At 61.6% G+C, this 68,018-nt stretch overlaps 2 protein-coding genes across 3 annotated transcripts in view; both read right to left on the reverse strand.

Annotated features, from left to right (window-relative positions):
• Window positions 1–15,340: 15,340 nt before the first annotated feature.
• On the reverse strand, window positions 15,341–54,573 carry TRPV4 (transient receptor potential cation channel subfamily V member 4). Its single transcript, XM_075012525.1, has 16 exons — window positions 54,241–54,573; window positions 38,523–38,942; window positions 32,926–33,104; window positions 32,239–32,391; window positions 30,889–31,029; window positions 29,450–29,748; window positions 28,065–28,244; window positions 26,726–26,884; window positions 26,207–26,299; window positions 25,131–25,204; window positions 24,342–24,507; window positions 24,103–24,169; window positions 22,640–22,956; window positions 18,832–18,959; window positions 18,146–18,267; window positions 15,341–17,734 (listed from the first exon to the last, which is right to left on the reverse strand). The coding sequence occupies exons 2-16, from the start codon at window positions 38,900–38,902 to the stop codon at window positions 17,577–17,579; spliced, it is 2,616 nt and encodes an 871-aa protein (XP_074868626.1). The 5' UTR covers window positions 38,903–38,942; window positions 54,241–54,573; the 3' UTR covers window positions 15,341–17,576.
• A 4,956-nt stretch (window positions 54,574–59,529) lies between these two features.
• Window positions 59,530–68,018, reverse strand: part of GLTP (glycolipid transfer protein) — a 16,548-nt gene continuing 8,059 nt past the window's right edge. The window contains exons 2-6 of one of the 2 annotated variants that reach the window (XM_075012575.1): window positions 63,359–63,420; window positions 62,460–62,593; window positions 61,309–61,459; window positions 60,433–60,495; window positions 59,530–59,626 (exon numbers count right to left, since the gene is read on the reverse strand). In XM_075012575.1, coding sequence (XP_074868676.1) covers window positions 59,609–59,626; window positions 60,433–60,495; window positions 61,309–61,459; window positions 62,460–62,593; window positions 63,359–63,420 — 428 coding nt within the window. In that variant the 3' untranslated portion in view covers window positions 59,530–59,608. Of the gene's footprint in view, window positions 60,496–61,308; window positions 61,460–62,459; window positions 62,594–63,358; window positions 63,421–68,018 lie in introns of both variants that reach the window. The other variant, XM_075012574.1, reaches the window with a different exon arrangement.

Here is a 68,018-nt window from a genome sequence, read left to right on the forward strand (position 1 = left end):
GGTCTTTGACGGGGGTCCTCCTCCCCACTGGAGCAGGTGTGCAGCCAGACACACTGCCGAGAGGAATCCCCTTGGCCAGAGCTGGCGGATGACAGTTAATGTTGCTAGCTTGTATCTGTATGGCACCGTTCATCCCAAGGGATTACAGGGGGCTTCCCAGGCGTACCACAAAGCAACATAGCATCTCCCACTGGCGTGCAGCCACCTCTGGAGCAGAGCAGGGCAGCTCCCCTGGAGCTCCGGGTAGAAAAGTTCCCATTCACCTGTCCCCCGGCAGCCAGCTCTGGATTTCCCCCAGAATCTTCTCTGTAGGGCTTCATCCCCTCCCAGCAGAGAGAGGCGTAAACAACCCCCGCGTGGCCCCGCAGCTTCAGCTGAGTTACTGTTCAGCTGCAGTCGAGGTGCTACTGCAGCCAGCTGTCCTGCAAAGCCCAGCTCTGCGCCCAGGCCTGAGCTCGGGCCTGTCGTGAGCTCTAACTGCCCCAGGTGATGCAGCTGGTGCCGTTGGCAGGGGCAGGGCGAGACTGGCCCAGCTTCCTGCAGCAGAGGGTGGCAGTGGTGTCTGTCACCTGGCCAGTCCCGGGGCTTGGCTCCCAGAAGACGAGGAGGAGAGGGGCTGGGTTGGGAAGGCAAAGTACCGGCTCCAGCAGAAGCAGCGGTGCAGAGAGATGCGGTTGGTGAACGCTGCAGCCTCCCCTGCGTGAGAGCAGCCCTGCCTGGTGATGCTGCTGCTTCAGGGAGAAGGGTCGTTTGGCGCTTTGCACGCGAGCCCAGAGCTTTCGGCTCGTCCCTGGTAGGCGCCTTTCCGGACTCTGCTGCCCAGCCCAGGCTGGAGCGTGGCGGTGCAGACGCTGGAGGAACATGCCCCGAAGAAGAGAGGGTAAGAGCCCTCTGCCGCTCCAGCCTCGTCCTGGTCTCCCTGCCCCAGCAGGGGGCCCGTGGGTGGGCTGAGCCTTTAGACCCTGCCACCAGCCCACCTCTGCCTCCTTCCCCAGGCGCGCGGAATGACTGGGCTGTACGGCCCCAGGCAGGATTTGAGCAGACAATGTGGGGCCAAGAGCTGACCGAGGGCCTCTCCCTCCTGGCGGCCACGGAGCAGGGCGTCCGCCAGCAGCAGGGGAGACATCCCTGTGACAAGCAGCGCTCCAGCAGCAGTGCTACCGTCTCCACTCCGCTAGCAGGGTAAGTGCATGGGGCACCTCACCGCCAGGGCGTGGCGTGCGGCCACTAACAGGGACCCCAGCGGTGGCTTTGCCCAGGGTGCTGGGTGTCCCCCCCTCCACAGCCCCTGGCATGCAGGGCCCCAGCTCAGCAGCAAGCGCAGGGGCCCTTGACCCACTGCTTGGCTTTCTGCTGTGCCCGGAAATCCTCTTAGCGGCAGCAGTGCTAACCCCGGTGGGCTGCGGGCGCCCTGCTTTCAGCGGTGTCAGCTCCAGCTAATGCGCAGCGATTACCGGCCTAGCTTGAGCCCAGCAAAGCCACTTACCTTCCCGAGGAGGTGGAGACCGCGGGTGCCCTTTGCCCGGGAACACCCCCAAGCCAGCTCCAGCTCCAGAGAGACCTAGCGCTTGGGCTAGTGCCAGACTCGGGGCCCCGGGCCCACTGGGACAGCTGGGGATTAGATGGACAGCGGGGCAGAGGCCAGGCTCCACCTCCCTGGGCTGAGTGCCTGGGAGCAGCTTCCTGCGCCTCGCCACGAGCTGCCCCGCTCCAGCCCCATTCCCACCACCCCTGGGCTCTCCCTGGGCTGCCACTTTGGGCAGCGTCAGCGGGGGAGGTGGGCCCAGCGGAGGCCCCCGGACTCCCCCACTCTGGCCCGTTGGGGTTGGGACCCTTCCAAGGCCGGCGGTCCCTGGAGAGGGCAGGGAGCGGTCAGGATGGTGACCCTCACTCCAGTCACCTGCCTCTGTTCTTTTTGTTCCACACCAAAATCCCGTCGACTTCGGGGCCAGCTGGGACCCGGTGAGCACCCGTCGGGCTGCTCGCATGCTGCAGTTCCCGGCCCCTCCGCAGCCGCTCTACTCCTCGCCCCTCGCCTTGGCCTGACCCGCTGAGGCCGTGAGCAGGGAATCTTTGTGCCCACCCGTTAGGCCTAATACCCATCACGCCAATGTTGGCTCATTAACCTCCTGCTCCGCAGCTCCTGCCTTTACCACCCGTAATTTCAACCCCGCCCGGGATCGCACAGCAAGCCCTCGCTGGCTGCAGCAGGCGGCCCCGTCGGGCTCTGGGGTGGCCCTCGAGACGTTGTTTCCCATTCCCCCCGCCCAAGCTGCCCACTTGCCGCTGGTTTCCATCTGCACAGGGTTTTCCCTGCGGTGTTACTAAAGTGGCACACAGAGTAACACTGACTGGGAGCCGGGCGCTCCCTCTGCAGCCCATCAGACCACTGCTGCAGATCCCGCCGCAGATCCTAGCAAAACTACCCTGCCCGGGAGGGTACCCTGCCCACAGACACTCGGTCAGCCAGGAGTGCAGCCTCCAGGGCCCCGGGGGCCTTTCTCGGCTCTGCTGGAGGGATGCACGTGATGGCTTCTGCCGTTCGGGGTGGTTAACGAGCCCACGTTCCCCTCGCCCCATCCCAGGGGAACCGCTGCTGCCAGCTGCCCATGGGGCTCCTGTAGCCCCCGGAGAATCTGCTCCCCATAGGCCTCAGAGGGGACAGCCGAGAGTGACCGGAACAGGGACTTCCTCCTCCTGCGTCAGAGCCCTGGCTGGCAGCTTCCCCTGGGATCTGTCCTGCTTTCCCTCCTCCACTGGCCACAGCCCCCCCGGGGAGAGACTGGCAGGGCTGCCCCGGCGGCACACAGCTCCTTTCATGCAGACACACCCAGCACCTTCCCCGGAGGCCTGCCTCCCTCGGGAGAGCTGCCCAGGGCAGGCGTGGGCAGTGGGTTCTGGCCAGGAGCAGGGCAGGGCAGGGCAGGGCACTGGCCTCTCCTCCACACCCTGAGCCCGACAAAGCGCAGTCACACGTTGGGCACTTGCTGGGCTGCCCACGAGCCCTGCACATCTCAGCAGGGTCAGCTCTCCTGCCCGGCTAGCGAGGAGCCCTGTCCCCACCGACCTGTCCGCAGCGACCCCTGCGCTCGTTCGGCTGGCCGGGCGGTCCAGGCACCCCGGGGCGCGTCGGCTTCCACAGCTCGCCTGCTCCCTGGGAGCCATGCCCAGGAACGCCTCACTGCCTCCTGCTCCACCTCTGCGGCTACCCGCCCCCGCCACAGGGCAGGCCCTGCGCCCCAGGGGCTGCACCGTTCCCAGCCGACGGCACTCTGGCCAGCTCCTGGCCACTGGATTCCTTGCCTTGTTTCCCGGGGAGGCCTGGGGCTGAGAACAGCGGGTGGCCCTGCCAGGCATTACGTGCAGCAAGACTGACTATAGACGCTGGGACCATTCCACCCAGCCCTCGAGTGAACCCCTTTCCTGCACACCCATCGTGTAGTGCAGGCCGGCATCCTCCGCCCAGCCTGGCCTCGCCCGCTCTCAATAGGTCCAAGGTCGCCCCACTGCATGGAGGTGTATCATTGCGTGCCCGCCTGAAGTGTCATGGCACGGTGGCCTACATGTCTCCAGGCTGCAGGGACGGGTGGGCGGGCGGGCACAGTGGGAACTTGCCTCGGTTTCCCTCGGTCAAAGGAGCTCGGTGAAGAGGCTTCTACCATATTTACTGCCACCTGTTAAATCAGAGGTTAGCAGCTCGGAGAAGCAGCGTCCTGAAGTCATTAGATTTCATGATGAGCTGCGCTGGCTTTGTATTATTTAGCAGTTTAATGCCCACTTGGATGTATCCGGATTTACCTGTGCGTGGGAAGATTTCTAGCGCGTAATGCGCCAGGGCCACGTTCCTCTGTAGTGGGTGCCTAAGTGTTCGTTCAACACCAGCCCCCGCGGCGCTCTGAGGATCAGACTGGGCCCAAGCAGGTAACGAAGTCGAGTGTCAGGATGAATCCAGACGTCTCGGCTAGGGGCCAGCAGCTGGCCATACAAAGACCCACTCCTCAGAGTGCCCAAAGCGAACATACTAGGCTGGCCTGTTTGTGTGTGCTCAAAGGCCCTCAGCTGAGTCAGAGGTCTCGCTCATCGGCAGGTGGCACTTTCATGGCCATCGGTAGCCACCCCTGGCATGTGGCTGAGCTCTTAGCAGTCGCTGACAGGGGACGGGCCAAGCAATCTCAAGGCTCTGCTGTCACTCTGGCCTGATCCTTCCTCCAGGAAAAGCTCAGAGCCCCTTGGAAGGGCTGCACAAGCCATCTCTGAAAGGCAGCCAGGGCTGGCCAGCAAGGCAGCGGCTTTCTGACAGCGAGGCGAGGTGACAGCTTAGCCAAGGAGGAGGCGGCTCAGGCTTTGGTGCCCTGTGGAGACTGGAGTGCAGCAGATTCTGAACACCTGCAAGTGCTCAGAAAACAGCATCTCATCTCCCCCAAAAGGAAGAACCAGGGAGAGCACACCACCCAGCACCACAGAGGAGGCTCCCCGTCCTGCACTGCCACAGCAGGGTTATCTTCAGAGACCTGCCCCAGCCCTGCTGAGAGCCCCCGCTCCAGGGTACCTCCTCTTTCTGACAATTAATCAGCTGCTGGAGTTAAGGAGCGATGCCACCCCACGGTCCATATCGTGCTTTCTAGCAACACGCTGGCAGGCTCTCTGCCAGCCGAGGCCAAGCACCACGAGCGGTTTAATAACATGTCAGTGGGAAAATGATGACATTTCTGGTCTGCAAATATCTTTCTATTAAAATAATAATACTAATAATTTTGAGGAAGGCGCAGATGAAGCTGATATTAAACTTTGAGTCTGTCTGGACTCCTCGCGAGCGAGGAGGCAAGCTATATAAATTGCACTGCTGCAAAAGGGCTTAAAACCCCCCATCTCTCATTTTGATTGATATTAGCTTCACAAATTAAGCTTTAAATTTATCTAAAAATAAATGTGCTTCTGCGCGCTGCATGCGGGGGTGACGAGTGCTTTTCTCTTCTCTTTGTTGCACACTGGCAGGTCTATCATGGTGGTATCGGCGCCCTTGGAAGGGAAGCTTGGAAATGACTTTGGAGGGATGTGTGTGGTGGTGGGGGTGGGGGCCTGGTACGATGCTCCAGGGCTGCATGAGAGTGTCAGGGCAACACCCTGGGCTGCGCAGGTCTCATTATGGGGGCTGCCTGGAGGCTTTTCTCTCCCTTCTCACGGCAGAGTGAAGAACTCCACTCCTCACAGGCCGGCCATGTCCCTGGTATGGACCGGTCCATACGTGCCTGTTGCTCTCTGGGTGTGTACTCTGAGCCCTCCGCCGGGCCTATATTGACTGCTTTTTCGGCCTCACTGTGTTCCAGTTAATGTGGACCTCAGAGGTCCACTTCAAAGGAAATTGACCTTAAAGGACATCCAATATGTGTGTGTTACCTATCGGTGTCCCCGCAGCGCCCCAGCAGTGGCTAATGCCAGGTTCAGGAGTAATTTACAGCCTACTGCCGCCAGGCTGAGAGAGGTTTTCCACACTGCTAGCCTGGCCTGTTAACTCGGCGCGCTGGAAGCCAGAGTTCACATCCAAGAGGAACTCTCCCTTTGCTGCCCAAGTGACCTTGGGTGGGGTCCATCCTGACATCAGCATAACTCCCGTCTGGGTCGAGCACATGGCCTGTCCTCAGCTCCTGAGCCAGCCCGGCACTGGCAACGGCAACGAGGGAAATGGCAGCAGGAGAGAGGCCATCTGAGACTCCTCAGGCTGTGGGCCTGACCCTTGGGCAAGGTGAAGAGCCTGCGGTGTATTCGCTACAGCCAGTGGGGCCAGGAGCCAGCCGTGCACCCCCGGCTCCTAGCCAGGATCCGCCTGCCCTTGTGTGGAGCTGGCGCTGACTGACCGAGGGGCCGTTCTCCACGAGGGGTCGGGCTTAGCTGTGGGCATGGCGCAGGAAGGAAACCTCTGCTCCTCATGTGGCTCCAGCCATTTTAAAAGCCGCTCGCTCCCCTTCCCTCAGCTCTGCCCATAAAATCTTCCTGGGGCAAGGGGTGTTCCCAGGGTGGCCCCCCGGCTTTTGCACATACACTGCTCTAAGCCAGGGCTGCCTCTGTCTGCTGCACAGGACTGCCAGGTGCGAGCCGCTGAGGGGACCGGCCCAGGTCCGGCACGGCACGGCGAGACCCTGTCTCGGCAGCAACAGACTCGATGGTTTCCAAATAGTCACTTGCCAGCAGTCTGAAGCGGGTGCAGCTCCCCTTCGATTCTGCAGCCTGCGCGCAGCGCTGAAAGCATCCGCCTTGCCTAAGTAGTGATAATGAAACTTCTTCATTCCCCAGCCCTGGGGAAAATACTTCCAGCGCACGCGGAGAGCGCCGTGTAAATCACATTTAAACAGAGCCAGCACCGTTCGTGCTAGGGGCTGCTGCTAGGGGCTGCTCAGCAAGCTGGAAGATTTTGCAGTCAAATTTGCTTAGCAGATTGGGCGTTCTCCTTCCCTGTGCGGGCGAGTGGCGACCTTTGCTGTCAGACGCTGCCCGGTCACAGCCGAGTCAGCTCCCAGACAAGGCGGATGCTTGGGAGGTGGCTCCGGGGGGAGCAGAGCGGGCGGGGTTCATGGTAAGGGGCTGCGGCCAGTGGGGGAAGGGCTGCTTTCACAGGGTCTGTGCATGCCGTGGGCTGCTTGCTGTGAACGGAGTCAGCACCCAACTCTGTCCTGCGGAGAGCACTTTCCCATGCATGCTGTTGGGGGCGGGGGGGGGGGGTATTTCCTCGGCAAAGCAGGTCCAATCCAGGCCAGACCAGGCCCCAGGGAGCCAAGCCGTAAGGTGGCCAATGGGAGGCTTGTGGGCATGTGCATCTTCGAACCCTGGTTCCTGCTGCCCCGTTCCCCTGGCTCCCAGGACCTGGTCCCTGCCCCGAGCACACATCCCCTCTACGTAAGAGGGCTCCAGCACAGGTGCCATTGTCTAGCACTCGTGCCCCCTGGGAATGTCTCATCACGCTGACTGACCCGCCCCCTCCCCCCCCACCGCGCCAGCATCCTCCACCTCCCTGATGGCGTCACTTTGGCCTGCAAGTGAGGTGTGATTTGGCCTTTTGGAGCCAGCAGTCCAGCTCTGTGGCTGGCGGGCAGGAAATCTGACCTTGCCCAGGCCCTTTCTAGTCTGGCAGCTGCTGGCCAAGGGTCCTACTATTCTTTTCCAGCCCGGTGCGGAATAATTTTATGTGCACAGAGGCCTATGCGGATGTGCACTCCTCTCAGACACATGCTGTGGGTGGCTGCTAATCGGCTGGGCAGCACTGGAAGCTCGCCTGAGCTGCCGCACAAGTGCTCACACGGGGGGGGGGGCGCTGCCCCTGGCCCTGCGGGGCCCTGGCTGCGTGGCACCAGAAGTGAGATCCTGGCTCTGTTTTCTGAGTGTCACTGGGGGCGGTGTGGGGGTGGGGTCAGCGCACAACACCAGCAGCTTATTGTGCACAGGACGGGGGGGATCAGGAATCCCTGCAACCTATTGCCGGGGTAGACGCGGTGTTCCCTGAGCCGCGCGCTTGGGCCTCCACACCGGAGAGAGAGAGGCGTGTGGCCTGCTGACTAGCAGAGCGGGCCAAGCCAGCAGCCTTATTACCAGGCCTGTTGGTGGTGCACGTCTGCACAGGCCCTGGTGCAAATCACAAAATTTATTCTGCCCACGGCTCTGAAAAAACGAGTGGGAAGCCTGATCGGATGTGCGGGTGGGTAAGGGCGTGACATGGGCACTAGCACCTTTAAAGGCTGGTGTCAGGACCCCTGGCTGGAGCCAGACAAGGCCCTGGGCTGATCTGAGCAGCTCGCAGCTGAAGGCAAGCTCCATTCCCGCCCTGGTTGGAATGACGCTCTGGCAGGGCCATCGCTTGCTGGGGCCCTGCCACACTGCTAGCTCTTCCTGGTGCTAGCCCTGGGCTCCCTCTGGGGGCGACAGCTTGGCCTGGCCCCATCCGCCTTGGCTCAGCTTTTCCTGGCCCTTAGAAGGGGCCTGGGTTGCCCAGCCTGGGCCCTCCCTGCTCGTGGGAACTCTGGTGCTCACTGGAAAGTGCCTGGGGAGGGAGCTCAGCCTCTCCAGGAGGGGAGGGGATTCCAGGCCAGAGCACCTGGTCCTCTGGGAACTGACTGGCCTCCCCACAGCAAGGCAGCCCACATCAATTCGGAGACCTGCAGCCAGAGTGCAATGGGCCTGTAGGTCCCACGCGCACACAGGCAGCCCAGAGGCAGACCCACCCCCCGGGCTGGAGGTGAGATTGGAAAGTGCTGGGTGGGAGCCGGGGAAGGATGGGAGCTGCCTTCCCCTGCAGCTGCGCAGCGGTAGCAGTATAAACATGGGGCTGGAGGAGATAATTACCTCTGAGAGCAGGGTGACCTCCAGGGACTTTCATTTGAGCCAGCAGCCTATTGGATTTTCCTGCTCTGGGCGGTAAATCTTCCCAGCTTAAATGAGGATTTATAGACAGCTTGTTTTCTTTCAATAAGAGTGGTACGTTTTAAAGGCTGATAATTAACAGGCGTGGCTGTGACTTTATCATTCAAAATTCAAATGCAATTAGGGTAAATGGCCCAGGCGCCTCGTGGATTGCACGGGGCTTAAGGAAACGCCCAGCCAGAGCCCAGCAGCTGCTGAGATGCTGGGGAAGGCCAAACCTGGCTTGTGCGCTGGCTCTGGCACCCAGGCCTCTGGGATGAGTGTTAGAGCAGGGGCTGGGGCTCAGGCCCGCCCCCCTGTGGCCGCCCTGACCCTGCCACTCGCTCGCTGTGTGACCGCAGGCAAGTCACCTCCTGCAGGCCTTGCAGAGGGGCTGGGTGCCCACAGCTTGGCTGCCTCCAGCTGCTCTGATGCTCAGAGCCCTTGGAGCTCTCTGCAGCTCAGTTGTAGGCTGGGGATGCTGGTCACAAGCCCTGCATGGGCCTGGAGCAGGCGGGGTGAAGATGTAGCCCTGGAAACAGGGTTTCAGCCCAGACGTCCCTGCAGGATCAGGCCTGCACGCACCCCCAGCAGGTGGGGACGGGAGAGAGCGAGCGCGGATGGCCTGTGGGGGGTAAGGCGGAGAGGAGTCTCACAGGGGTGTGCTGAGCAGCCACAAGGAGGAGCCCTACGAGCTGCCCTGGCTGGGTGTCGTCTTGTTCCAGGTAGTTGAGGCTGGGGCATTGTGGAGCGGGCCTTGGGGCTGGCAGGAGGGCTGCAGCTCCCGGCGGGAGTATTAATTCACATCAGCTCTGGGGCCCTGAGCTCAGAGCGGCGGGGGGGGATTTCCTCAGGGGCCTGTGTGGCACCACCAGGGCCTGTTACTCCTGGGCGATGGAGGCAGCTTTTCCGGGCGGGCCTCCCCCCATACCCTTTTGGTGGCCGGTGCCCCGCCCACGGCTGTCACCAAGCCTGCCTGGGCATTTCAAGGACGTTAGCACACCTGTTAGGTGGATCTGCTCCAGCGGCAGGGCTGCGTAGGAAGCAGCGGTGCAGCACACGTTCCCCTCCCCCCCCAACCCTTGTTTTAGGATCAGGTACTGCCAAGTGGGGTCTGGGGCTTGGACCGCACGGATGCGGCTCCAGGATGCTCCTGGGAGCTGCATTTTAAACAGCAGCTGTAAAGAGGGTGGGCCCAGCTAGTCAGGCACCCCTGCTGCTCTATGTAATGTAGAGGTGTCGCCCCGCCCTTGCCATCTCCCCCAGCCCCCCTTTGGCACACAGCCATGTTATGAATTGCATCCAGGTCTGTAAGCCCCCCTCCCCTTGATGGTTTCCTGCCTAGATCACTGCCACAAGCGAACCGTGAGACCAAGCGCACAGCAAGGTTCAACAAATACACCTGTCCCTACCTCCTGACCCTAGAGTCCCCCATTCCTGCCCCAGCCTACACCCGGGGGTGGGAGGGGCAGTGAGCTCACAGTGTGGTCGAAGGGCTCCCCTCGTAGAGCAGCAGCAATGGGGAGGTCGTACCAAAAACCAGACTCCTGTGTCCTTCCCCGGCTGGAATTACCACCGGGAAGGAAGAGCGGCGGGCAGCTTGCCGAGCGGGGGGATAAAACCCAGGCAAATGAGGCAGCACTTTGCAATAAAACCGCAATGAGCTTCTCTCCGTCTTGTAAAGCGAATCGTGCAATTTATGACTGAAATCCCTTATTCGAGAAGCATTTATCAACCTCCTCTGCCTTTTACGGCCCGCCGGCCAGGGCGGCGCTCAGAAAAACGAGCAGGGTGAGCGACCTTGGGAGGGCACGGAGCCGCCGGAAGGAGCCAAGTCACAGCCACCTTGGAGGAAAGCCGCCTTGGTGTCAAAGGCAGGTGGGCTTCAGGGCTGGGGACATGGCGGCTTGACCTCAATTCTAATCCCTGCTCAAGCCTGGTGCCGGCTGGCGGGGTAGGAGCAGGAATCCACTGACAGTATTTACCCTTAGAGTTCACCTCACGTGGTTAGTTTATGTCCAGTGTATCCAGCTGCTGTGCACAATTGACGCCGTGCTCCATCACAGCTCAGGTGCCTGTTGGGCTGCAGTATGACAGAAGGGTATTACAACCCCCGCTGTAATTGAGTTTCCTGGGGGCCAGGAATTGCAGCCGGCAGCCTTTGTTCAGACGTATTTATTACCTCTGGAGCACCCCTGGGAAGCTGATTGCCCAGTGCAGCATCTTTAAGAGCAAGTTTGTTGGGCCTCTTCGTCACTGCCAAGTCCTGAGCGCAGGCACTGCCCACAAGAGAGGGGAGCTGCCGCTGGGGGTCTCCAGTCACTGTTCAAGAACCCACCTGCCAGGCTCTATCCCCACCAACCCATCAAAAACCCAGGGCGCTTGAGAGGTGCCACAGCGGGACCTGCTTGCGGGGAGATGAGCTCCGCTTGGAAACCCCTCTCCGGAACTAAACTCGCCCACCTTAGTTGGGGCCATCCAGCTCTGAACTGGGCTCCCTCGGTGCTGGCATGACAATCTGGCACAGCAACAACTTGCCATGACGAGACGTGGGACGCCAGGCCAGCGTGCTGCATGGGGGTCTTCCTCCCCTGCCACAGCACCTGGTGGGATCCGCACCTGGAGCGTGGGGCAGGGCTGAGCCCAGATGGCAGGGCAGGGGTGTGGTGGGGGGGATGCAGCCCTCCCCCAGTCACACCTGGGAGCCTGCTGGCCCCCGGCCTGGCGCAGATGGAAGGGGGCCGTGGTTCCCTGCCCAGCAGGGTGGCACCAACCTGCCCCCCCCCTCCCCCCGCCCCCGAACCTGAGGGTCACGGCGCCCCAGGCCCACGTCCACCGTGCCCGGCCATGCGGTGTGGTGTGGGGCGCCCTCCAGCGGCCAGTGCCAGCCATCGCTCGGCCTTTGCCGCACCAAGCCTGTCTCCCAGCAGCAGGGCCTTGCTCACGGCAGTGGCGCTGCCATGGTGGGGCCTTGGTCTGCCCAGTGCGTGCGCCCCCGCCCCCGGGCCCCAAGTCACAGCAGCGGGTTCTGCTCAGTGGAGCGCCTGACCCGCAGGAGGGCTGGGCACCCAGCTGAGCCACACAAGCCCCTGGGGGAGGGTGTGTACGTTCCTTTTCATGGGCAGCACCCCCACCCCTTATCCCCAACGGGCATGGCAAGCCCCACCCACCAGCGCGTAGCACGCCAGCCTGGGGAGTGGGGCACGCACCCAGCTTCTCGCTCCCTGACTGCTGCCCTGCTCAGGGATAGGCACAGCAGGAAGTGGCTGTCAGGCTGGCGGCTGGTTCAGCCCAGTAGCACCTCACACTCAGGGGCAGGTGCCAGGGCCCTGGGCTGGCCTCTCGCGCCCATGGATGAGGCACCCTTGGGCTGGCTCACGCTGGTGTAGGGGAGCGCGACGCTGCCCTGCCAACGCGCCCGTCCTGCAGGCTGTGGGTGCGAGCAACTGCCTGGGCTAGGAAAAGCCCCCACCACCACCCCCCTGGTGTGCACAGGGGCATGGGGCCCTGCTGGTGCCCTGCCAGCACCAAGCAGCCAGGGGCCCGGCAACTGGCACCTGTAGAGCAGGGGGTCAGGTCTGGCACAACCCAGATGAGCTTTGGTTTCCCCCACAGCGAAAAACAGCTGCATGGGGGGGGGGGGGGCCAGGCTTTACTGCTGCCCCATGAGGTGTCCACCCCACACTGGTCCCCTCCCCAGCATGCTCCAGGGATGGGCTTTCCTTGAGCAGGATCATGTCAGAGCCAGCCCCAGTGCCCCTCCCCGCGCCAGCCTCCAGGACTGCGCTCACCTCCCCCCACTGAGCAGACCATGCTGCTGAACAGCCGCCCCCCGCCCCCAGCCCGGCCTCCAGCAGGTCACCCTGGGCTGTGCAAATGTCTTGCTCCTTCAGCTGGCTTTGCTTGGCCACACCACACCAGCCTTGCTAAGCCAGGACCCCCAGCTGGTCTGCTAATAAGCCACAGTGCTGGAGAGATGCCCCCCCCCCCCGCACCCGGAGGTTTGGCTGCAGCAAGGCCATGCCCCGGTGCTGGGCATCAGCAGGTCAGAGGCATCTATGTGTGAGCCTGTGCGTGTATTGGGGTGGGGTTAACTCCCCTCCCGCCTAGAGCGCAGGGTTCCTAATGCCTTCTCCCCAGTGTTTGTCGCTCTTCCCCTGGCATGCACCAGCTCAGCCCGCTGTGGTCATTCTAGCCCTCTGCTGAGCCCCAGCGGGGCCAGCCTGTGGGAAGGGAGAGCTGCCTCCCGGCACACGGCCCACTTTTAATTAACCTCTCCATCAACCCATCGCTCTGCTGCAGGCTGTAACTCGGGGCGCCCTCCTGCTCTCGCATCGCCAGGCCCACCCACCTGAACTGAAGCGGCCAAGCTGGCCCTGGTGGTAGCTGCTAATGAGTGCAGGGCCACGTCTCACCCCTGTAACGCCACTGCCAGCTGATGGGGCAGCAAAGCCCTGCCTGCTAGTGCCGCCAGGCGGCTGGCGAGAGCGAAATGCCCACGTCGGGGGCCTGGCGAGCGCCTGGCTGCGGTGCGCTAGCGGCAGCATTGTCGGTCTTGGCCACAAGGCTGCTGTCCGGCCAGCTCCCGGCAGAGCAGCCATTGTGCAGGGCTGAACCCAGGGAGTGCGCTGAGCTCCCCCCCACAGAAAACCGCAACACCCACTTCCTGCCCTCCCCCCCCCGCCAAGCAAAGCTGGCGGCACAATTTTACCCTCCAGTTGGTAGATTTTTAACCCCGCCCCCCCCCCCCCCACACACACACAAAAAAAACACTTGGGAGACCCTGACCAGGGCCAGGCCAGCCCAGCTTCCCAGTCGGCCGTCCCAGCGCTGGTGTTAAAGCTGCCCTGTCTCATCCACATGCTCTTCTGCCTCACTGTCAATCTGAGCCACTCCCGGTAGCAAAGGCTGCCCAGCCGGCTGGTCTGGCTAGCGCCAAGCAGGGTGAGAGGTGCTACCAGTGCCACAGCCGTGCTGGTGGAAGCTAAGCCCTCTCCCCCCGTCGGAGGCTCAGGCGTGCAGGGCCTGGTTGCTGCTGGAACAATGAACGCGAGATCCTGGTGTCACTGTGGCTGATGCTCTGAAAAAATGCCCACTCTATGCACAGCAGCAGGCAAACCAGCTAAGCCCATTAGAAGCCTAGTCGGCTAGAACTGGACGGGACCTTGAGGTCATCAAGTCCAGGCCCCTGCCTTCATGGCAGGACCAGGCACCGTCTAAACCATTCCTGTTACAGATTTATCCAACTTGTTCTAAAGTATCTCCAAGGACGGAGCATCTACAACCATCCTGGACAACGTACTCTGGCACATGGCCACCCTTATGGGTCAGGTAGTGCCTGGCCAGGGACAGCCTCTTGTCTTAACATTTGACCTGCCCCCCCGCCCCCCCGCATGGACAAGTATTTCTAATGCTGACCTGGGCATTTCCCTGGCTCCTAGCACAGTGTAAGGAATCGTTTCCAAGCTCGGCTCTGCTCTGGCTCCTGCCAGTGACAGAGGGAACCACCAAGGCGCTTTAAATCACCAAAAAGGCCAAAAAAAAACCCCAAAGGATTGCTTTAAATCATGACCAAAAAGCAAAGCCTGGCTGGGCGTGGAGCGCACTTGAGTTTGGAGTAAGCCCCCTGAATCCAGTGGCAGGTCTATGAGCTGAGAAAATATGTACTAAACAGCGCCCCATGGGCCTGCTGCGTTGTGGTGACGTAACATGGGGAGCAGCGTTACGGCATCACCAGTATGGGCAGTGGCCAGGCTGTTACAACAGGAAGGGTCTGTATTACAGCAGATAAAAGAAGCAAAGGACCAGTCAGTGGCACTTGGCAAAGCTGGATTACTGACCCGTTGAGCCACTCAGCCATGGCCATATCAGTTTCTCCCAATAAGCAAGAGTCCTTATGAGGTTTTTGTTCTTGCAGCTCCTCGCACTGCTGATGCTTGTTTTGCTTTGTTTATTAGGAAGGCAGTTCGTCAAAATGGGCCCAGTCTTATGCCCAGGAGCTATGACACGTCTTTTCTGTGGCAAAAGTGTGGGAGACTATAGGATGGTGAGTGTGTGCAGACTAACGGCTGCCCTCTCTCTTTCCCGCCCACTGGTCTTTTCGCTGCTGCCTCCAGCCTTTCTTATTGTCTCAAGACAATGGCTTAACTAACGCCGCTGCCCTGTTCCGCCAAAGTCCTCCACCACCACATACACACAGAACAAAACCAATCGAAACCAGCTTGTGTCTGTCTTTGCATGGTCCTTTTCAGTCTGTTGAGGAACAGACCTGGGAAGCTCAGAACTTTCAGCTGCTAGTTAGGCTGGACAGATTAGAGCTATTATATCCTTTTTATGAGCCGATAAGTGTACACGTAGCATATTTGTGGTGAGATTTAATTATCGCTATTTAAACGAGGAGTTTTGTGTTTTATTAATGATTTTAAAAATTGATGTACATAAAAAATCCAGTATTTTAAAATTATTGCTTTTTAATCCACCCTGGGCCCCACAGACCCCTAAATGCCTGTGTCGGCAGATAACGCACACGCCGCTGACCCTGTCTGCAACTGTGTTTGTTGGTTGCAGATCTGCTGCTTACAGCAGGATTTGTGGTGTGCTGGGGGAAAGCTCAGTGCCACACAAAGTGCCAGGGACGAGCCAAGCCCTGGTCGCTCCTGGGCAAAGGTACAAAGCTCTGTTCTCATGAAAATGTGCAGGCTGGTTTCACAGTGACTAAATGGGCCCATTGCTCCTGGCTCTCCAAAAACGATCACCCTCTGCCCCCGCCGGCCCCGATTTTCTTCTTTAAAAGACAAGACGGGCCAATGGCAATGATATTTAGTCCTGCCACAGTGTTGGGGACAGGGGTAAATGTCTGCTCGAGGCCCCCCGCCCCGCCCCGCCCCGCAGTCCTGTGATTCTATGATTCATGGACCAAAACCAAATCTCTATTACCTTTTTTTTTTTTTTTTTTTTTTTTCCTCTTTTGGCCATTTTTTGACACAAAAGCTTTTCACTAGCAAAATTTCAGCCCTGAGCCTGGACCGGAAAGTGCCTCACTCAGGAGGGGGAAAGCCTCCCAGGTGTGGGGACCGCCTGTCCTTTCCTGCCTCAGCGGCATACGGCATCGGATCCTGGACACGGGGAGCTGCCACCCTGCACAGAGCACTGTCAGAGCCAGCAACAGGCCTGGCACAAGACATTGCCTCGCACTGGGCTCCCATGCACCAGCGCAGGCAGGACCCACTCGGTGTGAGCACCTGAAGTGCTGAGTCTACGGCAAGGAGCCAACAGCTGAACCCCTCAAAGCAGCAAGAGCTGTCAGGCTTTGCCCCTGTGAAGGCCACGCTGCCCAGTGGCTGAGCGTCTACTGCATCTGCAGTAAGACAGTGTGGCCCATAGGGACGACAGGGCCCAGCATGCACTGCTCCAGAGTCAGGTACCTGCCTCAGGCTGTGCATTGCAGGATGGCACTGCACCCGTCTGCGTTGTATGGCAGACAAGGGGCCACAGGCCAACATCATGGCCGCCGTAGCCACTTGGCCTGTCACGGGTTAGTGCTTGGCTAGCAGAAGGTACGCTTGGCCTGCATCCTGTCACCTGCCAGTCCCTGTGTGCTGAGCCGAGACACAGGCTCACCTGGACAGGCAGAGGATGCTGAGCTGGCCTCTCTTGGGCACCACCTTGCCCCTTGGGTTAGCCATGCAGCAGCTTTCGGCATCACATGCCTGGGATGCAGCCAGTCCCACGTGCTCGGTGCGGGATCAGCGAATCAAACACGGAGGCCATGGCCTGGTCTGGGTTTTATTACTAAATAAATAGTTGTATAAACCTTGTGCAAATAATTGGCTGGCCTTTTGAGGGGGATAATGGGCTCACCTTTCCTGTGCCGCATCATGCTAGTGAAATATCCCACCCAGGGGCTCAGTGTTCCCTGGCAGAGGTGCACAGGCGAGAGTCAGCTGATTAGGCAGCATGTGTTCCCAATGCCTCAGGTCACACCACCATTTACTCTGGCCGGGGCGGGACGCAAGCAGAGGGAATCCTGCAGGTGAGTGTACAGTTGTCTCCCAATAGCTAGCAAGCTGGCAGCACTCAGCAGCTGCTCCATCCCCGCCCCACCCCCCGGAAGCTACTCTGAAGTTCGGCGGGGCTCACAGCCACCGGCTGACAAGTCAGCACTGCAGAACGCTGGCTCGGCCACGCACCTAACTGTTCTGGCGGCTTCCTTAAAACTTGCCTCCCCTCCCGTGTCCCTGTCAGCTGGGTGCTTGGATGGCCAGCCCGGTGACCATTCGTATCTCACAGCGCTGGACGGGAACGCGAGAGGGCAGGGAGGCCAGGCCTCTGCGCTCACAGCAGGGCCAAGCACCTGCTCTGACCCTTTTTTTAAATCTTCTTTTCCACTCTCTTTGCCCCAGACCCCTCCATGGCCTCCTCACGGCTTGAGCTCACAACCCTGGTTTACTAGGCCAAGGCTGGAACCACTGAGGAGCGCGTCAGCCACCACCTGGCTGGTTAGCAGAGTGCCCAGAGCTGGCAGCCTGTCTCTCTCCTGCTGGTGCACGTCGGCACACGCCTTGGTGCACGTGACAAAACTTATTCTTCACGTGGCTGGAAGAAATCGGAGAGCCCATCATTCTCCACTGAAGGCTGGATATGTGGCTAGATCTGGCCTGGGACGAGTGACTGGCCTGGAGAATCATGTCTCAAGGCGAGCCCATCACAAGAGGTTTACAATGGGGCTAGAGAAATTCCCTGAGGCAGCAAGGAACAGTCCTGCATTGGCAGAGGAAAGCAAAGGGGAAGGACCAGGGCTACCGGGCCTGCTCGGTTGCCTGTGGTTTTACCAAAGAGATTGAAGGCTGCCCAGGCTGGTGGAAGGCAGCCCGACCTCCAGCTGCCCGAGTCGTGGTGCGGGGTGGGTGTCACAACAGCAAGATGATGAGGTCACCGCAGCTGGCTGGGGCAGGCAGGGCCCTGCTGGATGAGCACGCTTCGGCCTGAGACCTCGCGCCGGGCGGAACGGCAGCGCCGGCTGCGGGTGGGCAGACGGGAGGGAGGTGCTCCAGAAGCTCCGTGGCTGGCTGGTTCCTGCTTGTGCTGAGCACGTCAGCTGTGCTGCCCCGTGAGGGGGTCCGTGCATGGCGGGCAGCGGAGAACAGAGCCTGTGTCGGCTGCTCCTCTCTTCGCACCTGCCCCGGCGGTTAGATGTGGGAGTCCTCCTTCCGCCAGCCCGCAGGATGCCCTGGCTTCCGGTCGTGCATGTTGGCCGTCCCCATGCTGTCCAGCGGGACCACCACCTCCTCCGGCTGCGAGCTCTTATTCAGCTCCACCACCCGGGGCACCACGCTCGACCAGCGATCTGCCGGGGAGAGCCCATTGAGTGGGAGCCTTCCAGCTCTGCCCTCGCACAGTGACTGCTCTTGGGGCTGGTCCCCTCCCACCATACGGCCCTCGGCTCCGAGGCTGGCGTCCTCACTCGTGCCCGCCAGGCAGCTTTGGCTCTGTGGATCTCTGCACCACGACTCCCATGCGCCCGTTTCTGGAGCACCGCCAGCACCCTGAGCCCGGCCGGCATCGTTCACGCCTGCTGGGAGGCCCCAGTATTGCCATCTGCCATCCCCGAGAGCAGCCAGAGGAGGCTCCCCAAGGGCTCAGAGCAGGACTCCGGAACTCCCATAAGATCCCAAAGGCGCCACCCTGTGGCAGCCCCCTCCCAAGCCCCAGTCTCTCCCTCGGAGCAGAGCCCTGGCTGCCCCCGGCCCTCACTCACCTCTCCGCAGCCGGCCCATGGTGTGGGAGAACCCGTAATACTGGTAAGTGTCGTTCTTGCCTGGATCCTCATTGATGATGCCCAGATTCTGGTTCCAGTGAGACCAGTTCACCTCATCGACCCTGTGGGGGAGCAGGGGGGCACTCCTGGGGCAATGGCCTGCCTGGGGTGAGGCGAGCGGCCCCGGGTGCAGCAGGAGTTCCACTGGGCTCTGGCTGGGCCCATTGCCCTTGTATCTGGGCAGCAGGAAGAGGGAGCACCCCAGAGAGCAGGGCCATGCAATGGAGAGCCCGAAACTCCAACGCCCTCTCCCAGGCCTGAGCTGCAGAACTGCATCTTCCCTACCGGTCTGTCACTGAGTGTACCGGGCTGCACAAATGCCACCAGCCAGCCCCCGCAGCTGCCTTGTGCCTTCGTTACAATGCAAATGAGCCTGCCCCCCCCTTGTGCCCTCTGGACACGTCCCAGCCCACCAGCTCGCAGCTGGTGCGGAGAGAGGAGGTGGGGAGGGGCTCCGGATGGAGGGTAATGAGCCCGGCGGCGCCGTTTGCTTACAGGTGCCAGCAGGACGGGGTCCGGGCGCTTGGGGCCGAGCCTCAGTTGAAGGCACTTGGCCAGGCACTAGCCTGAAGGACTTGTAGTCCCCTGAGCTGCTGGTCACCGCATTCCCCCGCGGCCCCCCTTACCTGAAGCACCATCTCCGGTCTGGCGTGCCGTCGGTGCCCTTCCCCACGGTGACCATCTCCCCCGAGCGGACGGCTTTCCTCAGGAACACGGGGAAGGACCTCTCGATGTCCAGGATGGTGGTGGCCCACTGCACAGGGAGGAGCAGGAAGGCCCATCAGCTCTGGGGACACCCAAAGGAGGACCGGGCACCTGACCCCGGGCTGCCGGTGGGAGCTGGGCACAGTGGGAAATCATGGCTCCCACACTCCTTCGGGTGTACCTCAGGCCAGGCTCCTGCTGGGCGAAGGCCAGCTACACGCCTCAGGAAGGGTCCCTGGGCCGCGTCCATCATTCACCTCACCATTGCCCACCCATTTCACCTCTTCCTCAGCTCGCCCCCAGGGCTCGTACAGCCACGCCGAGCTCCCCTCGCCCCCAGGGCTCGTACAGCCACGCCGAGCTCCCCTCGCCCCCAGGGCTCGTACAGCCACGCCGAGCTCCCCTCGCCCCCAGGGCTCGTACAGCCACGCCGAGCTCCCCTCGCCCCCAGGGCTCGTACAGCCACGCCGAGCTCCCCTCGCCCCCAGGGCTCGTACAGCCACGCCGAGCTCCCCTCGCCCCCAGGGCTCGTACAGCCACGCCGAGCTCCCCTCGCCCCCAGGGCTCGTACAGCCACGCCGAGCTCCCCTCGCCCCCAGGGCTCAGACAGCCACGCCGAGCTCCCCTCGCCCCCAGGGCTCGTACAGCCACGCCGAGCTCCCCTCGCCCCCAGGGCTCGTACAGCCACGCCGAGCTCCCCTCGCCCCCAGGGGTCGTACAGCCACGCCGAGCTCCCCTCGCCCCCAGGGCTCGTACAGCCACGCCGAGCTCCCCTCGCCCCCAGGGCTCGTACAGCCACGCCGAGCTCCCCTCGCCCCCAGGGCTCAGACAGCCACGCCGAGCTCCCCTCGCCCCTAGGGCTCAGACAGCCACGCCGAGCTCCCCTCGCCCCCAGGGCTCGTACAGCCACGCCGAGCTCCCCTCGCCCCCAGGGCTCGTACAGCCACGCCGAGCTCCCCTCGCCCCCAGGGCTCATACAGCCACGCCGAGCTCCCCTCGCCCCCAGGGCTCAGACAGCCACGCCGAGCTCCCCTCGCCCCCAGGGCTCGTACAGCCACGCCGAGCTCCCCTCACCCTCAGGGCTCGTACAGCCACGCCGAGCTCCCCTCACCCTCAGGGCTCGTACAGCCACGCCGAGCTCCCCTCGCCCCCAGGGCTCAGACAGCCATGCCGAGCTCCTCTCCCCCTCAGGCCTTATACAGCCACGCCGAGCTCCCCTCGCCCCCAGGCCTTATACAGCCACGCCGAGCTCCCCTCACCCTCAGGGCTCATACAGCCACGCCGAGCTCCTCTCCCCCTCAGGGCTCGTACAGCCACGCCGAGCTCCCCTCGCCCCCAGGGCTCGTACAGCCACGCCGAGCTCCCCTCGCCCCCAGGCCTTATACAGCCACGCCGAGCTCCCCTCGCCCCCGGGGCTCGTACAGCCACGCCGAGCTCCCCTCACCCCCAGGGCTCAGACAGCCACGCCGAGCTCCCCTCGCCCCCAGGGCTCAGACAGCCACGCCGAGCTCCCCTCGCCCCCAGGGCTCGTACAGCCACGCCGAGCTCCCCTCGCCCCCAGGGCTCGTACAGCCACGCCGAGCTCCCCTCGCCCCCAGGCCTTATACAGCCACGCCGAGCTCCCCTCGCCCCCAGGCCTTATACAGCCACGCCGAGCTCCCCTCGCCCCCGGGGCTCGTACAGCCACGCCGAGCTCCCCTCACCCCCAGGGCTCAGACAGCCACGCCGAGCTCCCCTCGCCCCCGGGGCTCGTACAGCCACGCCGAGCTCCCCTCACCCCCAGGGCTCAGACAGCCACGCCGAGCTCCCCTCGCCCCCAGGGCTCAGACAGCCACGCCGAGCTCCCCTCGCCCCCAGGGCTCGTACAGCCACGCCGAGCTCCCCTCGCCCCCAGGGCTCGTACAGCCACGCCGAGCTCCCCTCGCCCCCAGGGCTCGTACAGCCACGCCGAGCTCCCCTCACCCCCACGGCTCGTACAGCCACGCCGAGCTCCCCTCGCCCCCAGGGCTCAGACAGCCACACCGAGCTCCCCTCACCCTCAGGGCTCATACAGCCACGCAGAGCTCCTCTCCCCCTCAGGGCTCAGACAGCCACGCCGAGCTCCCCTCACCCTCAGGGCTCAGACAGCCACGCCGAGCTCCTCTCCCCCTCAGGGCTCAGACAGCCACGCCGAGCTCCTCTCCCCCTCAGGGCTCAGACAGCCACGCCGAGCTCCTCTCCCCCTCAGGGCTCGTACAGCCACGCCGAGCTCCCCTCGCCCCCAGGGCTCGTACAGCCACGCCGAGCTCCCCTCACCCTCAGGGCTCATACAGCCACGCCGAGCTCCCCTCTCCCCCTCAGGGCTCGTACAGCCACGCCGAGCTCCCCTCGCCCCCAGGGCTCGTACAGCCACGCCGAGCTCCCCTCGCCCCCAGGCCTTATACAGCCACGCCGAGCTCCCCTCGCCCCCAGGGCTCGTACAGCCACGCCGAGCTCCCCTCGCCCCCAGGCCTTATACAGCCACGCCGAGCTCCTCTCCCCCTCAGGGCTCGTACAGCCACGCCGAGCTCCCCTCGCCCCCAGGGCTCGTACAGCCACGCCGAGCTCCCCTCGCCCCCAGGGCTCGTACAGCCACGCCGAGCTCCCCTCGCCCCCAGGGCTCGTACAGCCACGCCGAGCTCCCCTCACCCCCAGGGCTCAGACAGCCACGCCGAGCTCCCCTCGCCCCCAGGGCTCGTACAGCCACGCCGAGCTCCCCTCGCCCCCGGGGCTCAGACAGCCACGCCGAGCTCCCCTCGCCCCCAGGGCTCGTACAGCCACGCCGAGCTCCCCTCGCCCCCAGGGCTCGTACAGCCACGCCGAGCTCCCCTCGCCCCCGGGGCTCAGACAGCCACGCCGAGCTCCTCTCCCCCTCAGGGCTCGTACAGCCACGCCGAGCTCCCCTCGCCCCCAGGGCTCGTACAGCCACGCCGAGCTCCCCTCGCCCTCAGGGCTCAGACAGCCATGCCAAGCTCCCCACAGCCAGGCCTGTCCTGGGGCTGCCTCTTCGCTTCGCTCAGTGGGCCCTGCCCTAGCTACCAGTGTGTGACACCCAATGCGGCGAATGGAAGGGGCGCGTGCAAGGCAGGAGTGTCCCTCCTTCCCATGAGCCTTCATCATGGGCAGCAGCCCTGGCTGGAGCGCAAAGAGCAGGAGGATACAGGCCGTAGCTGCTCTCTTGCCCTACTCAAAGGGGTGGTCCTGGGCCAGATGGGACCCCCCAGGTCAGTTCCACGTCCAGTCCCACGTCCAGTCCCTAATCAGGGGAAGGGGACGTGGTCCTAAAATTGCCAGAACCCTTTCCACACCACGGCTTCCCCCAGTGCCTGCCGGGAATGACGGGGCGGACGCACGGTGGCATGGGCCTTAACAGCCTAGTGTCTCGTGCCGTGGACCTGCTGTTCTCAACCGGCACCGGCTTGCGCAGCTCGAGCAATGGCCCTCAGCCTGGGGGCTGAAACCGGGTGGCACCACCAGCCGCGCGGAGGGCTAGAGGCCTTATCGCCCTGTTCCCCATCTCCAGGACACCACTGCCCCCTTTCAGTGGGTGCTCCAGAGCTTCTAGGGGCATCCCCGGCATGGCCGCCCCCCCTTCCCGTGCCACTTGGGATGGGATGTGGAGAAAGCATGGAGCAGGCCGGTCTGCAAGCAGCTGTATGTGCCCCCCTGCACGCAGGTGTCCCCGGCGGCCAAGGCCTGGCCCGCCGTTACCTGCAGCTTCCAGATGTGCTTGCTCTCCTTGGAGACCTGCCCCACGGTCTCGCCCATCAGGGCGATCAGCATGTTGAGGAGCAGCACGAAGGTGAGGATGATGTAGGTGACCAGCAGGATGATGAAGACGCCGGGGTACTTGGCGTTCTCAATCATCTCCAGGTCACCCATGCCGATGGTGAGCTTGAAGAGATCCAGCAGGAATTTGCTGAAGGTCTTGCTGTCCCGGCAGGAGGGGTAGGCGGGCGCCGTGCAGTTGGACTTGTCGCTGTTGCAGGCCTCGGCGCTGGCACAGGGGTTCAGGAGCGAGACCAGCGCTGGGTGGGGAAAGGGGAGGGATGTGGGTGAGACCTGGGAGGACAAGCCAGGGGCTTAGCTGGGAGGACTGGCCAAAGTAAGGTGCAGCATCACCACGGTGACAATGTGGGTTGGGTGGTGGGATGAGAGTTTTAGTCCCCTGGCTGGGCTGCAGGTGTTTCCTGCAGTCCTGTAGCAACCCGAGGGGGGTGCCTCAGTTTCCCTAGGCACAGCACCAGTGCACAGTGGGGAGGGGAGTTCCGGTGTGAGGACGTCACACGTAGGCAATGGCCCTCCCGGCTCTTTGTAACCCAGGCAGCCAGGTGACCCCTTTCTTCCCTAGGAAACAGGACAGAGGTGGTAGGAGGGGCCGGGCTGGTTGGAATGGGAAGTGGGCAGTGGAGTGGGGCAGTCTGGGCTGGCTGGAGGGGGAGGAAGGAGGCCAGGGCCCGGCTCAGGGACCCCTCTGGGCCCCTCTCCCCAGGACAGATGGCACTGACAGCTTCTGGTCCCTGTGCTGACCAGCCTGTTCTACGCTGCGTCCCTGTCGCCTGCTAACCCTTCTGTTCCCCTTGCGAGTCAGACTCCCAGCTACCTGTGGCTGGGGGCAGGGGCTGGGACCCCACACTGCGTGACAGACACCTCGCTAGATGACTCGTTCGGCTGCAGAGAGCCAACCAAGTGCTGCCTCGCCGGGAGCTGCAGGAGCGGAGGGGCCAGGGCACCACGTTCTGGCCTCATCCTCCCGGGGGAAGAGGACAGGCTCTGCAAGTGGAGGGCCACAGTGTGGCCGTGGCACCCCCCCGGCCTCCTCGCAGGAAGTTGAAGGAGTGGCTGGTCCAGGCACTCAGCTCTGGCACACACGCCTGTACCACAGCCCGAGCCACGCTGCACTGCTGCCTCTGGCCACAGCAGCCTCCTCCTTGCAGCTCCCGCTGAAGGGCAGCTGAGCAATGACCCCTGGGGAGACCCTGCTCCCGGACCCCACCGAACTCAGCCTGTTGTCTGTCCCCCACCGCGTGAGAGCTGCTGAGACACGCCGGGGCAAGCGCCGACAGGCAGAGCTCTCCCGTTAGCTCGGGCCAGGTTCTCCAGCTCAGCAGAGCATCACTCCGGGGTCCCCGCTCTGCGCCCCTCCGCAGCGCCCAGGCCGGCCGGCCGCCTACCTGACGCGTAGCCGATCATGAAGAGCACGTACACCAGGAGGAACCGGAAGAGGTCTTTGAAGAGGATCTGAAAGAACCCCAGAGACGGCACTTAGCCGAGCTGGGCTCAGATCCAGCCCGACGGTCCCATCAGGCCCGGCACCACCCACCTCTCAGCTGCAACAGCCACATCCCGCTCCTGGCTCCCCCCCGACCCTGCACCCTACTCACCCACCCCCCAGGCCCGGCCCCTGCCTGACCTTCTGGATCATGATGCTGTAGGTCCCGGTGAGTTTCAGGCCCCTGGTGAAGTACAGCGCATTCATCCAGCCCAGGACCAGGGCAAAGACCATGACAGCCAGGTAGGCCTCAATCCCCGCCAGGTACAGCGCCGCCGCAATGATCACCAGCACCGAGTAGATGAAACTGCGGAAGAGCAGGAGGATCAAACCTGCCCCTGGAGCGAGCGAGCCAGGCAGCACACGGCCCGGCCTGCCCCAGGCACCCTACGAGCAACCGGCCTGGCTCCCGCCTCCAAAGTGCTGCGGAGGGCTCTGCCGGCAGCCCCTGTGGGCCAGCGGAGCTCGGCAGCCAGCTTGCTGCAGAGCAGCATCTGAGTGGGGGTCCACAGCAAGGCCCCGGGGTAAGCCCCCGCCCCCACCAGTGGCGTCTGGGAGCGCCGCTCGCCATCGGCAGCAGTGGGCCGATCCCACGTGAGAAAGCGACGGAGGGCACCCGGCAGAGCCAGGCTCTGCCTTCCGGCAGCAGGACTTGACCGAGCAGGGGGCAGGTGCAGCAAAAGCTGGAGGCTGGGGGAGAGCTCTTCTCTGTGTCTCCGTCTCCTCCCTCAGAGCGCCTAGGGGGATCCCCAGCGAGGCGTCAGCGTCAGCCTGCCTGGAGAGCTCCGCGCTTTCGCCCACTATCAGGAGACTCCTTTAGCACCAGGCCAGGCTGGCGTTCCCCGATCCCAGCACGCCCGGCACCCGCAACAGGCGCTGCCCTTCCTGGGCTGTGTGTTAGACCCCCGGGCAAAGGGCACCGTGACTTACTAGAGCAGCTGGAAGGAGCCGTCTATAAAGAACGAATTCACCCCCGGACACTTCTTCATCAACAGATCCTTTAGCTGGGGAAGAAAGAAAAGACAAGGGAGCCGGCGCCAGGGAGGGGAGCACATTGTGGCACAGCAGGGGATGCGGATGGACACGTGCAGGCAGAGGGTGGGCCTGGCTGGGGCGGACGTGCTGGGCAGCAGGGGACGAGCTGGTGTTCCCAGGGAGTCCTCGCCGGGGGGGGAGGCAGGACCGGCCCTGCCCCCAGCAGAGGGGAGTCTTAGGGAGCTGTCCAGCCAGATGCTAAAAGAGAAGCTCTGAGCCCAGCCCTGCGGGAATGGGGCAGAGGTGGGTTTTGTCCTCCGTACGTAAGTGCAAAGCCGCCTCGTTCTGCTGGGCAGGGAAGCCGGGCCCGGGCGCAGGGCCTGCACCAGGAGCGGTGGAGAAAGGGACAAACAGGAAGGAGACGCCTCCCACACTGGCATGAGTGGGTGTGGCCCCATGGCGTAACACCACCCACTGGGCTCAGCTCCCTGCCACGAGCAAGGGTTTTTAACCCCCCTTTGGGGTGTATTAAATCACTTGAACCAGGTTCCCACCCCCATGGCCTCTGCCCCAGCCTTTTCCCAGCCTAAGACCCTTTCCAGCTCTGGGGAGATTGGCAGGGTCAGCCCAAGGGGCAGTTGCTCAGCACCGTACAGCCATGGCGCTGGAAGCCGGCCCCTCGCGGGACGGGTGCGCAGAGTTCCCTAAGCAGGGCGCGGGTGCCCCCTGAGTTCACCTGCACCAGGAGGCTCAGGGCTCTGCTCTCCGGGGAAATGTGTGTGGTGAGGCTTGGCGGTCTTGCCCTGTCCCCTGTGTGTGTGTGTGAGATGACACCCGTGCAAGTGGGAAATGGTAGGATGGTGGAGACTTGTGTGAGGTCAGGACGCACTCGTGCAAGGACAGAGGGATGGGGCTTTGGTGAAAGAGCAAAGGAGGTGGGGACATTTGTGCAAGGCCAGGGGGGACATTTGTGCAAGGGCACGGGGGGGGACAAGGGGCACTCGTGCAAGGGAGTGAATGGTTTTACTTACATTGGTGAAAAAAAACAAGACTCCAGTGAAGAGGGTTATGACCTCGCCAGCCAGGCGCACGTAGTCCACGGTCGTAGTGTAAGGATACGGCGGCTGCAGGGCAGGTAAAGCACAAGCCAGTGCTGCGAACGCTACCCAGAATTCCCAGCGCCAGGCCTCCTACAACGCCGTCCTCCCTGCCTCCCCCAACCACCCCATGGCCCTCCCGAGGTGCCTTGAGCCAGAGGCTGTGCAGAACACATGACCCCCCCCCACCCCCCGCAACGTGCCGCCTTCCTCTCAGAGGCTCAGCTGGAGGTGGGCTCTGTCTCCCTGGACTCCTGGCCTGGCCTGCTAGGGCCCTGGTGTTGGCCGTACCTGCCCTGGGGCATGGAAACCCCCAGGGCGTTTATTGGGCTGGCCTCTGGGGCGTCACTAGGGACTGCCTGGAAAGCTCGGCTCTATTTCCTGCCGAATAACAGGAGCTGGGAGCTGCCCTGAGCCCAGGGACCCACTGGGCTGTGCTACAGGAAGACTCACCGTGCCCTCCAAAGGGCGGTAGTAGGCAATGAGAGTGAAGATGACCATGGCGCTGAGGTAGGAGACCACGCTGATGTAGAAGGAGACAGCCCCGAACTTCCGCCACTTGTCGCGCAGCAGCTCATTGATGGGCTCCACGGCAAGCATCTCATGGCGGTTCTGCAACGACAGGGGGCACTGGCTGTGAGCCCCGGTCCCCCGACAGCTGCCTTCGCTTCCGGGCCTTTGGGGAGGGGGCCATGTCAAAGGGTTTCTGGAAATCGAAGTGCACTCTATCCCCCTTGTCCACAGGCAAAGAATTCTAGTAGCTTGGTCGGGGAGGATTCCCCTTTACAGAAACCGTGACGACTCTTCCCCAAACTTTTCATCCACACGTCTGACAATTCTGTCCTTTATTGTCGTTTCAACCATTTTGGCAGTACTGAAGTTAGACTTACTGGTCAGTAATTGCCAGGATCGCTTCTGGAGCCCTTTTTAAAAACTGGCATCACATTCACTATCCTCCAGTCATTTGGTACAGAGGCTAATTAAATGATAGGTTACCGACTACAACTAGGAGTTCAGCAATTTCACATGTAAGTGCCTTCAGCATGTTGGAGAATACCAGTTTGTCATGAGGACTTATTACTATTTAACATATCAGTTTTTCCAAAACCTTCTCTAGAGGCACCTCTCTCTGGGACAGATCCTCAGTCATCTACAAAGAATAACTCCGGTTTAGGAGTCTCCCCTCCATCCATAGCCATGAAGACTGACGCAAAGAATTGATTTAGTTTCTCTGCACCAGCCTTGAGTGTTCCTGTAGCACCTCAGGCACCCAGGGGCCCCACTGGTTGTTTAGCAGGCTTCCTGCTTCAGATATACTTGAAAAAAATCGCTATGACTTTTATGTCTTTGACCAGCTGTACTTCAGTTTAGTTCTTGGCCTTCCTCACTACATTTCATTTGCCAAAGTTTAGGTTCCTGCCTATTTTCCCCACTAGGATTTAACTTCCACTTTTCAAAGGGTGCCCTCCTGTCCCTCACTGTTCATGGCTGGGGGATGGAGATGAGGACATATTGGCTGTGCCCATGGGGGAATGGAGACGGGGGTGGCCACGGTCCAGCCATCGGCCGGGATGGATGGAAACACATCAGGACGTGGCTGGCCTAGCACGGTGTCTGTGCCGGAGCCCGGCTGCATCTTCCCGAACTCTTCACAACAGCCAAGGCATTGGGAGCTGGATCCTGCCAGGTGCTGAGCCTGCAGCTCCCGGGAGACCTGCCGGGAACTGCCAGGCCCACCAGGCTGTGTGCCACCACTGGCTGCTTCCCCGTCTGGTGCCACTTCAGCCCTCACCTCAATCTTACTGTTGTACACCAGGATCTCCAGCACGGACACCTCCTCCCCACACGTGTCCAGGGAGGACAGGTCATAGAGCGAGGAGTAGACGGGCCCATAAGCCCAGTCCTTGAACTTGCGGGAGAGGTGGCGAGCGTCCTCGTCTGTGATCTCCCGGCGGATGATGTGCTGGAACATCTGGAGAAGGGGGAATAGTCACCCACAGCACAGTGTGCATAGTCGGTTACACTGCTCAGAGCCCTCTGCGCTCTCTGTGCCTGAGCCCCCCGCATCCTTTGCTCAGCACCCCCCCACCCTCTGCTCAGCAACCCTCCACCCTCCGCTCAGCACCTCCTGCCCTCTGCTCAGAGCCCCCCACCCTCTGCTCAGAGCCCCCACCCTCTGCTCAGCACCTCCCCGCCCTGGGCTCAGGGCCCCTCACCCTCTGCTCAGCACCTCCTGCCTTCTGCTCAGCACCCCAAACTCAGCTTGGGGCCCCCACCCAGCTGCACCGCACGGGGGAAGCACAAGGGGAAAGCGGAGGGCGGCAGCACAGTTGGGATGCCGGCGAGTAATTAACAGCGCCTGGCAATGGGCTGCTGCCCGTGGTCCCCGTTCCCCACACAGCCCTTTGCAAAGCTCCGGCGCTGCAGCCGGCCGCTAGGTGGGGGCCCTCACTCAGTTCCAAAGCAGACAGGCCCCAGGGCTCCCCGGCCGGCTGGGGGGTGCAGCTGCACATGCTGGGGCGACTGGGGAGCCAGCTTCCTCTGTGGGTGGGGGGTGGGGGCTGTGCACCCACCTCTTTCCAGATCCACAGTCCTACACGTGCCCACCCCAGCCTGAGGGCACCTCACCCAGCGCCCCAAGAGCCCCGCGGGCACACCCAGGCACTCCCTGCGCTCTGGGTGAGCTCACACCGGAAAATCCCCACAGCCCACCGCTCCCATGGGCCAGTGCTGCTCAGAGCTGCCCCGCCAGCCCCCACACAGCCCTGCGGCGTGAATGGCGCTGTATTACTGTCTCCGGAGGTAACAGCTGGAGACGCTGGGCCCCCGGCCAGGAGCTGAGCGGGGCTGGAAAACTTCCCCCTGCAGACAGACTCCGTAACAGCTCTCACCTCGGCCACCTCGTCTGTTCTGTCCCAGGACCAGCACGGACCCAGGCTCGGGCCCTGCCCCTTGGCTCCCAGATCCGAGCTCGGGCCCTGCCCGCCCACCCGCCAGTCCGAGCTCTCAGCGGCTGTGCTGGGTTGTTATGGGTGCACAAGGATCCACTCCCCGAGCTGAACCGGGCCGTGCACGCTGCCCCCAGTACAGGCACCGCCCCAGCAGCCGTGGGCTAACCAGCATCTCCTGCCCTTCCGGGGGCCCCACCGCCCTCCGAGGGAGCCGTGGAGCCCGTACCCCGATCTTGCCGCTCTTGGCCGCCATCATGAGGGGCGAGAGGCCGTCGTTGTTGAGCAGGGCCTCCAGGTTGGTGGCGGGGAAGAGCTTGGCGCACTTGATGAGCAGCAGGTCGTACATCTTGGTGACGAACTTGGTGTTCTCCCGCGTGTTGTCGGCGATGGCCACCAGGGCGTGCAGCACCGTATTGCCCCGCGAGTCCTGGCGCCGCAGGTCCGCCTGCTTGTGGGCGTTCTCCGTGAGGTAGTGGACGATGTGCGGCTGGTTGGTGCAGGCGGCCAGGGAGAGGGGCAGCTCGCCTGGCCGGGGAGAGAGCGTGGCAGGGGTCAGCCTTCCCCAGCCTGGCTGCTCTCAGCCGCGGGCAGCCAGGCCCGAGCAGAGGCAGCCGCGCTGCTCCCCGACTGAGGGAAGAACCGCTCTAATGGGCACCCCGGCGTGCGTCCCCAGGCAGAACGGACGGGGCTGCCGGCTGTGGGGAGGGGACGACACAGGGCCCAGCTCTGCCCTCCCTCCCCGCTGGTGTGAATGGGAAAACGCCGCTGAGGTGGGGTAAAACCGGGATCAGGCCCGCAGGTTAGGGAGTCGGCAGCCAGGCCTGCCGGGCTTGGGTCCCAGAGGCTGTGGCGGAGCTGCGTCCCCACACACACCAGCATGCCGACGCCTGGATCCCTGCTGGGCTCCGGAGAGCTGCCTGCCAGGCCAAGCCCACGGTGCTCTCGGCCGCCCGCGCTGCCCTGGGGACTGAGGGCTCGGTCCCAGGCAGGAGGCTGGCGCTGAAGGACCCAGCCCCCTGCCCCAGCTGGTCCTGCAGCCTTCGCTCCCTCTGCCCCCACCTCGAACGGACCCCGGCCGGGCTTAGGCTGGGCTTTGCTCGGGGCCCGGGGGCTGGCAGGTGCCTGTGCGCAGCTCGGTCTGCTTCGGGGTGTGCCGGCGTCGACGGGTGCCGCAGGGCAGGAGCGCCCGGCAGAGGTCACGGCGTGGACAAGAGCCGTGTCCTGCTGCTCCTGTGGTCAGGGCGCACCTGAGCCAGGGGTCACCCTGCAAGCAGCTTTGGGCTCCCCTGCTCCCTGGGGCTGCCAGGGACCTCCAGCCGCCCCCTCCCTGTGCCAGGGGGCCGGCCACGGGGAGGCCGGGCACTCTCCAGCAGTGGGTCAGTGCTCAGCCCTGCTCACACGGGGGGGGGGGTCCGTTTCGGGTGGTCTGTGGGACATAAGCTAATGGCAGCCACAGTCAGTGGGAAGACGGGGCTGTCCGAGCACGCTCCCTGTGAGCAGGGCCAAGAGGCAGGCCAGGCTGGTCACTACCGAGCCCCCCATCAAGGCGCCCCTCACGGGCGGTGGCTTCTCCATGGGCTCTTGCAGTTCAGGGACCCCCCCGCCGCCCTCCGCCTCAGCATGTGGCCTTCCCTGCGCACGAGGCTGGCAGGGCCCCCCACTCACCGAAGTAGAAGTAGCCCCCCTCGTCCTTGGGCTGGAAGAAGCGGCCGCGTGCCTGGGCGTGCACGTCCGCCCCCTTCTCCACCAGCAGCTCTACGTAATGCTTGCAGCGGCGCTCGATGGCAATGTGCAGGGCCGTCTGACCTGGAAGCACAGGCAGGCCCGTCAGCCCCCCGGCCCCGTGACGTGGGGGAGCCACCATTGCAAGCGCCCTGCTGCGCTGGCACCACCCAGCCGGCCACGCAAGGCGTCCCACGGAAGCGGGCGATTCGCTGGGGCTGCTTATGCTGCTTGTAGGTGCCTGTTGTTTTGAAAAGTGGGGAGACAAGTACTGCACTGGGGAGGCTCTGGGAGACCACAACAGAAGGTGGGACACCAGGTAAACCAGCCCTTGGCTGCAACCCGCGTCGCAGGAATTTAGCTGTGGGGGTGCAGTCGGGCAGACGGCTGACGGCAGAGTAACCCCCCCAAAAGGGCACGGGCTGGTGATCCCAGGTGAGAGGCTCCATTTGAAACATGCTTTCACACAGGCAGAAAAGTGGGGTTCCCTCCACACCAGCCAGGGGATAAAGGGGACCCTGCGGCTGCTCCATGTTGTCTGCAGTCTTCAGTCTACCGTCTTCCATCCAGCTCCTCACGTCAGGAACTTCTCTGCTAGGACCTGACCCGGGGAAGGATCTCTGAGCCATCCTGACAAAGGGTGTACTCCAGAGACTTACAAGAGAGCAGCCATGCCAGCTGCTGCAGCCTGCACCAAGAACTCTGTGACTGGGGTGTGGAATTCGATCGCTTTAACAATTGTTACTCTCCCCCTAGTCTTGCGTTCTTTTTAGTAACAACCCTTCAGATTTCCCATTCTAACGGACTGGGCCAGGTAAGCTCTGAAGTACACATTGACCTGGGAACGCAGCTGGTCCTTTGGGACTGGAAGAACCTGTGTGGATTGGGTGCGACTGGTTTACATAAGCCCTCATCTGCGTTGGGTGTGGCACATGGGAGGCTGGAGTTTCTGAGGGATTTGTTTTGTGCCCTCTGGCTGGTCAGAGAGGCAGCGGAGGTGCCTGTGTGACTGGTTGGGTGTCTTTTATAGGGAAAGCCCCAGTCTGGGCTGTCAGTAGCCCTGGTTTAAGCAATTTGCCCTGGTTTAGCCCTCTCAGCTGGGCCTGGAGAAGCTTCCTATATTACACAAGCGCCCGGCCCTGGCCCTCCGCACCCCGCCCAGCCACCGGCATGTCCCTGAGCTCCCAACTGAACGGTGGGTTGGGAGGGACACACAGGCATGGCTCTCCCCGGCCTGTGGGTGAGCCCTGGCCAGGAAGCCCATCCTCATCCCAGCCAGGCCTGGACCCCCACCTCGGTAGTAGACGTCCCTGAAGGGCGAGTTGATGAACTCCCGCATGTTGCCCGTCTTCTCCGCGATGTCCAGGAGCACAGGGATGGTGTCGTTCTTGCCCCCGCTCAGGTTCAGCAGCGCTTTGGGCAGGCAGGTCTTCCCGGTTGAGGGCTCTGCGGGGGGCGTGGGGGGGCTGTGAGACAGGGAGTGGCAGGAAGGAGCAGCCTGGCACTCAGAGCGGACCCCCCCCCCCAGGGGTTCCGCCTTCGCCGGTGGCTGCCCCAGGGGCACACACGGCCCGGGAACACCAGCGTTCGGGGGGGTCCTAGGGACGGGCTCCTTGAACCAGCACGGCTGAGAGAGAAACGAGCTGCCCAGAAGGGTGGCCGGACCTGCCAGAGACTCCGCCAGCCCAGACGCTCTCACGTGGGCCCAGGCAGCAGCCACGCAGCCAGGCTCGGGCGTGCAAAGCCCTGTGCACACAACTGAGGGCCCACCCAATTCACCACCACTCCACGCTGCACCATGGTGACCGCCCACAAAGTGCCCACCCGAAGGACTCTGCTGCCCCCTCCCTGGGCACGGAGGGCGCGTCTAGGCTCGGCCTTGAGGGCACAGGGCCCGTCCCTGGCTTCCTCTCTCTCCCTCCTGCCCTGAGCTGGCTGTTCTGGCCCCTGCCGTGGCCGGGAGCCCCAGAGACAGCTCACCGCGAAACTCCTCGTCCGTCAGGCGCTTCTTGTGGGTCAGCAGGAAGGGGAGGAGCCCGTCCAGGCTGGCGGTGGAGCCCCGAGACACGATGTCGAAGAGGATGGGTCGGTTGAACACCTTGAGGACCGGCGGCGGGCTGGGGGCCAGGGTCCCGGCCTTGGGGCTGTGCGCCTGCTTCCTAGAAAAGAGACATCCGCGCTACAAACAGGATCGCGGCGCACCCGGCTCCTGCCACCAGCACCTGCCTGATGCCCGCGAGAGCCAGACACGACCACGGGCCCTTCCTTTACTACTGCCTGCTCCAGGGCAAGGCTGGGGCCTCGGGGCTCCCGCCCTTTGACTCCTCCTCTGCCCCACAGCGTTCCTGTTACCGGGGGCACACGAGGCTGTGTAATCCCACGGGCAGTGTACTGGCCTGAGCGCCAAGATGGGGGGATTCAGCTCTATTGCTGACTCTCTGGGACAAGGTGCAGCCCTGCCCGTGACTCAGTTTCCCCAGCGGTAAAAGGCAGGCAGTAATACGTGGTCTCCTGCGGCGCACGTTTCATTTCCGCTGCTGGCAGACTAAGGATGATAACTGAAGAGTCACTTGCTCCCCCAGTGACCCCTTCCTAGCTGGGTGCCCCAGGAAACAGCTCAGCAGTGCAGCTGTTAATAGGGCTGACATTCACCAGGCTTCAGCACTAACACACCCCACGGAGAGGGAAGGGCAGAGTCCCCCTCTCCTGGGAGCTGCTGGTCCAGACAGGCAGCAGCACTGGGCCAGCTCACCTTAGGAATGCGCCTAGACATTTCCTTTTAAGCCGCGAAGTTAAAATACACCTGCAATGTCCCGGAACCTGCCAATGGCATCCCAGCAGCTCGGCTGCAGCTACTGCCACGAGCCCCTCACGCCGGCCCGGCAGGCCTTGCTCAGTCGAGCCGTTCCCGGCCATGGGTGGGATGCGTGTTGTTCTGCGCACACAGGTGTGCAGATGGGCTCCACCCCAGAAACACTGGCTGCCGGCGCTCCGCTGATCAGCTGGCAGCACCGGACTCTCGCCCGGCTGCCCGCCCCAGCGCTCCGCGACAGGGAAGGCCGCCTTCGGGCCCGTCCCTCACTTCCCAGGGCCCAGCGCCCTCAGCACCCATGCGTTGCAGGCTGGCTCTCCGGCCCCTCCCTGCACTCGGAGAGGCCAGCGGACAGCAGCCTGGCAAGGACTTGGCACCACAGAGGAGCCAAAGAACAAGCCTGGGCGCTGGTTTCCCAAGACACAAATAATTTCGCATTGCGACACACGTGGCCCCTGTCCAGCTCCAGAGGGCCACGGCCAGCAAATCCCGAGTCCTCCCCGACCTTCCGGGAACGACCTAGGAACCCCAGCCCCGGGAGGGAGCTGCCAAGCCAGGGTTCGCGGCTGCGAAAGGTGCTGCAGCTCTAGCTATCGGTGCAGTTGTGTTGGCTCCGGGATATTGGAGAGACCAGGCGGGCGAGGCGTATCCGTGTCGGACCGACCTCCGGGCTGAGAGCTCGCTGGTCCAATACACGACAGCTCCTCCCTGGCCTTGTCTCCCACAGAGATCCCAAGGAGCTCCTACCTGGGGGCTGCAGCCACACAGGTTTTACAGTGCAGCCATCACTGCAGCCCAGGCCCCAAGGGGCCCCAGTCCCTGGGGGGCAGCTCACACCTCACACCGTGGAGGCAGCCAGGTGCTTAGTGCTCCATGTGGTTGCACGTGGCTCAGTTCCTGCGAGAGTTATGGTGGCAGCAGGCTGCCGGGCAGCAAGAGGAGGGGTGACAGCCTAGTCCATGGTGTCCCACCTGCTAGCCACGGGTGGCTGTCTGCCCAGCTGAGTGTGGCTAGTAGGTGTGACTAACGTGTCTAGTTCACTAGAGGACCACGGCGCTTCCCTGGAGCTGGGGGGGTGCAGAAAGCCTGCGGCGCCCTCCTCTGGTCACAGTGGGATTGGCCCCCAACGGGCTCTGGGCAGAGAGATTCAGGCGCTGCCCAGCCAATTAGCAGACAGCCCCCAGCCGGCAGTGGTGCGCCTCTCCCTGGGTGGTGCGCACACATGCCGTGCTGCAAATAAGAAAATTTATTCCACCAGTGGATGTTAAAAATAACTTAGCTAGAACGCCAGCCTTGGGGCGTGGATCTGCCCCAGCAGGCCGAGCTTGCAGGAGAACAGCTGCTTTCAAGCACCTGGGGAGGCGTGGAGAGAGGCCGAGGTGAGGCCGTTCCCTTGCTGAAGGCTGGGGAATACATGCCCCTCTCTGGAGGATACGAGCCTCAGGCCGACGCTGTGGACATAAGCCAGGCCAGTTTGGGCACCTGGGCTGTCTCAGCTAATTACAGCCAAACAAACCGGTTTCCGCTGAGCACCAGCCCTAGCCAGAGAGCAAAGCGCAGCCTGAGCCAGCCAGTCGCCCTCCAACCAGCCCCGTGCAGGACAGGTCTCCTCAAAGGAATGGCTCCTGGCCCCGCCGAGGAGCGACCCGGGACCTCTGGGCACTAGCAGGAGCTTGCCCATGTCAGAACAGCCCTGGGAGTACTGCTGGCACATGCTGGCACAGAGCCCAACACGCAGCCAATCTCACCGTAGCCTGACCCCTGGCTTGGCTGCGTCCTGGCCTCTGAAACCTGAGCCGCAGCCGCGCCAGGAGAGAGGTTTCCTGATGGGGTAGGAGCAAACTGCCCTGCACCCTGGAAGGAGAGTCACCGGAGACATCTGGGAGGAGAAAGTGTGGCAGGATGCCAGGAAACCGCCCTGAGCAGGAGATTCCCGGATCATTGCAATCAATGAAAACGAGCCAGGTGCCTTACAAACACATCCGCCATGCTCCCAGCCCCAGCGAGCTCCCCGCGGGGCCATCCCCCAGGAACAGGGGGTGCACACAGCTAAACCCACACGACTCCTACGGGGTGATTCCTGGGCCGGCACCCAGGGTGCAAAGCTCAGACCCTCTTTGGGGCAGCGCTGGGCACGGCCAGCTGGCAGCGAGCCTGGCTCCGCAGACCCCCTTGGACCTGAGAACATCCGCAAACTGTCGGTCCTGCCCCCATGGACTTCAGTGGCCCGGCTCTGGCTGGGGGAGGCGGGGGGCAGGATAGGCCCCAGCCTGCCCCCTAGACCCCTCCCTGACCACCCGGGCTGGGATTCCCTGGAGCAGAGCCGTGGGGGTGGGCGGCAGCAGCAGGGGGTCCCCTCCCTTGTCCCCCACCCAGAGGGCCAGGAGGGTGCAGCAGAGTAGCACGGAGCAGGCTGCCGCATGCGCCAGGTGTGTGGTGAGTGCGGGGAGGGGCAAGGGGAGGCAACTCTCCTCCTGCCGCTGCAGCCACTGCCCCAGGTAATCCTCCTGCCTCCCGTCCATGGGGTGCCAGTGGGAGGGCCAGCGGGGCCCCCAAATGCCAGACCTCTCCTGCGGACAGGACGGCTCTGCTCAGTGGCCTGGGGCCGCAGCACAAGCCCAGGGGTGACCAGAATGTCTGCGCCCCTGAGCGCTGGTCTCTGCACGGCCCCCAGCCCATGGAAGGGCCGCGAGGCTGGGGAGACCCTCGTGCCCCCCAGGCAGGCGACTGTCACTGGGTCACCCAGGCGCATGCCCCTCCCCCGAAGCCCAGTGCTCCGCCCCACGCAACCACCGCTCTGCACGCCCCGAGCTGCTCTGGGGCTCGGCAGCACCCCCGCCCCCCCACCACACAGGGGAAGGGAGCGACACAGGAGGGAATTCGTTCTCCCCCCCCGGAGGAGCGGTGTTGGTCTGCGTGTGCCGTACAGCGCCGTGCGCAGCAGCCCTCCAGCCACCACCGGCGCCTGCAGCCTTCTCCTCCGCCTCCTCCGCCTGGGCAAGGCCCCCACCTCCCTGGCTGCCGTGGGTCGGGCACGCCCCAAGGGGGGGGCCAGGGGGCTGACTCCTTTTGCCGCAGACAGGCTGGGGGCAGGGAGGCCCGGAGGCGGCCCTGGCAGATCCCACCACCCTGGGGAGCACAGTGGCTGCGGCTCCTGTGGCAGGGTGGGGCCCGGCGGCCCAGGAGCTGCGTCCCGTCTGAGCGAGCCCAGGAGCCTGGGGCGTGGAGCCAGCGTCTCTCTGGCCCGGGCGGGGCTGGGCCAGCTCCAGGCACCCGCACAGACTGGGGCATTGTCCCCAGCTGCCTGCTCTGGCCCAGGCTGGGCCTCCTGCCCCCCCACCCCCCGCCCGGGAGCATTTCCTGGCTGGCCGGGCAGGGAGCGCTCCTGAAAAGCCCATTCATGCCGGAGGGGGCTCAGCCCAGCCTGCCACTCCCAGGCTGCATGAGGCAGAGGTGAGACAGCCCAGCACAGAGCTCTCTTTCAGGGGCACTGGCAGCCGGCAGCCCCTCCCTGGCGCACCGGGGGCAGTGCCCCACACCCTGCTCCCACTGGCCTGTCGTGGGCCCCACTCCCCATCCCTGGTGCCCGGCACTGGGTTCCCTGCCCTGGCTTGCTCCAGCCTGGGGGCGGGTGGTACTTGGCAATCGGGGCACTCCAAGGTTTGGTAAGTGGTTGAGGGCCGTGCCTTTCTGTAGGGGGTGCAGGTGGGCCGGGGGGTGCAGAGGGAGCCTGGGCCAGGAGGGGTGCTGGGTGCAGGAGAGGAGTCTGGCCTGGGGAGGGCTGTGGGAGCAGGTGCAGATGAGGGGGGCAGTTGGGCTGCAGTGCCAGGAGTAGGCTCTGGCCGGGGGGCGCTTATCTAAGCAGCTCCTGGCCAGCAGCGCTCTCAGGCAGGTTCTCCTGCCGGCCAGCAGCCCCAGCCCACTGGCTGCTCCACGTGGCTCCCAGACCTGGTGGGGGCTTTGCATGCTGCCCTGTCTCTGGCCAATAGGAGCTGAGAGATTTTACTGGGGCGTGGGGGGCTCGCCAGACGCTCCCCACCCGGCAGCCATAGGCGTGGGCTCTGGCTTGGAGGGCTGGATTATACCCGGCCCACATGTAGGTGCCGGGGTTCTGCCCCTGAGCCAGGGCTCCCCCGTCCTCACTGCAGGCCAGCTCCGGCGGCTGCAGCACGCCTAAGGCCAGCCCGGAGAGCCAGGCGTGCGGCGCAGGGCAGGGCAGGGCAGGGCCCAGCGTTGTGCATCTCAGTAGCGCCCGGCAGAGGGGCATCCAGGGCATCCCAGCTGCTCCTCCAGCATGGGACGGAGGGCAGGGGACTCCCCCGGCTGCGATCATCCCTTTTTAAAGCAGCGCCAAAATAAAAGAAGCGCAGGGCGCAGCTGGGAAAGGCTCACAGGCGGCGGCCGAGAGCTCTCCTGGACTGTCCCAGAGAGACACTGGGCTGTGAGGCTGGGAAAGGCGAATGCCAGGAGCTAGACCGGGCTGCTGTTCTTCCAAACTCTGATTACGTTTCACGCTTGCAAATTCCAATGTCTCAAAAATAGGTTCTGGGCAAAGTTTGCTCCAGAGCTGCCCCTTCCCAGCCATCCCTAGATCAGGTGAAGTACTAGACACTAAACCTGCGACTCACAGCTCCACCGCCCTTGCCTCCTTCCCCCCGGCCAGCTCTCCCCGGCGCTGGCTGGATGCCCCCCAGATGTCCTGGGCCTGGTGAGGTGGCAGAGTGCTCAGCCATTCGCCACCATGGGACAAGGGCACCGTACTCACTCCAAGATCTTCTTCCGCCGCCGTTTGTTCTCGTTGGGATGCTGGTGGTAAGTGCCGTAGTCGAAGAGCGAATCCATGGGGGCTTTCTTGGGCCCTGGGACGACGGAGGACTCGTAGATGGTGGACTCCAGCAGGTCCATGGGGTTGGGCACCCCCTTTCTGAAGGCCCCATGGAATTTCATGCGCAGATTCGGCTGCTTGCTGTCCCCCGAGCCGGCGGGTAGCCGGGCTGCCTCCGCCGGAGAGGAGCCATCCTCGTTCTCAAACAGGTTGGCCAGAGACGAGAGGGGGAACGCGTCGTTCTGAGAGGAGCCCTCTTCAGCTGGGGCCTCGCCGGCCTCCCCGGCATGGGGCTGGGGGGGGTCGTCGGAGTCCGCCATGCCGCCCACTTCCGCAGGGCACCAGCCGCTCCCCGCGTGCCTGCAAGAGAAGGGGTGTGAGACGACAAGGGGGTGGGGGGATGCACATGCAGACGGATGGGTGGGGCTGTGAAAGAGGGGCCCCTCCCCGCCAGGGACAGTATCAGCCCTGGAGATGCACAGAGATCAGGCCTGGCCTGTTCCCCGGTCCCACCCCGGAGCTCCTCGTCAGGGGGTGTCTCCCGGCTGCACCGACAGTAGATGCGCTGTGCCTGTGCTTAGAGCCAGGGCCCCTGAGACGCAGCATCCGACCAGCAGGCACCAGCTGAGTCCCAGTCCCGGCGGTGGCTGTGCCTGCCAGCTCCCCTCAGCCCGACAGACCTGCGTGGGATACTGGCTGCTGTGGGCGCTGCGCTCCAAAGGGCTGCTGTAATGACAGGGCGAGCCCTCCGCAGGCCCTGCCATTCCCTGATGTGGTTTTGCTGGGCCCTGCCCAGGACAGGCCCCTCTTTCTCCCGCCCTATAAATACAACCAGCCACCAAAATCCCCTCCCGTAAACACCCAGGGCCTGGCTGAAAGCTCGGGAGGCCAGACGCTGCTACCCTGGCCCTGGGCCATTCACAGGCCCCCTCCGAATGAGTTCAGGGGCCGGCGTGAGGGTGAACGCCGAGGTCCGATTCACGTCTCACGCTGGTTTCACGCTCATGCTGTTCCTCCAACTTCCGCGCGCAGGCAAGGGGTGGCCCCAGTTCACAACCTCCTCCTCGTGCGGCCAATTACACCAGGGCTGAGGGACATGAGATGCTGCCCCCCACCCCCCCCAGTGTTTCACATTCGCTCTGCACAGGTGGAAATGGCGACACAGCCGAGGGAATCTGCAGTGGGGTGGGGGCAGTGCATGCAAGCTCCTTGGCAGGGGAGGGCCCTGAGTGTGGCTCTCCCAGCAGCTGGAATTCAAATCTGGGTGCTGGATTTCTTTTGGTGCACAGGAAAATTTGCAAAAGAAATCAGCAGCTCGCAGCAAGCCCCAGGCCCCAGCCGGCTCCGGGAGCCACGGCCCGCGTGGCTGCGCTGCTGCTGACAGGCCCTGCAGCTCCAACAGGACAGAAAAAGCAGCCTGGGAACATGTCATTTTCAACTCGGTTGCCGGTTTGTAGAACCAGCCCTAATGTGGGGCTTTGCTCTCCCGGCCCCGGCCCGGAGTGCCTGCTTCTAATTAGGGAGCATGTCATTACTGGAGAGACAGCAGGTTTCAGCAGCACAGCAAGCCTGCTGCCATGTCATCAGAAAGTCAGCAGCTGCCTGGCCCTGGGCGATGGAGGCAGCCCTGCTCCCACGCGGCCTGGGGAGGTGGTGCCGGGACGGGGAGGGGAAAGCAGCGAGACAGCCCGGAGAACAGAGCTAGAGAGGCACCGGCGTGGAGCAACGCGTGTCCGGCCGCACACAGCTCACCCCAGCAGACAGAGCCTCCGCCTCCCTTCGACAGCCCTGCCCAGCTCTGCACCCACCCCAGGCCCTCCTGCTCCTCCGTTCCCTCCAGTGTCTCCCAGACACCCCTCCTAGCTCCACCCCGCCCGCTCAGCTCCCTCTCGAGGGCACCGCTGGCTCCAGGGGGACCCAGGCCCTGCCCGCACCCGCAGGCAGATGGGACTCGTGTCCGGCTGGGAGAACAGGAGGTGACAGGGACGCAGCGTAGAACAGACTGGCCAGCACAGGGACCAGCAGCCGCCAGCGCCATCCATCCTGGGGAGAGGGGGTCAGGGGGTCCCCAAGCCGGGCCTTCGTCTCCTTCCTCCCCCTCCTGCCAGCCCAGACTGCCCCACCCCACTGCCCAGTTCCCGTTCCAACCAGCCCAGCCCCTCCTCCCGCCTCTGTCCCCTCTCCTGGGGAAGAAAGGGGTCACCTGGCGCCTGGGTTACAAACAGCCGGGAGGGCCGTTGCCTACGTGTGACGCCCTCACACCGGAACTCCCCTCCCCACTGTGCACTGGTGCTGTGCCTAGGGAAACTGAGGCACCCCCCTCGGGTTGCTACAGGACTGCAGGAAACACCTGCAGCCCAGCCAGGGGATTAACACACACACACACACACCCCCGCATCACACCCAGTCTCAGCATTTGCCTTTGTGAGGCTCCTCTGTGCTGTGCAGTGTCCTCTCCACGGGGCTGGTGTGCCCTGGCTGGGCTCCTGGGCACTGCAGCCGGCCAGGCATGAAGTCCTGTGCCGGCCGTATGGAGCTGGGGGGCCTGGCTTGCAGAGAGGGGCTTTTCGCCCCAAGGCAGCGTGTTGCAGAGGGGACAGTGTCATTGTTCCTTTATACCGACGGGAATCTGAGGCCCAGGGAGGGGACGTGCCCAGTCCAAGCTCACTCAGGGAGCCTGTGACAGAGCCCAGACTAGAGCCCAGCTCTCCTGGCTCCCAGCCCCGTGTCTAGTCCGTACCCTGCATCCCACTCGCTCAGCCAGAGACACAAGACGGGCAGAACCCCTCTGGATTCCCAAAGCAGGGCACAGACGCCGCATCCGCAGCACATTTGCTATCCCCCTTCCCCTCCCTGGGCTGTGCTGGAAGGGCCGCCAGGGGCCCGCTGAACCCCATGAGAAGTCCACCACCCAGCCCAGCCTCACGGGGTCTCCGGCACCTCAGCAGAACTCAGCACTTGGTCGAGCCGGTCCCAGGCAGCCACAAGGCGCCGGGGGGCCTCTCAGCACCAGTGGAGTCACAGAAGTGGTCGGTGTGCTGCACACTCCAGTGAATGATACGTTTTCAGACAGTAGTGCCCTGGGGCCTGCTCACAACCGCTCCCATGGGGAGCCAACGCCCAGGGTCAGCCCAGGTGGGGAGCACAAGTCAGAGCGCCCTGGCCTGGCCTGGGGATGACTCTCCCCACCCCTTGCGTCCCTCCCCACTCGCCCGCACAGAGAGCTCTTTGTCCCAGCCTCAGATCTGCTTTTTCTCCCCAGTGTTTCCCCTGGTTTATTCCAAGGGTGACTCAGCCCGCAGCCATGGCGCCAGGACCTTCACACCAGGTTCTCCTCCGAGGAGCAATGATGCTAGCCTCTCGCAGGTGGTGCCACGCCGGCGCAGCTCCAGCAGCCGCGGCACCACCAACAAGGAGGAGGCCAGCGCAGCCAGGGTACAGGCGGTCAGCGCTGACTCAGCCTGCAAGTCAAACATTACAGGGTGTCCGCCCCAGTGTGACAGCGGCAGAGCCTATTCAGGCACTGGCTAGGACAGATCTCCAGCGTCCCTTGGAGAAGGATAACACGTTGCTCGTATCTAGTGCGTTTCATCCACAGATCTCAAGGGCTGAAGGGGAAAATGAGGCACGGGGCAGGGCAGTGACTTTCACTAGAACCTGGTTCTCCCAACAATGCCGGGAAAGGCAGCAGCCAGCACAGACTCTGCAAAGCCCCAGGAGATGAAGCGTAAAATTAGCTTCTGCCATCAGGCTCTGGGCTCCCTGGTTTCCCCTTAGGTGCAGCAGGCGCCACTCAAACTTCCTGCCTGACAAATTCCACAGGCGACTGCTAACTTAGCTCAGACCCTGCACTAACCCTTTGGTGCCCAGGGCCCTCTGTGGACTACCCATATTCAGGGGCAGATTTTCAAAGGGATGGCTGGGTGGTCGGCCCCCAGCTCCCACTGCCTTTCACTGGCAATGCCTAATTTCCCTAGGGTCCTCTGCAAATCCATGCTGTCACACCAAAACACAGCAGAGAACAAAACCCCAACAGACAGAGCCCAAACACGCGGCAGCCCCCATCTGTCAGCCAGCTTTCGAGCCCAGGGCAGAGCCAGAGCAGAACCCACGGCCCTCCCAGCCACCAAGCAGAGACTCCTTCTCCAGCACAGCCACAACCAGGGGGTAAGAGAGGCAGGAAAGCAGCCCCAGGCAGCCCTCAAGGGCTCTAGGCAAAGCTGCTGCAGGACAGAGTCCTCCTGCTGAGAGCTGCCCCACCTGGCCACACTACAGGCCAGGCAGAGACAGAGGGCAGAAAGCAACAGCTTGAGGTCTCAGGGTCTAGGTGGTGTCTGGCTTCCAACAGCAACACCTACAGCCATGGGCTGCACCTGCCAGCACAACCAGGGTTAATTTAAACACACAGTAAAATTCCAAGGCAGATTTTAGGGCTGTGTGTTCCAGGCAGCTAATCTCCTGACATCTCTGGGGGGCCGGAGGCAGGCGGAGGGATGGGGCAGACAGAGGATTCCAGTCCCCAAGGCTGCCAAGCCAGCGCCTGCCCCTCTCAGTGGGTCCTGGAGAAAAGGAAAACGACCTGCCCTAGTTTTTAAGGAGAGAATCTCAGCCCCGCAAGTGGTGTCAGTAGCCCCCAGGGGAGCCCAGGGGCCCTAGCCAGCAAGAGAGTCCTGTCCTTGTTCTCACCGTCTGTCACCCCACCGAGCTGTTTAAACTGCTGAGAACTGCGGCACAGGGATCCGGAGACGGTCCTCTGGCCCTGCTCCCTGCACCCGGCCAGCCCACCGGGCAGCTGATGGAGGTGCCGCACTCCCCCGGATGTGATGGGTGCTGCCAGCTCCCACAGGCCCCTCTCCAGGGGCAGGAATCTCTGGCCCTGTCCAGGGGAACCCCTTCTTGGGTTGGCTGCTTCCTTCACCTCTTGAGGAAGAGCAGCCAATCAGGGCTGCCTGCACCAGGCAGGCCAGAGCCCGCCCCCACCAGCCCTTGGCTGGGGGATGGAGCAGAGAGACCGTGCTGGCTGCAGGGAGAAGCTGGTGCTCTGTGCACCCCGGCCTGGCACTCGGTTGTGCATGGGTGGCTCACTATACACACTGATCCCGGGGGTTTGGGTTGGGTTCACACTGGGGGCCTCTGCAGTGCTGTGCTGGGCTGTGCTGGACTGTGCTGGGCTGTGCAGTGCGGTGCTGGACTGTGCTGGGCTGTGCAGTGCGGTGCTGGGCTGGGCTGGGCTGTGCAGTGCAGGGCTGGGCTGGGCTGGGCTGGACAGTGCGGTGTTGTGCTGGGTGGTGCGGTGCTGCACTGTGCAGTGCTGGGCTGGGCAGGGCTGGGCTGTGCAGTACAGTGCTGCGCTGGGCTGGGCTGGGCTGGGCTGGGCTGTGCAGTGTGGTGCTGGGCTGGGCTGGGCTGTGCAGTGCGGTGCTGTGCTGTGCGGTGTGGTGCTGGGCTGTGCAGTGTGGTGCTGGGCTGGGCTGTGCAGTACAGTGCTGTGCTGGGCTGGGCTGGGCTGTGCAGTGTGGTGCTGGGCTGGGCTGTGCAGTGCGCTGCTGGGCTGGGCTGGGCTGGGCTGTGCGGTGCGGTGCTGGGCTGGGCTGTGCAGTGCGGTGCTGGGCTGGGCTGGGCTGGGCTGTGCAGTGTGGTGCTGAGCTGGGCTGGGCTGTGCAGTGTGGTGCTGTGCTGTGCTGGGCAGTGCAGTGCAGTGTGGTGCTGGGCTGGGCTGTGCGGTGCTGGGCTGGGCTGTGCAGTACAGAGGGGGCAGGGCGCGTTGCTCCCGGTCTCTAAGTGCACCATGGCAGCAGAAATTCCCACTCCCCTCCAGGGAGGAGAGGAGGCGCATGCAGCGGGAAGCAGACTGAGCCTAGCAGCGCCCGCAGGACAGCACCTGCCTCCCGGCCACAGGGTGACTGGGCCTGGCGCGGGAGAAGGCTGGGCTGGGCTGGGCTGGGCTTGGGGGAAGCAGCGGGGCCTGCCAAGCCCCACGGCTGGATCGTTTGCATCTCAAAGGGCGGCCAAGGAGAACAGGTCCTGCCAGCTGGCTACGTAAGAGCCGGTGCCCTGCACCTGGAGGTGGCTCGTTCTGCACGCTACAAAGGCAGCTCCGCTGAGGCCAGGCAGCCAGGCCACCGCAGGGTCCCGTCCGAGCCCACCGCAGTGACAAAGAGGCACTAAACCCACCCGAAATCCCCTGGGAGAAGAGTCCTTCCGGGAGGCCGGCGACTCCCAGGGAAGTCGATGGCAGGTCCCCTGGGGTGCTGGGAGGGGTCCCTGCAGGCTGCCACATGTCGCCCAGGTGCCCAGCACCCTCCCGGTGCGCTCGCCCCTTCCCGGACGCCTGGCAGAGACACCCATTGCCGGTCCAAGCACTCGGTGCCAGCAGTGCCCTGATGGCTGCATGTTAGCTCAGCCCAGAGCCGGCCCGTCCATAGGCTTTGGGGGCCCCACAACGGCCGCCCCCGCCATCCAATGGACGGGAGGGAGGAACCCCTGGGGCAGGTGGTAGCAGCAGCTCCAGGTGGTCATCTCCCTCCCCTGCCCCACTCACCGTGTGGCACAAGTTGCAGCCTGCTCTGCTCCGCTGCAGCCTCCCAACCCGGCCCGCTGAGCCCCACTTCTCCGGGGGCAGCTGGGGGACTCCACGCCTGGCCCCTCGCAGAGCGCCAGGTGGTGAGTGTGAGGGAGAGGGAGGCTGGGGAAGGAGGGGCCCCCCTGCAGCACCTGCCCTCTGCCCCAGGTAGTCCCTGTGGGTGGCGGGGAGCAGGGAAGGGCTGGGGCCTGTGGCACAGGGGAGTCGCCCAGAACCCCATGTCTGGGGCAATGGGGGGTTGCCCAAGGCCCTGCCTCCTCCTCAGACAGCCATGGCTAGGACCGAGCTCCCCCGTCACCGCCCCCCACTGCCCCAGGCCAGGACGGGAACGAGGAAATCTCTATTTCCTTTTACTCCTGTGCTCCTTGTCAGCTCCTCACAGCCTGGCCTGGTGGGAAGAGGACAGGCCAGAGGGTGGCAGGTCCTGGACCCAGAGACCCAGCAATGACCTGGCTCTACTGAACCGGGGTGCTGGATGTTCGCGAGCCAGGGGCTCTCCACTCTAGCTGAACCAGGCAGAAGCCTGGCCTGCTGCCACGCATGGCTGCTTACCCCCTGCCCAGTCCTCTGGGTGCCAGATGCATGCAGACCGGGGGATGCCACTCAACCCCTCCTCCCCAGGATCTTCCCAGGGTGACTGTCAGGCTGACCCCAGACTCCCCAGCCCTTGTCAGTGGGAGCCCAGTCACTAAGGGACCCTTTGCATCCCAACACCCAGGCAGGTAAGCCACAAGTGGCCTGTTCTGCCTCTCCTGTGGTTCTCTGCAGCACATGAGCTTCAAATACTTAATTATCAATCACCCAAAGCTATCAACCAATCCAGAGGCTTTTAAAAATTAACCGATTACATTATTCACTTATTTGCTGCCAAAATGGCCCCTCTGCAGGCTCCCCCCCGCCCCAGCTGCCCTGCACGCGTTGAAATACGAAGCCACGGCACCAGAGCAAACAGAACGACGAATCCCCAGAAGCCGGCTCCTTCGGATGACACTGCTCACGCCTCAGCCTGCAATGTGAGCCCGCCGGCGCCCCGGCCTGCGTGGCCCCTTCGCCGTGGTGTCTCAGCCCTGGGTCCAGGCAGGCGTTTGTGAGCTGCGTGCCAGGGCGGGAGGCCGCAGTGCTCACAGCTCAGTGTGAGGTTTAACAAGCTCTCTCCGGCTGCGCTGGCCCCACGTTGCCCTTCTCCGGTTCCTCTTTCCTCTCACACGCACTGGGAGGAGGGGCAGGGGTGTTATCAAGGCACCCTGCTGGTACCCGCCCCACCCCAGCTGGGGACCAGACAGCCCATCAGCTCAGTGGGGCATCGGAGCTGCACCCACCCCCCAGGAGAACAGATCCTGGGGGGACAGACACCCCTGTCACGTACCTCAGGCCTCTTCTCCAGCACTGATGGGGTGGCCGGTCGCTGGGACGCCAGCCAGGGCCAGTGACTCGCCCAGAAGCAGCAAAGCAGAGGCAGACGTGAGACTGGAGATTCCTCTGTGGCTGGGACAGCCTGGACGGAGCCACCCTGGAGTTCAGGGTGGGGCCGTTCCAAACAGGCCAGCCACATCTGGCACCTCAGCTCCCTGCACCAGCGTGGTCCCCTCACCCGTCAGCAAGGCGCAGTGCCAGGCACTCTGCTGGGAGATGCACAGGGCGGCCCCTGCCACAGCTGCTCAGAAGCACTTGGAGGGCCTGGTTCTCACTGTGGGAAAAAAGCCCAAGGGCACGGCTGGGCTGACAGGAGCTGGGCTCCAGGCCCAGGACCACACAGAGGGCCCGGTTGTGTTTGGTCGGGAGCAACGTTCCCTCAGATCTTTTCCATCCGTATGTGGAATACATTTTTACGTGCACGGAGGCATGTATGGATGTGCACTGCCAGTAGAACCACACGCTGCCGGCTGCGGGCACTTTGCTAACCACTGGGCAGCACTGGAATCTCTCCAGGGCGGCCGCCGGAGCGCTCAGCTTACAGGGGACAGGGCTCAGGAGTGCTGGTGTCCAAGAAAGAGCTGCTGGCTTTGGGGTGAGCACAGGCGTACTGGGGCAACTGCTCCAGCAGGGAGCTGAGACCCATCGCTACAAGCTGCAGACCCTGTGCATGATGGGAACCATGTCACGCCGGGGGCTTGGCAGCACTGGGTGAAATGTAGAAGCCTTGTGAGTGCGGGGATGGCTCTGACAGTTGAAAGGTTGGGAGAAGGAAGGGGGATGAGGATCACAGAAGGAGAAAGGAGCCCGGCTGGGGTGGGTGACTCAAGCAGAAGCTGCCATCCTGGTAAAAGGGCAAGAGTTCATTACAATCAGCTCCCAGTTGCGAAGGCTGTCCAGAGTCCCGACTAGAGCTGGGTTAAAGTCACATCAAGGGCCCACACCCTCACTGACCCAGCCAGCGACAACGCCACGCTGCCAAAGACAGAGCAGAGCCTGGCGGCCAAACCTCTGCCAGGAAGGCTCAGACGAAGACCCAGCTCCCTGCCCACGACCCAGCAGGTCATGAGATGTCGATTCCATGCAGTCAAATGCCCTGGGTGCCCTGAGCCAGGCTGCTCAACCCCCTCCGAGAGGGCAGAAAGTTCTTGGCAGTTTGGCTTGGCCTGGCCTGGCCTGGCCAGAGCACCTAACCCCAGGAGCTGCTCGAGCTGAGACTGGGCAGCACTGCTGTTCAGCACGTGGCCGAGAAAGCTTTCAGGATGTATTACAGTGCATTAAGCCCAGAAAGCCTTGGGCAGGAGGCCTCTTACGAATATTGATCGCTGTGACGAGCGCTTTCTCTCTCTTCTAAACATGAACCTCCTGACTGGGGAGGAACCGATCCCCCAGAGCTAGGGAGCGAACTTTGCCCCTGCGGCATCCCAGCCTGGAAGGAGTCGAGGCGGGCCAGAAACAGAGCCAGTTTGCCCCTCTGCGAGCCTGGGGCATGGAGGGAGCACAGGGCAGAGTTGGCGGCGGCTGACGTGGTCCCAGGTTGCCGTAACTGTGCTGCTCGTCCCATCCCGGCTGATGACAGAGCAGCAGGAGGACGGAAGTGAGAGAGGACAACAGGAAGCTCCAGCTGAGTCGCTGTTTCCTGGCTTCCTCCCGTAGTAGCCTGGGGAGGAGATTCAGCATGTGAAGGGGCTGGGTGGATCTGCAGGTTGGGATGACATTTTCCTTGGTCATTCACAGCCCCCTTGCCAGAGCAATACAGGAACAGCTCTCTCAGCTGTCCCCTCTCCCACTGACTCCGGCCTGGTCCCCGGGACTTGACGTTCTGAGTGCTAAAAGGAGAGGCTCCCAACCAGAGCCAAGACCAGAGACCTTGGAACTGCAGCTGCGTGGCTTGTGCTGGCAGGGCTGCAACTGTGGTAGGGATGACAAGCTCCCTGGCCCATTCGGCATCACTTAACCTCCTACGAGCCCACGGACTTGGGCTGGCCACCAGAAATCACAGCGACCAGGATGCAGTGATTGGCCCACAGTGACCTGCACCCATTGCCAAGAGGAGAAAGAGGCCAGCGTGCTGAAATGCCAGGCTGTTGCTTTAACCTTCAGACTGGGCTTCCCCTTGCTGTCCTTACTTTGGAGATCAGCCGCGGTGCTCCAGAGGTCATGCAGACTCAGTTGCCACAGTGCCCTCCGTGATCCCCAGCGGTGACCAAATCCCAGCTGGGACCCACTCCACCAGCTGAAACCCTGCTGACCCACCTATTTGCACTGAGGATTCCCTGGAGGAGCTCAGCTCTCCACATACCTCGAACAGCACTAGGAATGTGGGCATTGAAACACCCCCGCCCCCATGGGCTGGGGGACAATCTTTCACTCACACTAACCTGAGCCACACAAGGAGGAGAACAACCAGGTAGGAACTTGGCTTTCCCCTTCCAAGCTCTTGGCTGGTTCTGTGCTCTCTGCTCACAGCCTGGAGCAGTCGGCTCAGGGGAGGGTGGGAATCCAGACTGACTCGCTGTGCGGGGCCAACGAACTCAGCTGCGTTCAGGCTTTGCACCCTCACTCGGGCTCAGGAGGTCACAGACGGGCAGGGCAAGCCCACAGCTCCAGAAGGGGGTGTTTAAAAATGTCCCGCCAGCCCTAATCTCAGGGCAACCGTTTCATGAAAGGCTGGCCTTGAGTTCAGTATGGCCCCAGGTTTGCGCTGGAATTCCCTCCTGTCCCCAGGCTCTGCAACCCATCTCCAGGCTGCTGTGAGTTGCGTTCAGCAGGGAGAACAGGAGGTTTTACATGGCGACAGGGACGCAGCGTAGAACAGGCTGGTCAGCACAAGAACCAGAAGCCGTCGGTACCATCCGTCCTGGGGAGAGGGGCCCAGAGGGGTCCCTGAGCCGGGCCCTGGCCTCCTTCCTCCCTCTCCAGCCAGCCTAGACTGCCCCACTCCACTGCCCAGTTCCCGCCTCTGTCCTGTTTCCTAGGGAAGAAAGGGGTCACCTGGTTACCTAGGTTACAAAGGACAAAGAAGGCCATTGTGTATGTCAGAAATCATCACCATGCAAGCCCCCCCTGCTGTGCACTGGTGCTGTGCCTAGGGAAACTGAGGCCCCACCTCAGGTTGCTACAAGACAGTAGGAAACACCTGCCACCCTCACACACCCTCCTTTGTCACATATCGCCGCCCCGCCCCAGGATTTACACCCAGGAAGCTGGGGCTGGGGTGGAAGAAGGCAGCGCCGGCAGGACTGTTTCCAGGGCTGGAGCGGAGCAGCGTGCAGAAGGTGACTCACCGGCAGGCGAGATGGAAAAGGCGGGCAGGTTGGTGAGCTCCGGTGACAGCATCAGGGACACCACGCCCGGAGGAGTTTGCTTTGGAAGCGGCAGGGCTGTGAGTGGAAGCAGTGAGCGAAGAAGCCCCGGCCGAGGTGGCTGGCTGCCCGGGGAGGTGACGGCCAGCGGAGGAACTGGATTTCACTGAGCTTTTGGTTTGTTTGTCTTTTTTCCAGATTTCCCCACCATGCAGGTCATCCTGTTTTCGTAACCAAGCCCTGGTTTGCTCAGCTTTGTCAGCCACCAGGGTCCAGCCTGGGCGCAGGGTAAGCGACAGCCTGTGCTCTCTCGGCTGAATGGACGCTTGCCAGGACACCGCACAGAGACGCGCTGTGCTCCTTGGCCCCCTGACACCCAGGGAGACAGCACATAGACCATCCTGTTGCCACACCCTTTCCAGCCGTTCTGCTCCCCACCCATAACGGCTTCTCAGCAGACCACCTCTCCCAGCTATTTCATCAGCGCTCACAGCAGAAATGGCTCCCTTCCCACTGCCTTCAGCCAGGAGAGGGCAACCACTCCATTGGACGGGGCCCGTCACATCTCTGCCCTGCAGCCTGCTCTGAATGCCCACCTGGGCTCTGGTGCCCAGCGGCAGGGATGGGGTGAGCTCTGTATCTGGGATGGTGGACTCCCGTGAAGTCAGGGCAGCTGGGAGTCAGAAGGATGGGCTCTGGAGACGCCTGCTATCAGATAGGGGGTCTCAGCTCTGCAGCTCAGTCCCCAGAGCTTGCTGACCTGTTGCTGCTGCCTGTCGATTTGCCCAGGTTTTTGACAGCAGGGTTACCGGGTGGGCTCAGTGGGTCTGTCTCTCTTGGCGCCTGGGGGGAGCTGACAGCCTGTGGGGCTGCAATTTGCATGGAGCCAACTGCAAACATGGTTCCCCGCTAGGCTTTAACTCTCCAAGAGAGGGAGGGAGCCACGCTGTCTCCCAGGCCAAAGAGGCCAGCGGATCCCCAGCCCTCTCCACTCGCCTGCAGGCTTGTCCTGGAGGTGGGGCCTGAAAGGTGGCAAGTGACAGGCCATAGTGTTCTGGATTCCCAGTTGCAAAAACCTGCGTTTGTGGTTGACGGCTGGCCCGCTGCGTGAAGAGCCCCGACGCAGCAGGAAGGGAGGGCCCTTCAGGCTAATCACCTCCTTTCCCTAGGCAGACACAGATTCCCAGGGGCCCAAGGTTTCTTTGGGAGGAAAAACAGAACTCTGCAGCCTGCCTTGTGAATTAGCGGCGCCCGTCCCTGGCATTCACACCACAGTCGCACTGATGAGCCACAGACCTGGTTCCGCTTCAGGGGCCACTTGTCACAAAAGATTTCACCTTCAGTGGGTCCAAGCCAGGGAAGCAGGGACACTCCCAGAAGAGCGCCCATGCCGGGGAGTGCCACTGACCATTATGGACAGCAATCACACTTGGGCTCTGGGGCTGACCATTGCGACCCGGCAGCTGCCACGTTGCTGGGGTCTGCACAGCTCTGGATGCACTCTCAGCTCTTAGGTAAGGCTGATGTATAATGGCCTTGGGCAGGGCAGCTGGGCATGCAATGGCTGCAGGCTTTCCTTTGCGCACCGGATGACTGCTTCGCATAGTGATAGCTCAGAGCCAGCAACCTGCAAACCAGCTTGCCTGGGAAAGAACTATAAAGGCGCCCAACTGGCTCAGGGCCTTGGGGCACCTCGAGAACACCAGTGTGGATTTGACTTCAGTAGAGCCCAATGTTCCCCCTAATCTTTTCCATCCATGTGTGGAATAAATTTTATGTGCACCACCAGTGGAAACAAAGGCTCAGCTGCGGGCACTCTGCTAATCCACTGGGCAGTGTTTGAATCTCTCCTGAGCAGCCTTCCCCCTCACATAACCTGCCCTCCCACTGGACGCTCACACCCGCAGCCTCAGCAGACAGGCCAGGGAGTAGGTATCAGGCTCTGCTCTCGTCAGGGCATTGCTACATGAGTGTTTTGTTCAGGGACTGGGGGGAGCCACAGCCTATGCCGCACCAGTCCCCTCGGGCTGCAACGCCCTCAGCCTGCAGAGCCACTGGTCCGGAGGAGAGAAACCCTGCCAATAAGCGAGTGCGGCTGGCCACTGCAGCAGCCTGGGACTGGGCAGGTCTCCGCTACGGCCAAGGCTGAAGAAGCGAGTGGGACACCCTCATGCCGAAGGGCCTCAGCCGCGAACACCAACAACTGGTGCCACGCTGGATCCCAGCAGCGAGGTGACACGGCAAGCGAGCGGTTCCCGGCTACGCACGCTCCCTTCTCAGCCCCACAGAGCGACAGGGAGGCTGGACACCAGCCCAGCTCACGCTCTGCCCGTGGAGACAGGCCAGGGAAGCTGGCTGTAAAGTGAACAGCGGGGTGGGCGGCTGGCTGGCGTTAGAGAGATCCGGGCAGGGGTCACAGGCATGGGACGTAGCGATGTGGAGGGTGCTGCTGCCACATCCAGCTTTCCCCCTGCTCCCAATCCGTCGCTGGCCCTGACACTCCCAGGCTCCTCCAGGGTCCTGCCAGCCCTGCAGCCTACCATCCTCCATGGCCCAGGCCACCAGCTCTGGGGGCTCTGCTGCCACTTGGGCCCACTGCCAGCCCAGGGCTCTGCTCCTGGCCTCAGCCCCAGCTCTGCAGCTGCCTCCAGCCGTGGCCAGGTCGCCATCTCCCCCAGGCTGGAGATACTACGCACCATTTCCAGCAACAGCATCTGGTCCAGGAGAGTTGGCAACAGTGGAGCTGCAGCAGAAGCCACAGAAGCACGGAGGCCAGGGTGATGGGCACATCAGAAGCACCCAGCCAAGCTGGCGAGAGGGATGAGCTGTCTTTCCTCTTGGTTTGCAATCAGGCCTCGGCGCCCGCGTGCTGGAAACGCCCAGCTCCAGTCCGGATCCCCGGCCGCACAGAGAGGGGAGGCCACAGCGGGACGAGGGGAGCCGGGTGAACAGAGGTGTTCCCCGCCATCGCTGGTCGGAGAGCCACAGAGTTCACCTGCCGAGACTGTGTGTTCCGGCAGCCGTCCCTCCCAGCCCAAATCCCGTCACAACATGCCTGGCTGCACCCGAATGCCATTCCCCTTGCTAATCCACCTTCTGGCCCAGCGGCAGTGCCTCCACCCCAGAGCCACTCCCTCGGCCTCCTGCCCCCACTCTGCCACCGGAAAACCAGCTTGTCCGACGCGCCCCCCGCCGAACCTCCGACCCAGAGGAGCACCCCAGGGCGGTTCTGCAGCCCCAGGGACCCGACTGCAGTAACTCATGGCCCGAAGCTACAGGATTTCACCCACAAACCACAGCAGAGATTTTGGCCAGGCGGAGCCTGGGGAGCAGCTCACCACTGCTTCCTGCCCCAGGTGACGTGAAAGGCGTCTCCCCGGCCCTGCCACTGGCATGGGACCTCCTTGTGGCAGCTAGAGCCTTCCAGCAGGGCTTGCCAGGACTGACGGCTGCTCTACTGCTCTCTGGGCCTAGGCCTGGGCCTATGCGCTTGGAGGGCGGGGGCGTAGGAGCATCTGAGCTTGTGCGGGAGGTGCACTAAGGGAGGTGGGAGGGGTACTGGCTGGCTCCTGGGGCAGAGCAGGCTGGCAGGGGAGTGGTGACCGGTGGAATACACCCAGCACACCTTGCTCCTGAGGCAGAGAGGGGGGAGAGGGCTGGGCACAGAAATGCCCTGGAAGGAGAAGGCAGGGGGCTATGTAAGCAAGTTCCAGTCACACAGGTGGACCAAGCCTGCTCCCGAGGCTCACTGCACCCCCCAGCTGTCCCCCACTCACCCCGGCTCCTGCCCTCTGCCCAGTGTGCCATAGAGAGGAGAAATGGGGAGCAATGCAGTGGGAGCCCCCCAGAAAGGGCACACTGGGACATCCCAGGAGCCGACCCGGGGGGGGACCAGGTGCACCCCAGGGAGCAGAGCCCAGGGGCGCCCGAGGGAGCTGAGCCTGAGGGGAGGGGCCAGGTGCACCCTTGGGAGCCAGGCCCGGGGAGGGGCCCCAGGAGCGCCCGAGGGAGGTGAGTTCCAGAGTGCGGCATGTGCACCAGAGGGAGCCCAGCCCCACTGGGGGGCCCACGTGCACCCTATGGAGCCGAGCCCACTGGGGGGGGCCCACGTGCGCCCTATGGAGCCGAGCCCACTGGGGGGGGCCCACGTGCGCCCTATGGAGCCGAGCCCACTGGGGGGGCCCACGTGCACCCTATGGAGCCGAGCCCACTGGGGGGGGCCCACGTGCGCCCTATGGAGCCGAGCCCAGGAGCTCGGGGCGGCCGCCGGGGGCGCTGGGAGCTGGGAGCGCCCGCAGGGAGCCTGTCTCCGCGGCCATCCCCCCCGCCCGCCTCCCCCGGAGCGGGACCCCGGTACCTTCAGTCCGCTGCCCGGCGGAGGCTCGGCTGGAGCCCGGCGCAGCGCTGGGAGCGGAGTTCCGCGGCCTGGAGGGAGGGAGCCCGGGCCGCCCCCCGCCCAGCGCCAGCCCCGCCGGCGTCCCCGGCCCGAGCGCTCCGGGTCCCTCCCAGCGCCCGCCTCCTGCCCGGCCCTGCCCTGCCCTGCGCCGGGGGACCCGCTCCTGCGCCGCGCAGCGCAGCTCAGCTCAGCTCAGCGCCCCGCCCGGCACCGGGGCACCGCTCCCCGCGCCCCCAGCTGCTCCTCGGCCCCGATCCTGCCCGGCACAGGCACCGCTCTCTGCACCTGCACCTGCACCTGCACCTGCCCCCGCCCCCGCAGACCTGTTCCCTGTGCGCCGACCCCGCTGCCCCTGGAGATGGGGGCGGGGTACCTGCCTCCTGGGGAGCGCTCGGTGACCCACCCGCCCCTGCCCTGGGGCGGGGGCGTTGAGAGCCATGAAACCAAACGGTGAGCCCTGGATGTAATGGAAACCACTGGCAGCCGGGGGTGCTGCACCCCCAGTTCCGGCACCTGCGCCCCGGGGGACCCATTCCCTGTGCCCCGACCCTGCCCTGCAGAGGGGACCTGCTCCCCCTGCCCCAGCCTCTCTCCCTGCCTGCCACGGAGGGACCCCAACCCACCCTGTGCCACGGCACACCCCGCCAGGGAGAGCTCATGTGAAGGGCCTGGCAGGCGGGCAGCAGGGGCCGGGTGGGAGCCAGCTGGCTCTGCCCAGGACCCCTCTGCCACCCCTCCCTGGATCAGCAGCTCTGCACCTCTCTTAGCCTGGCACTCGCTGGCCATCCAGGGAGGGGCCCTGGGGCCTAAGCCAGCAAACTCCCATCCCTGCAAGCCAAGCCTGCCTGCTCACAGCAGCCTGCCCTGGGCCCTAGCTGAGCTGGCTGGGGGCAGGCGGGAGTCACCCCTCCCCGGGCTGGAGAACAGGCTTTGGGCTATGAGAGAGAGGTGGAGTGGGCCAGGATCACTCCCTCACCTGCCTCTGCTCCCTGGCCAGCACTGCGCTGTGCTTTGCCAGGGAACCCCGCAGCTCCCTTCTGGCCAGGGCTGGGTGAGCAGCACCCAGGCCTTTGGGGATGCTACTGCCAAGCCAGCGGTAAAGCAGGACAAGCTGTTTCCCATGCAAAGCGAGGCTCCCGTGTAACCTGCAGGTGTAATGGCCCTTGCAGGGAACCTGCACCAGGCTGTTGCTGCTGCCTAGGAAGTTACACCAGTCACCAGGAAGCATCAGGAAGACACTCATTGACCCCTAAAGCAGGTTCCTGCTCTAGGCCACACCCTGGAGGCTGTGTCATAGCCCTACCGGGAAAGAGCTAGCGCTGATTTCCTGGCATGTGCGTTTGCCTGCAGTGTGGTCTGCTTGCAGGGCTGAAGGACTCCGAGTTCTTCTCCTGGCTTTGCTGCCAACTCGCTGTGTAGTCTCAGTCTTTCTCTGGGGCAAATGCACATAACGCCTACGCCCACAGAGGCCTTCACGCCAGTGCAGTAGGAGCACTGGGATGGCCGAATGGACGGGGTGCTGGAGTCCCGCAAAGCCCGACTGCGACAGGTAATAGTGACTGTGCTTCGGTTTACCAGATACCGGCCATTACAAGCCGAGCTCTGCGCAGAGCAGGAGTTATCTGCGAGGACGTGACTGTCTGTGGGTAGAATTCAGCAGCCGCAGAACAGCAGGGCTCTCCCAGGACCCACGGCGACACAAGGAGCAGAACGTGAAGATGTCACCTCTAGCAGCAAGCACCCTGTGCTGGCAGATCCTCCAGCACAGCTGTACCACCCCCTGCCCTGACCTCGCACTCTTCCATGCAGCTGCCTGCATTCCAGGGGCGTGCTGGTGAGCCTGTTACTCCCCTCAGAGGGTGCGGCTGGGGGAGGGACAGCCATGCTGGAGGAACTGTAGGTGCAAGACACTGGCTCTTTCGCTGCCATGGGTCCCAGGACAGCCCAGAGGTGCCAATTTATATCCCTGCCTGTCCGCAGCTGCAGCTATCCATTTCTCTCTGCACAGGGCTCTAATTATAAAACCCCATTTTCCATTTCTTATAACTTTGCCAAACTTTAACCACGCGGTTTAAAATTTCCATGCCAGGTATTTGCCTGCAGCTGAATTTTTTGAAAGGTTTCAGCTGAAATCACCTCTCTTGTCTAGAGCGAGGTTAGAGGAAGCTGCATGCCTTTGCCAGCGCCTAAGAATCATGCAGCTGGTTTGTAAGGCAGGACAGTAATCCCGTGAGGTACGCATTCGGCGCAACCCTGGCGTACCTTGAGTTTTGTGTAAGTGCCTCCAGCCCTTCAAGCACGCTCACCAGCCTGCAGAGGGGAGTCTGTGGCACTGATGGCTATTGTAACTGGGGCAGACTGGAACTGCAGCAAAGATCTGTGCCCCCCTGGACAGGAGCAGAGACAGCTATAGCCAAGGCTGCAGCCCCTGAGCCTCTGATATTAGCCATTGCTGCAGCTACACTCCTGGTGGGCTTAAGCATTGTGTTTGATCGATGCTGGTGCATAAGAGCAAGGGTGAAAGCTGAAGCCAGAGCCAGTAATGAATACCTGTATGGGCATTGCCTTAGCTACGTATGTACCAGATCAATTCTACCTACATTAGCCTCAGTAGAGACTGGTAGCCCACATGAAATAGTTACAGTGTGGGCCATTCCTATGGGCGGTGGGGTTTACAGCTGGTACTCGGGGCGTTCGGATTGGCTGACAGGGTTTTAACAGCCTCAGGGTGAAGGCAGAGCAGCAGAACCCTACACGTAAAGCGAGAGGTGGAAGAACGAGCCAAGGAGAGGGGGGTTATTTTCACAGAACAGCTGGGAACAGGGAGGACCCTGTGCAGTAGACCCAGCCCGCTGCCAGTGTTGTGTTCCCAAAGTCTCCACTTTCACAGCCCACCCTTTCAATCTTTGAGAAACCCTCACACCTCTCCGCCTCTTCTTTGCCATCCTCCATCCCCCCTTTTACACCGCATTCCTCTCCCCACACCCCTTCCCTTGCTTTCACATAATCCACTGCTGCACCGAAGTACACCCCGTGCCCTTTTGAACACACCGGCGCCTTACTGGGCTCGGATGCCTGGGCTCATCGCCTCCAGAGAGCCATTGGGCACACACAGTTTGCACTCAGAGCCTAGGCACGGAGAAAGCAGAGCTCATACCAAGAACAGGCAGCAGCCTTTGCCTTCGTGACAGCGCGGCTGCTGCTGATAGACGCTCCTTCCACAGCAGTCCAGGGAGAGCAGGGGAGGGTGTACAGGCTATCATCCTGCTGCAGCATGCCAGGGCTGGACTTTGATAGGCCAGAAGGGCTGAGCAACCCTCTGGAGGTCTTCACAGGCTGCCTAAAGCAGCACTAAAACCAAACCAACCTACAAGATAACTGAGCCCGGCCTGGGCACCACTGAACTGGGACAGCCTCACACCCCCCACAGCACAGGGGGGCTGAGAACAGGATGGCTGTGCTGTTCCACTCTGCTCGGGCACAGGCACCAGGATGCTGCTAGCTGCCAACTGGCCCTGAGCAAACCTGGGTGGGCTCCAGGGGTCTGGTACTCTGCCGCTTCTCCCCACTCTGCCACATGAGCCAGGGCAGAGCTGCCAGCCTAGGAATCCAGCAAGAGCACTAGGTAATAAACATGGCATTGCCTTGGGATGAGCTGGGGGGGCAGGGGCCAGATGTTGCTTGGAGCAAGTGACACTCCTCACGGTTCATCTGTGTCAGTAACATGCAGGACTCGTACCTCACTGCTGCATGCACCATAAGCCAGCTGCCCTGCACACTGCTCAGGCTGACGGCAGCCTTGCAGGAAGGGCTTATGAACAAGGGCTTCCTGCCTGCCCAGAGACCAGGCATGGTTAGGGGGCAGGTGCAGGAAGTTTGGGTTTGCATGGCCCTGTTCTGGAGCACACCGAGGACAGCGCTGGCCCCTGGCGCCAGCATTATGTTTACTCTGAGATCAAAGTATGAAGCTTGGATCACCCAAGCACCCAGCTGCATTTTAACCCAACTTTTCCTTCCTAATGCTGAACGTGCAGACGGAAGAGCAGAGCTGAGCTGAGCTCCTGGCAGCGTATCTAGAACCCCTGGAAATACTTGAAACACACGGTAGAACTCCAGCCCACGTTACGATGGCCAAGGGGCAGGATAGGTGTTTTAAGAGCAGACACTAAACCCCAGTACACTGCAGCTCTACACTGATAAAAGCTGGTGGAGCTGGACAGTCAAATACAATTTAAACATGTCGGGTGAAAATTCCTCAGGCAGACCATGGTTTGTGTTAAAGACCCCCATTCGATACTTAAAGCCTGGAATAGGCCTATAATATGGAAAACCAGCAAGCATGAGCTGAAAGACACCTCGCTGGGCTCCTTCTCCCTCTCTCACAAGGCCCAGAGAAGGACATCCCAGCTCAGGCAGGCAGGGCCTTAAAGTCTGAAAGGAGGAATAGCTGCCTCAGCAGCTCCATTCCAAGAAGAGGCCCTGCATGTGGAAATCAATTGTTAGTGCTGTCTGCTGTTAAGGACTTGTGCTTTAAATCTTCCAGATAAACCCTCAGGCTGCACCAGTGTGGAGGCATCGCCGGAGCCCCTAGCTGATCTTGACATGAACCGGTCCTTGTGTATCTGTTTTGTTTAACATGGAGAGGAAACCACCTGTACTAGAGAGATAAGATGTTCTCTAAGCTGGGGCGGGGAGACTCTTTAACCTTTTTAGATTATTGGCTTACTGTGCTCATTCATGGTGCTGCTAGAACCAATCCAGGCGTGAGTGACACCCCTGTCCTAGTCCCCCCGCCCCGCCCATCAATAATCTATATAACCAATTGTAATCCATTGTCTGGCAGTGCTCCACTGAGTCCTGATGGGTGAAGTGGCACTCCGCCAGCGCTGTGGGTAATAAACCCTCCTGCTTGCTCCATACACAGTGTCCAGACTTTGTTCCAATGAGAGAAGTTACGAGTCAAGTGAATTAAAGCTACGTCACGTTCATCAGCAAGCAGCCCCATCTGCTGGGGAGATACAAGGACTCCAGGCCCAAAAGAGACTTGGAAGTAATTTAGCAGCTCCAGCCCCCTGACTGCACTCCTAGGACTGCAGGCGTTTGTAGACAGAGCATCTGTTTGATAATGTGAAGCTTCAGTGTGCAACGATGAGATAGCAACTGGGATGAGGAGATGTGTTTGAACCCAGGGCACAAAAGGAGACAAGTTCTCTGGTCCGAGGGGACAGCCAAAGAAAACCAAGACAGAGGTTTGATCTTCAGCATTTATTTGAAGGCCCCTGCCTCTCATTCTCCCAGGATAAGGCTCAGGTGTTCCACAAATCACTATTTAAGGCAACTTCTGTCTCTGAAACAAACATTTTAAAAAGATATACATCAGTCACCTGTAACTTGTATCATTTGGAGCAATTGTCCCAGAAGAAACCATTCCCCAATCAGGAGAAAACTCCAAATCCTACATGATTTCAATGAGGCTTAGCAAAATCACTGCCTGCTTAATTTCTTGAAAATTTCTCTCATGATTTTGGAAGTTTGAGTCGCTCTGGGCAATCAAGCTGTTAAGGTGGTTAAACACTGCCCTTTTCAGAACACCAGGCAGCTTCAGTAACTGCTGCAATTGGAATATAAACTCATGGCAGTGTCTAAATATACAGGCACGCCAAAATCTTTTAAGACACACACTTATCTAAAACAGAGGCCAAGCTGCAGAACAGGAGCACTTGAGTACTGTCAGTTGTACCTCATTTCCCTAGAAATGCTTTAAAGAGATCCATTAAAACTTTTTACTTATTGCTTGCTGGTTGGTAAACAGGTGTGGGAAGTTTTACAAAGATGTGAGACACAATCGTTACTTTATTTCTGTACCTATAGAAAAAGATTTTAAAACGGGCTATTCCCTGCATATCCAGGCCAGGAATCAAAGTCACATGATGAGAGGGAGCAGCCCCAGTGCTCACAGTGATTTCGGGGTCTCACATGAGGATTAAAGTACTGTGCACGTTCTACTCGGCGGTAGTAGGAGTCCTGTAAGGGTTAAGCTTTGTAGTTAAGTTCTGCATTCATTTTTGTGTACATATCATAAATTGCATCCAGTACAGGAGTGATTTTCCCTAGGAACTGGTGGATCTTCTCCAGAGTTTGCTCCTCGTTCACCTCTTTTCCTTTCTCGAGAGCCTTCAGCAAATCCGACTTGTACGGAAGAGCATAGATCGATCCCTACGAGAGGGGGGAAGAACTTGTAGTGACACGGGGGTAGGCAGGACACCTGGCTTGCTGCAGAGTTCACACTGGCTTCTTTACAAGCTGATAAAACAAGCCCCTTTTGGGCTGAATGCACCCTAGCCGCTACCGGGACTCAGCGCCTCCAAGCGCCAGGCCCCTCGAGTCTTACGTACGAAACAGTTTCCCTCCAAGTTGCCTAAGCCACCAAGGAAATCCCCAGTGCAGAAGGTTAAGTCAGCACCACCATCCCCTTCTGAGACACCAACCTTTGAACTCAGCCTGTTCAGCCTACCACCACCTTCCCGTCTTGCCCAGGCTCCTGTTAGGACCAAGCACCCACACCGAGCAGGACATGCCTAGAGCTGCACCAGCATCTCAAGTGAGCTCCCTGAATCACAGCTGAGAGAAGCATGTAGCAACCCCACTGCCTATCCAGAACTGGGCATCTCCTTGGAATCGGGGGTGGTTGGGGTAACCAACTGGTCAGGATTTCCAGGACAACTAGTGACAGGCGCCAGCAGAGTCGCTCAACAGGATGGGTTTTTAAGAGTGCAGGAGCTCTGCAGGCTGAGAACTCGGGTTCCTTTGCAATGTCTCAGCGGGCTCCCAAATTCTGAGCCCCCTTGGAAAAGCATGGACCCTCCCCCAAGCCTGGGAGAAGCAGCTCAGAGCCTCGGGTCCTGCATTCTTCATGCAGGAGAGATGGAAGGTACTTGCAGAATGCCTCTCACTGCAGCAAAGCCGTGCTACTGGGACGATACCTGTGCGCATCCACCCCCACCCGTTCCTGGGCAGCCCAGCACTCACTGAAAAGACCTTCTGCAGCATCCAGCCATGGTACTTCTTCAGGGCTATTTCATAGGCTTTCAGTGCATTGACGCGAATGTGGTTGGGGTTGCTGTCATCCCTCTCGCCATCGGAAATACTCTGCAGGAGAACCTGAATGAACTTCAAGCCTCTGAGTGGAGCAGAGACAGAACAGCCACGTGAGGTTTGTGTGGACACAGCTGTCGATCAGGAGTTTCACTGCTCCACCATCCCCACTCTCCTGAAGGCAAACAGCATCTGACCGCACCCAGCTCCCCTTGCTATCAAATGGAAGGGGCACGTCTTCCCTGTGTCTTCCCTGTGTCAAGCTCACCCGGCAGCTGCCCTGAGGAACAGTGTGCCAGGCTCTCGGGGTCTAGCCACGAATGATGGTTCTTATTACTTCCTCCCTTCCCTTGCACTGAAGCTCTTTTCTAATCAGCTGCTCCTAAGACAACCAGCATTTGCCAGCCTGGCAGCTCCCTGCACGCGTCGGCCATGCCTCCAAAGGGGCTGCAGCAGGCTCCGCTCGCTGGATGGCCAACCGCATATTCCAGGAGGCCTTGCACCAGGGCTTTCATATGGGCATCCCCAGAGCTTACTGTTCCAGCCCCTTGGGCATCAGGAGCCCGCAGGTCTAGGCCATCCCCGGCTCTTTCCAATCTCTTCCCCAAACAACCCATGAGCATGCCCGTAGCGGGAGCTGGTGTGCAGGGATCCTAGCTTCAGCCACTCAAGGGTGCAGCTTAGGGCCTGGCAGTCTGGACCGCAGGCACTGAGAGGGGCATAGGCTGGCCCAGGGCTCCACTGTTACCCTTGAAGGGAGGGTCAATCCCATCGGGGTGCTGGGCTTCAGGTAGGCTGGGGCACCAGGACCAGGGGCTTTAGCCTTGCAGGGAAACACTGGGGGCCCAGGACTTCAGCCAGAGGGCCTGCAGCCCTCTGAAACCAACTCCCAGCTGGGAGCCACCCTGCTAGAACACTCATTACAGATGGAAGCTGGCAGCACCAGGGGGCAGACACCCAGGGGTGGGGGGTGTTAGCTGGGCCCGAACTGAGATCAATGACTCATTGTCTGGAGCAGAACCAGCGCTGGGCACGTGCGTCTAGATGTACACCCGCAGCGAAAAGCCGCCAAAGCCACCGCTCACCTTTTCAGCCACATGAGCGCTAGCGTTGCTCCGGCTTTCGGCCAGTCTGCCCCGTACATTTCCTTCTCCGCTTCCAAGATGTTCCTGAGCGTTTTGAACTTGTTGGGGTTCGATTCGTAAACCGCTCGGATCTTCTGCAAGGGAGAGGGAAGAATTTGGCGCTGTGCCTCGAAGCCGGCTACAGCCTTAAAGGAGCATGCCACAATTAAAATGCCTAGCGTGATAAGCTCTGAACTCTGACCTTTCACAGGCACATCAACAGAGCAGGAGGGAGGAAAACAGCCTGTTTATCCCAGTTCAGGGTTTTGTACATGGCTGGGGTGGTATCTACACAGGTTAAACAGGGCATTCCGCAATGGGTTAGCTGGAAACCCAGATCCACACACCCACTAGCTCCTTCAGGAAGAGGCTCCCACGCTAGGGCTGCAAGGTTACTAAGAATATCCCCAGTATCTGCTAGAGACACTTGTTCGGCATTTTAACACAAACTTTAGTCCTGGTCTTCATTGCTCTGGGCACTGGGTGGGGGATTTCCAAGCAGCAGCCAGGCCATACAGAGCTAAACATGGGGAAAAGACAACCCACGTGCACAGCAAGGGTCAACCTTGAACCTATGCAGATGGATAGGGGAGCGGAGACAAGGTAGGAAGCAACAAGCCACCCTGGACCGAACGCTCCTTTGTTTGAGGACACGCAGACCCCTCCGCCATCTCCAGGTCAGCTCCCCATTCTGGACAACAGCTTTTCAGGGGAGAAATTCCCCACACCCAAGTCCCCCCAACGCAGCACAGCACGTCAGCTCTGAGCGATCGTAGCTTTGGGTGGGGCAGTTCAGTGACTTAGTCCAAGTGCCGCCAGAACACAGCTTGAAGAATCTGGGCTTAGACACCCCTTCCTACCTTGATGTTTCCCGCTAGGTCGGCTTTGACTGGGGAATACACTATTGGCGTCCCAAGGCAATCTAGAAAACACAACACACAAAAGAGGGCTTGTGTCAGGAAAGCAACAGAAAGAGCCAATTTAGGTCACAGACCAGAACCCTGAATCAGGGTTTCCAACTGGGTCAAGCCACAGACAGCAAATCTGGAACGTTTCACAGGTACAAAAGAGCCAGGCTGAAAAGGCACCGCGCCTAGAAAGAGCTGAGCGAGCAGGGGGGTATCCAGCACAGAAACCAGGGGCAAAAACAACGCCAACAGCCCTCCTGCATCTGTCTTCACAGCATTGAGGACAAGCGAATTCATCTTCAGAGCCTACCAGTCGAGACCACCAAATGGAGACACCTGCTCAAGGCAGCCAGCTTGGAAATGCTGCATCACACCACTTCAGACACGGGGTGTGGAACCTGGCCAGATCTGGCCCGCTGCCTGCCTGGATCCAGTCCCCGAGGCTCAGGGCTCCCCTCTCCAGTATCTGGGAGTGGGGAAAGGGGCACAGAGCCACATGCATCCCCAGGGTGCTGCACAGGAAAGCTGTACTCCTGTCACCTGGACCCTGCACCCCCAAAACTCCACACCCACAGCCTGCGCCTGCACCCACCTCCCACCCAGACACCCCACTCCACGCCCACTTCTTCCAGAGCCTAGAGGGGACCCCAGACACACTAGGTCTGCCCACCCCAGGCTCTGGGGCTGATGTGTGAGGGAATGAGGGCAGCGGGGTTTTCTTGTTTCACGCAGGGACCTCTTTTTTTTTTTTTTATACTGCTTCTCACTCCTGTGGCCCAACCCAAAGAGAGATTCCCCATCCCTCCTTCCGTCTCCCCTTCGCCCTGCCTCTTGTCAGCGATTCAGCTAGTTTAACCGCATTCTTTGGCTGAGCAGTCTGACTTCCCAGCCCCCACTTGATGGCTCTGTCCTCCCTGCTCAGGAGGAGGAATGTCTGCATGGCCAGTCTTGAGGGAAGGACACTGGGAAAACAATGGACCTCAATTTTCCCACCAGGTCAACCAGAGGTGAGGGGCTAGTGCTGCCCCCACCCATCCTACCTGGCCAGAGAATGAAATGCCAGGTCTGCCCTGTGCCCTTCCCCGGCACAGCTCAGGCCTTAGTTACACCGCAAGAGAAGGGGTCCCAGTTTTTCGTTTAACAACGGATTCTAATTACTTCCTCCCTTAGCTCATTTCTAATAGAGGGCCTCAGTGAAGGGCAGCACCGCCTGCTGGTAGTTCTGCTTCTTTGAAGGTGCAATGTTCCCGTGGCCAATCCTCGGGAGAAATCCTGGCCCCTATTTTCATGGGGCTGGCAACAATATTCAGATCCGACAGTGCTGCTCCGAGATACGCACCCTTTATCTCTGGGTCACTGGCAGGGTTCCCGCTAGTTTTTTCCCACCCGTGGGCAGAATAAGTTTTGTTATGTGCATCAAGGCACATGGGGATGTGCACCACCAGTAGAACACACTGCAGGGCACAGGGGATGCTCTGCAAATCAGCTGGGCTGCATCTGAAGCTCTCCTGTGCTTGCAGGGAACACTGGTCGCAGGCCTGAATCTGGACAGGTTGAAACTGGCCAGGACTGCCATCCCACACTCCCCGCTGGGACTTCTCTGCATGGGGCACATCTCATGCAAGGCAGAAACCCAGCTCCATGGCCAGCCCCTCGCCAGCAGTCTCAGAGGGTTTTGAGATCCTGCTCACAGCGCTACCACCACACCAGGGCAGACACACACGGAGAGCGGGTGCGAGGGAATGAAAGGAAGACGGAGCCAGGCCAGCACTACCGCTGCCCGTGCAGGTCACTCAGACGCCTGAAGCCCTAGTCCACCGTGCTTTAGCAGATCCCCATATTTACCTGCAGAAGTGGGAAAGGATCCTGGCACCTTTCCCCTAAGCAAAGAGTTACACTGGAGCACAGGACACAGCAGAGCACAAGGGGTCAGAGCCCTCAGGCAGCAAAGCAGTGCGCTACCCCCAGCACTTCACGCCATCTTATTACTTTACCCAACTGGAAGGGAGTTTGTTACTGGGCCGTGACTTACGGAGCTGAGACGCTGGGTGCCAGTAAGAGCAATGCATCTCATTAAGAGAGACAGTGAGTATTTTATGGTGGCTGGCAATCAAAGCAGCCATTCTACGGCTTTCTACTTCACCGTGGCAGGAGGACGTTTGTCACGCAAGTCTCCCACAATAGCAGACATTATGAGGAGCAGAACCCCCCCCAGGCAGCTCCTGGAACAGAACAGCTATTGTCCACCCATGCAATGAGATGGGCGTGACCCAAGAACCACGTGCCCTGACATCAGGCCACAGAAAGGCAGCAGAATCAGTACACTGGGTCTGCCACTGAAGAGCATCAGCCAGGAAACGCAACTGGGGCAATACACGCAGCACGCCCGCAGCTCAGTGGCAGGGGCAGCACGAGAGCGTGTAATCCCCATTGGCACTGCACCAAGGGCACGTCTCATGACACCCCCCAGCCCTTCCCCATGGCTGGGAGTGTCTAGCAGGCTACAGAAATCCTATCAGCCAGCAGCCTGGGACCACTAGGCCCAGCCACTCCAGGCAAATGAACAGGGTAGTTATTTCTGCTGGACAAGCTCCTGAACCCCCTTTCCCCAGCTGGCCAAACCCTCAGCTCGCTGATGGGAGAGAGGGGCTGACCTCTGCCGTACGTTACTAAAGCATCTGAATGCCCCAGAGCAGGGGCAGCAACCAAAATAGCAAGAGCAGCCACTTTTTTCCAAATTTGGTGGGGGGGGGGGGGGGGGGAAACACACCCTCAATTCAAGAGCTGCAATGCCTGTGAATACAAGATGGCCCCTGATAAATAATGTCAAACCGGACATTTTGTAACCCCTATGCTAAGAACAGGGCACACCCACACAATGGCTGTGAAGCGATACTTGTTCACTGCAGGACGTTCAAACTGTCACCCGTTCCATTTCCTCACACTTCACGTGTGCGTTGGTACCACTGTCCTCCTGACTTTCACTACCACTACTACTAAACCCCTGTACTCCATGTGGAGCACAGGTCATCTACAAATCTCTGCCACTTCACTCTGTCTGGGGACAACACTAATTGGCTCCAGGAGTACCTCAGTTTTTGTCCTTCAATCTCAGTAGATCTTCACTACGTTGTCTGCAGTCTTCCTCTTTTGCGTTTTCCTTGAGCGTTCCATGGGAGAGCTTGACCGATTATGCTGGATGATGGTTTTCTGAGAGTGCGGCCTAGCCGTCCCCACTTTCTTCTCTTGATTTCAATGTTGATTGGTTCTTGTCCTACTCTGTTCCAAAGCTCCTCATTTGTGACAAAGTCTTGCCATTGAATGTGAAGGATGTACCTCAGGCACTTGTTTATGAAGGTCCGTAGCTTGTGATTTGAAGACTTTTTAGGTCTCACATCCATACAAGAGCACACTCATCACATTAGTGGTGAAGATCTGCAGTTTCATCTTCACAGATACTATTTATGAACTTCATATGGGACAGAGTCTTGAATGCAGCTGTTGCTTTCCGTATCCTGCCACTGATATCCTTGTCTGTTCTTCCGTCTCTGGCCATAGTACTCCCCAAGCAGGTGACCTGCTCCACATCTTCTGGGTCATCCCCTCCCAGTCTGATGGTGATGTTGTTGGACTGGTTGATCCTCATTGTCTTGGTCTTTCCCTTGTTAAAGCTCAGTCCAGTCACTGAGGCAGTTTTGTCTAATATGTGTGAAAGGAAGATGAAATCCTCAGCAAAATCAATGCCCTCCAGCTGTTTGAAAAGTGTCCACTGAACGCCTCCTGGTCCTATTTTAATTAAGCCAGTTTTACTGCCCGTTGAATTTCAGTTCTCTCTCTTAAAATGGGCACGTTGCCCTTCACAGCAGCAAGGTCACAAGCTTCCTTTTTGAAATCAAGATATTAGCAACATGATCAAAACATAGGTACAGTATCGTATTCCACAATGCACTGCACGCATTAAAGCCGGGAGTTACCCAACCCTTGGCGACCACGCAGCGTTTGCTAGTTAGATAGTGTCTCGTTGCTGGGCTTTCAGACATTCACGGTTTAAAAAAAAAAAAAAAAAATCAGGGGGGTGTTTTTACTTTGCAATTACAGCATCAGGAGCCGCAAAGAAGTGCTGAAGAGCCACATGCAGTTACGGAGCCACAGACAGCAGACCTCTGCCACAGAGCATCTTCAGGGCACTAGCCACAAATAGAAGAGGTCGTGACTTCGGCTTTGGCCAGGCCACATTCAAGCTGAAAGAGGGATGCCCAGAAGGAGAGGACAGGTGGGGTGACATGCAGGACCCAGTGGAGGGAGGGAGGCCAGGAGCAGAGGCCTTCAGCATCAGCAGCTGGGCTGAGAGCAGTGAGCTCACCCAGAGGGTGCAGAGGGCAGATCCCCTCCAGGAGCAGGCGGCAGGTAGGAGAACCAGGAGGAAGACAGGAAGCTGAGGCCGGGGGGTGGGGGGGAAGAATGGGATGCCAGAAGGAACCTGAGTGTGGCAGGGATGGGCTGAGAAGGAACGCTGGCTTCCTGGCCACTGAAAAGCACAGATCCTGCCGCCCACCTAACCTGCCGCTTGCTACACCCCTTCTCTGGTTCCCCGCAGCCCTTCCCGCCTCAG

Source organism: Carettochelys insculpta, chromosome 18 (genome assembly GCF_033958435.1).
Source record: "Carettochelys insculpta isolate YL-2023 chromosome 18, ASM3395843v1, whole genome shotgun sequence".
NCBI classification, from domain to species: domain Eukaryota; kingdom Metazoa; phylum Chordata; order Testudines; family Carettochelyidae; genus Carettochelys; species Carettochelys insculpta.

Bases quoted from the DNA above. Each gene is read 5' to 3' on its own strand.
- TRPV4 (XM_075012525.1), bottom strand. From the start codon at position 38,902: ATGGCGGACTCCGACGACCCCCCCCAGCCCCATGCCGGGGAGGCCGGC. The intron at 26,885-28,064 runs GTGAGGGCTGAA...CTGTCGTTGCAG, and splicing joins TGTACAACAGTAAGATTGAG to AACCGCCATGAGATGCTTGC. The intron at 17,735-18,145 runs GTGAGTGAGGGC...TCTCCCCGGCAG, and splicing joins CATGGGCCGGCTGCGGAGAG to ATCGCTGGTCGAGCGTGGTG.